The sequence below is a fragment of the Lolium perenne genome, chromosome 4, assembly GCF_019359855.2.
Source record: "Lolium perenne isolate Kyuss_39 chromosome 4, Kyuss_2.0, whole genome shotgun sequence".
NCBI classification, from domain to species: Eukaryota; Viridiplantae; Streptophyta; class Magnoliopsida; order Poales; family Poaceae; genus Lolium; species Lolium perenne.
The window spans coordinates 337,306,179-337,367,126 of NC_067247.2; the positions used below are offsets into that span (position 1 = coordinate 337,306,179).

A 60,948-nucleotide genomic window follows, 5' to 3' on the forward strand; every position below is an offset into this window, starting at 1 on the left:
TGTCAACAACTTGTCTTCCTTGTCTTCTATCTCGAACAATTTTCTACAACAAAAAAACTATGAGTTGTATGGTACAGATCATAAAAACAGAAAATCAAAAAAGAATAATATGCAAATATTAGAAAATAAATTAAGCACAAATTGATAACTCACCGTCCTTTTGTGCTTGTGAATATTACTAGGTCCGCGCTTTCGTTTTAGACTTCTTTTTATCTGAATAAGGTTATATTAACCGGAAATACATATGTACACGCAAGGATGGGTGTGAGTGCTATCTGTACCGTTGATATGCTAGTGGTGCTTTAAGATTTGGAGAAAAGAGGGACAGGAGAAACATTTTCTATCTCCAGGTAGGCCCCGCGAGAACAGGCCTAAAGCCACCAATCACGCACGTCCATCAGAACAATACTCCAGCTAACGGACAAACCTGGTCCAATCATTCCTACGAAGGGAGCGGAGCAGCTGGTGGTGGTGGGGCGGCGACGAGCTGCTTGCCTGCTTGTGGTGGTGGTCGACGGCCACGCCTCAAGCTCGCTGCTGCCGGCCCCTCTGCCTCATGCTCTCTACCTGGCCGCCGCCGGGCACTCTCGCACATGCTCGCCGGCTGCTCGCCCCGCCGCCTGAGCCCCGTCGACATGCACATCCTCTGCTATGGCGTCGACGGTAGGTGCTCTGGCAGTCCGGCTCCGCCGCAACCAGATCGAGAGAAGCTCTCTGTCGTGCATTGGACTCCCTGTCCCCGAATGACGAGCTCCCCATCGGCTCACCGACTCCAGCCGTGGTCTTCGGCGTGGTCACTGGGAGAGGCCAGGTCATCCACCTGCACGAGCGCGCCGGTGACGACTGACGACGCCATACCCCGGACGAGCTCGCTCTCGCTAGCGCTGGCGAACAACGTGGCCGCGGAGACGCTGGACGTTCGGCGTCCACGCGCTGCTCACTTGAGTTGTGCTTGCTAGCTGCTATCCGTTGGTGTGCACTAGCAAAAACAATGGCCTCTCACAAACAACTAATAAGAGCAAGCGACTGGACGAGCACTAGTAGAAGAGAAAACATCAGTTCACTGCATCGCCCTCGATCAATCGTTAGTCCAAGAATCAACATTACAATGTGGCGAGCTGCCGGCTGCCGCCACGGCGCCCGTCGCCCTGTGCTGCTGCCTCCTTAGCGGCGCGTATATACGTACGCAGCTGGCTCGTGCCAGAGATGGGACGCATGATACCGGTGGCGGCCGCAGAGTCCAACAACGACGTGGAAACTTTCCTCGAGAAGCGTCAACAGCACTGGAGGCGGTGGTGGTGGCGGGAGCATCCACTTCAAGATGCTCTGCAGCTTCGGCGACCGCATCCTCAAGAAGCGTCAGCAGCAGTTTCGGCAACAATGGTGTCCACGGATTGGAGCCGACGGTGTCTGTCACCTGCGACGAGGAGCTGCTCCACGTCCGCGTCGCCGCGCTTCCGCGTCTACGTCTTTGGGCCGCAGCAGCCAGCAGGACGCGTCGCGGTACAAGCACAACACCACACGTTGCGCCCTAGCCTGTCGTAGCCAATGTAGCTGTTACCCGGCAGCTGCCTGCTCGTCGCGGCGTCGCCCTCGCAGTCTCGCACCTCTCCGCTGAACCAGCGCGTCGATGACAACCCAGCGAAGCGGGCGAGCACGGGCACCCATACCAACAGCCACGCGGGTAAATGCAAGCTCCAGGACGGCCACCTCCAGGCACGAGCTCCAGGACGGCGCTGGCCTCCGATGGGGCGGGCCGGCGTGGTGGACTGGAGGCGGCGGCGCGGAAGTCCTCGGTGTACCACACCGTGCGCGACTCCTTGCCGACGCAGGCCGCGCTCGAACGCCGCCAGTGCCGCCATGGACTCGCACCCGCCCTCGTACGCGCCGCACTTGCTCTCGAGATTGTCCTGCAGTGCCTGCACGCCAGCGCCTCCTCGTCGCTGACCTCCGCGCACGCCGGCCGACGACGACGATGTGGAACTCCACTCTCGACGGGTCGCCGCGGGTCTCCTCGAACTTCTCTGCCCCGGCCTTGAGGAACGACAACGGCATGTGGTAGAACCGCTCCGGCGGCTAGTTGCACCCCGTCAGGCACTTCTGCACGTCAGCCTCCGTGTCACGGTGGTCACACCGCCAGCAGCCGCGCCAGCGGAAAAGACGGGAGACGGAGCAGCCACGCCGGCGGACCAGCCGCGTCGGCCAGATAAAGGGGCCGCGAAGCGGAGAGGACGGGAGATGGAGCAGGCGTGCCGGCGGCGACGACGGAGGACTTTGGAGTGAGAATTTTTTAGGGGAGATGGGCAGCGGTGACCGTGGCAGTCGCTCCGTATGCGAAGGAATCTCCGTGTCGGGCGGAGCAAAGGCCGGGAAAAGACAGGACTAAGAAGTGCACGCAACTGAATTCCTCCTCTTCTTTTCTCCGGATCTCAAGGCAACCTCATATTCTGTACGGTACAGATTACTTCCTCACCCATTCCTGCGTGTACAAAATCCACACTCTATATTAACACGAATACGGTTATTCTTTTCATATATATACTTTGACCAATAGATGAACAATAAAAATTATAAAAAACAAAAGTGGACGAATCTTACAATTGAACTCACAGCCTCAAGTACAATTATTTCTTCTTCAGAAGTTCAGAGAAAGTATAAATTGCATGAACAAAACCAATTGCAACAGTCACTCATGACTTCACTAATAAGCAGAGTTATAAAAAAAATTCTTACCTCATCGCTACTATCAGAGTTACGGTTTCCCTGCACAAGATGTGTGTCATTCTGATTGATCATAGAAATTCCTTGTTCTGTAGCTTTTCCCATTGTTCTAGTCCAATTCAAAAATACAAACACAAATAAGGTCTTCTACATACTTTTCTGGATCAGTAAACCACATGGTAATTAAAAAGGAAAATACAAAAGCAAAAGAGATAACAAAAAAGATGTAGGTCATGAAGAATCAGCTAGATATCGATCATGAAAAAATAACACATAGAAAACATGCCACACACAAAAGTCGCCCCCATCATAGAACTCCGATTCTAAGTAGTTGGCTAGCCTCGCAGACACATAAATCCTAAGGATTGCAGTTTTAGAACGAGTAGACAGTAGGAATCCAATATGCATGCTCATATAAGCTATTGGTACTCTTACTTACTTCACTAATTTGATGTGTCCCTGTGATTCTAGTTACATGTGGTGTACCAACTTCTCAAGACACAAACAAAATTGGTCACATAATATATGACAAAACAAAATCATGGTTACTGAGGCACATCACAAAAACTGTACTCTTATAGCATGCTAAGCTGGCTAAAAATTAAGCTGTGGTACACAAACAAATGACAAGTAAACACTGTCACATGACAAGAGCAAAACTGCACAAAGGAAGACATGAGACAAATCAATTTTGGTATCAATTTCTCATGATGGAGAGGTAGTGAGGAATCCCACACACTCAAAAAAGCAACAGTCACTCACGACTCCACAAACCGCTCCTATGGAGGACAGAATGGGACACAAACAAATCGCCCCTCATCTCAGATCTCCCGATGCTTCAAACTAGGCTCAAATCATCAAGTTATGGAGCATCCACACAGTCAAAATGTCTAGAGAATTCAAACGCGCGCTCGAATCGGAAACCCTAACACGCGAATAAGCAAATCGACGCAAGCTTGGCGACACATCCGTGCAGACGACAGCGTACCTGATTCGGCTAGACACGTATGGCGACGGTGACGGGGACGGCGACGGCAACGGCAAGGGGGAGGCGACGGCGACAGGGAAGGCGACGGTGACGGGGAAGGCGACGGCGAGCTCGCCGACCGCCTTGAGCGTGGAATGGGAACGCTTATCTCGACCGCTCCGCGGAAGGCGAATGTTTCTCCATTGAAATGAACACCGACAAAAAAAAAGGTCCAGACAGGCAGACAAGGCCCAACAGGCCGATATTGCGTAACGGACAACCCAAACAAAGAGATACAGACACTTTGACCAGCACGAATCTTCAAGCAGGATCCAACGGCGGAAAAAATCGACTGAGACATAAGGTATTCTCAGTCACCTGAGACATAGAAAATCCGAAGAAAATAATGCACACAAAATTTATCTACGTCTTTCATATATATTAGACAGGTTTAGAAATAGGCGTCCAATTCGAATAGAATAAGACTTCTAACCTAGTTACTGTTGGTGTGCAACTACTCCTCTTATCAAACACACCTAAGCCAAATTAACAAAGTGTCACATAGTGCCAAATTAACGAAGTGCAATGCACCACACTTCCAATTTATACACACCTTATCTGGAAGAAATTTTGGCAAAAAGAATCACGAAGACCCCATAGCGACGTGTGGACTTGCCGCCGGGCCAGGGACGGCACGTTAGCCGCCATCCAAGCGTCGTTCCTCCGTCGATCACGGCGGGCCATGTCGCCCCATGACACGACGGTAGGATGATGTGGAGGGTGCCTCCACCAGGTGTGACGGCATGCTCTTTCAGACCTACCACACCGACGACGCTGATTCCCACACGTGATGGCATTGAATTTGAGAATGACTGCGCTTGATTGCTAGATGCTGATTCTCGGTGATTTTGTCGTGTGCAGGTACAAAAATTAGACTAGATTCGTAGACATGAAATGAGGTCCGCCGCTGCCCGCTGGTAGCTGAATGATCACCGAAAGTGCTAGGTCGCGCTTCCCCGTCCGCTTCCCTCCCAAAATCCATCATTGGCAGAAGAGACTCTGATGTGATGATGTTATGCTGATGTCATCCCTCCTTTTATTCTTTTCGAAAAATGGTTTCTGCAAATATTAAAATCTGACATGTGGGTCCTGATGTGAGATAAACTTTCCATAATGGTTGGGTTCGTTTGCCAGTGAGGGGGAAATAGAGAGAACAATAGACAAATATAATTTTGTGATTCTACATGATTATTTTTTCAAAAGAATAGGGCACCGTCGATCAACAGTCTAGTCCAACGTGTGACATCATCAAAACTAACGGCGCAGTGACTGGAGTGACCAGTTTGCTGATAAAACAGTCCTGAGTGACCAGTAGACTCGTCTTTTAAATTTTTGTGACCAAAGTGCTCATCACTTGTATGTTTTGTGATCAACCATGTGATTACCTCGTGTGTCAATGCAATTGCAGTGCTTGTATGCATACTAAATTCGTATATCCAAGTATACATTCCATCCAAAATTTGAGTCTATTACTATCAAGTAGTATCAGTTGTGTGCTCTGGTGATGCAGACTGATATTTTCCGCGGGCTAGGCTACACAGCTGCAGTATCCAGTTTACAGTTCTACAGATGGTTCCGTGCTGAGGACAAATGCAATATTTTCTTGCCCCAATTCAGCTTAATTTGAGACTATGCTCATCCCCACGTCAACGGTGCTTTTCTTAAGCACACTATATGATCTTTCAAAAAAAAAGCACACTACCAACTTTTCCAAATAGCAATGCAGCTAGCTTGCTACAGTGTTAATGCAAACCGAGATTTTTTTTCGATAAAAAATGCTTTATTACTTTTTGAGAAGCAGTTACATCCAGCCTCTGCATAACTAGGATGCACACAGCCGTTTATGAGTCTTAAATCCAAAAGATGTCAAATGAAAAAACTAGGCGGAATACATATCGCAACGATGAATCATATAACGCCTAAGGTGTGGGTGGGACTTCAATCCGTAGACTATGCTGCCACCCATGTAGGAAAAAAGTATTTCTCACCGTAGCCTCCAACCGTGTACAGACCTCCATAAATAGGTATCGGTTCTCCATGCGCTGAAGAGGTAACCACAAACGAAGAATACTTGTACATCTGTAGATGACCTGCAACAAAGAACATTTTTTATCGTTAAAAATCTTATCATTTCTACTCAGCCAAAACGCCCAGATAATTGCTAGCGCCCCCACCCTAAGAAGCAACTTGAACCTTGAATATATACCGTGAAGCCAATTGCCAAAGATATTGGCCACACTAGTCGGAGGATACATGGTAGACGCTACTTGGATGACAGACCAAATAGATCTTGCAAATTGGCGCTGAAAGAAAAGGTGTTTAATGGTTTCATGATGATGACAAAAAACACATTGAGTACTTCCGTGCCAATTCCGCTTAAAAAGATTTTCTTTGGTGAGAATAACTCCTCGACGAAGATACCATGCAAACCGAGATGGCAGGAGCAGAACCAACTACTTAGAAAAATTCTGCATGCAAATTCTTGCTAGAATAATCCAGTCTACTTACTAAACTGATTCTGCAATGGCCAGGTGTAGACACAAGACAGGAAGCAGGAAGGCGCTTGGTGATGCGCTAATGTATGCACGAATCCGAATTCGACTAATAAAATTGTAAAATCTGCATGGCCTGCAAAAAACGGGTTTGCTAGAGCACTTCCGGCCTTTTCACTGTTTGATGTCCTTGGGGAAGCACTCAAGGATTTCTTCTGGTCAAACCATTGAGGACGACACAGTTTGGTACTACCGTACTAGCAGGTCGTGTTATAATCGGATACCGGATACCCTACTCTAACCGGACCAGGTATTAGAGCATCTCCAGTCGCGTCCCCCAAAGCGTCCCCCAAAGGGATTTGGGGCGCGCCGGACAAAAAAAGCGTTCCAGCCGCGTCCCCCAAAGCCCTTTTTTGTCCGGCGCGGCCCTATACGGTGTACGGCGCCCCGAGCTCGTCCCCGTCCCACAGGGGACGCTCCGGGGACGCCGGACACAACGAAAAGCGAGGCGGGGAGTGGCGGGGCCGACCCGTCAGCGGCACGGAAGGCTAAAACCCCGTCGCCTACCTTTGGTCAAGAGACGTTAATGGCGTCCCTGTTTTCCCAGGCGACGCAGGGACGCGTCTCGTCGTGCATGGCCGCGTGGCCGTCCGCGCCGGAGTTATTTCGTGCAACCACCCGCTGCCGCCGCTGTTTTAAGACGCCCTGCAGTTATCGCCGCTCATAATCCTTCTCGTCGCCGCCGCCTCCCCCCTCCCAGATCCTCTCCTCGCCGCTCAAAAAATGTCGAGCTCGTCCTCCCGCAAGATCGCCGCGGCGAACGGCTTCGGACGCGGCAGCCTCACCGTGGCGGAGGCGTGGGCGCTGTACCACGCCCGGTATCCAGTCCCGCCGGACATGCGGCTGCCAAGCAGCGGCGGCTGGAAGATGGCCGTGAACGGCATTGGCGTTCCGCCGCCGCCGAAGCCGCGCACGGACCAATGGTGGGACGCCGTCAAGGCCCGTCGGGCTCAACTCACCCGCCAGGAGCGGTTGGATCCGACGTGGGCGGTCGACAACAACGACGCCTGGTGGACGTCGTACTTCCAGGCGAAGTACGACGTCGAGATGCACAGCACCGACGGGCTCGTCGGCGGCCCCAATAGCTGGAACAGGGAAGGCCGCGCCCTGTTCTGGGGCGTTCCGGGGCGCACCCTCGAGAACGTCATCCGCGGCCTCCGCAACGGCGCTCCAAGGCTGGAGATGCCGTCGTCGCCGCCGCCGTCTCCTCAATGGCAGCCGAGGAGGACGACGTACTCGTCCTCCTCGCACTCTTCTTCCTCGGGACCGGCGCGATCGACGCCGTCCTCGTCGTACCGGTCGGCGCCCTACACCGTCCCCAAACGGGAGGTCAAGGAGGAGCCGGCGACGCCCGTCAACACGAGGCGTGGCGGTAGCGGCAGCGGGCGGCAGCAAGGGAGGCGCGGCGGCGCCCTCCTCATCCCGAAGCCGGAGGTGAAGGAGGAGCCGGAGGAAACGTCGCAGGCGGCGCTGCTGGCGGAGTACGAGCAGCAGCAGCGGCTCATCGCCAGCAGCGACGACCCCGAGGACTGCCCAGGGCTGCGGGCGGCGTTCATGGCGTCCATGGACGACAAGGACGCCTGGAGGGGCGACCTGGACGCGGCGATCGCCATGTCCATCCGCGACTCCGGCAAGCCGCTGGTGGACCTCACCGACGACGGCGAGGCAGGACCAAGCGGCTTGGTGAAGGACGAGCCCGTGGACGAGCCCGTCGACGAGCGCGGCAAGCAGGAGGTCGTCACCGACGAGATGTACAACTTCCAGCAGTACTACGACGCCTCCGGCCGCCGCAAGTGGTTCTAGATTAGGTTTAGTTTTAAAGTTAGTCAAATTTCGTTCGAATCTATGTAAGTTTGGACGAATCTAATCGAATCTAGTTAAGTTTAAAATTTGCGAAATTTTGTTTGGGGGACGCGACTGGAGAGCGACGTCCCCCAAACGCGGCACGAACGAAACACGTCCCCCAAACGCTCAATCCGGCGCGGTTTGGGGGACGCGACTGGAGATGCTCTTATCGGGCCCTGGGAGGGCGGAGGGGATCAGAAGAAGATCAAGACCCGTCGGCGAGAATAAAACTAGGGAGATTGCGAACTGAGTAATTGATGGCTTCGGCGCTTCGATTTGCGGCGAGAAAGATCTGCGGTGGCGCGTTTCAGCGAACAGCGCAGCCGTATTTTACGGCGGCCGTCAAGGAGGAACAGCGGCGGTTGTTCCCATCTATTAGCCATGGCGGGAGCACCGTTCGCCGGTTTAGCTCCTCCAAATCACCAAATGTGGTGAACAATAGTAAGGTAAGAACTCGTTCCTGCCCTTGTTGAATTTGCAAAATCAGATACTGTATAGTTTTTCTTTTCTGCATCTGCCTTGATACCAAACGAAAACAGCAGAGTAAGCATAGCCGGCTTTGATAGGTAGGAAGTAGGATGTATGGAGGTAAAAGACGGTGCCAGCAAAAAAAAAAACACGTAGATTTTGCTATAGATATATGTACAGTACATATAATCTCATCTACCATTCTTTTCTTTCGGATACTTCCATCTAGACCCATCCCATCAGAACATCTGGCTGTCACTGCTTCTAATTAACGAGAATCGTCTAACTTCTGTAGCAGCAAGCACCTACCTCCGCCGCAGGCTTGGCCAAGAAAGAACCCACATCCCCTCCACCACCATGGTAATTACAATGTATGGCTTATACGTTTTCTTGTCAATTTGTAATTTGTTTTTAACTCTTTTTTTTTGTAGGTCGCCTAGCAGCAAAATGTTCGTACCCTTTGTCTGGGGGTTGTGTGCAGCATCCGTTGCAGTAATTTACGTGCAAGATTGCCGAATGCGCCATTCTCGGTCTAAGGAGAAAAGGCAGAATAATGAGAGCTGTCTCCAATTTCTATGTACTGCTACTTATAGTTGAACAAGTCATGATGAGTAGTTAGCTTCAGTCTGTTACTTGCTTCCATATTCGTTAGCATTCTATGTACTCCTACTTATAGTTGAACAAGTTATGATGATTAGTTAGCTTCAGTCTGTTACTTGCTTCCATATTCGTTAGCCTGATGTGACGATGGCATATATATTTTATAAAAGAACAGTGCATCAGATCGTTGGCGTGAGGAGAACGAGATATATATGAGTAAAAAGAAACATGTATGATGTATGACCTTTTTTTTTTACCTGTAGCTCAATGCATGATTTCATCACCATCACCACCTCATCCCTAGGGGAAAACTTGAGTAGGCGCGCTCTGCACACCATCACATTTTTTAACTTTTTCTTTTTTATATCTCTCAAATTTCATAATATTTCGATTTGAACTTTTTTGCATGTCATTCAAAAATAATAACTAGTAGAATGTGGGAAAAATAGTTTTGATTTTTTCAATTTCAAATCATTTTAAAATGCAAAATAAATTCTTGAAATATACATATACATAATGACATAAAAAATTCAAAATAGTTTTACTACATTCTACTACCTCTGGACGGTTTTAATTGACGCGATCGGAACCGTTTTTGTGAAGGATGCCAGCTGAAAACGACATCGATTTGCATCCATTTAATCCGAACGGAGGGAGTAGTTGTTATGTTTAAGTGATTTGTAAAATTTTAAGTTCAAAGATTGTGTGATGTAGATACAAAAATGAGAAGTTATTTAAGAGATGAAAAAAGCTAGCGCGAATCTTGATGTAGTATGAACAGTCCACATAGGGGTGCACACTGATCGTGTCTTCCATCCCTAAATCGTGTCTTTCAACATATGCTAGACATATTTAGAAACATAGTTTCTATATTATGGCTGACCACAATTACGTCGTGCTCACTTGTCCACTCGATTAGCCCTTCCTATAAGGTCGCTGCCGTCAAATTTCCTGCATTTGCTTCGCGTCCTCTGTCTCGTGCATCGCCACTGTCTCGACCTCGAGATCTGTGTAACATCCCTGGTTTACTTAAACCTAATTAGGAATTGTGTATGCATCATGAGCATAATGATAATTTCCTTACAAAATTGCATCAAGGAAATAATTTGAAATCCCTAATGTTTTTCTAAATCTCTCTATTTTGAAATGTTCAAAATGTTCAAACCAAAATATGTGGCCCTTCTTCAGTATGTCAAGAAGGCCATTGTAATTATGAAAAGTTCAGAAAGTTTGAATCTTCAAATGATTTTCAAATCAGAAAAGGGGTTTTAAAATAGAAAAATGGAGAAGAATCTGAAAAAGGAGGTTTCTAAACCTAGTTGAGCTAGCAGCTCAATTTATCTCCCTTCCCTTTATTCCTCGCGCAGCCCAACTCAGCCCAGTTGGCCCATCACGTACACCTTTAGTTGTCACCAGCGCCACCACTCGCCTGCGCCGTGATGCGCTACCGCCTCCCACCGGAAATAAGAGACCGTTCGGCGCCACAACGAACCCTAGCTGCCTCACTACTTCCCCTGTCCCTCGTTCACCTCACAGCAAACCCGCAACCCTAACTGCATCGTCGCCTCGTGCCGGCGCTGCAGCCCTCCCTGAGCCACGCTGGGAATACCTCGAGCTCCGCCTCATCGCCAATACCTCCCTAGCCGAAGGAACCGCTCGCAGAATCTCGAAACCAAGCTAACCATTTGTGTCTTCACCACCAACGATAGCCGTTGATTTGGTTGTCTCCAGCCTCCCCTGTCCTCGCAGTTGAATGGATCGTAGCGAACAAGAGGGGGGGTGAATGGGCGCTACACAATTTTTATGTCTTTTTCAGTTTTTATCAAAGCGGAAGGTAAAGGTGATTGCTTTAGTGATGGAGATGATCCTAGTGTGATCCTAGGCAAGTACAACAAGTAAAGGAAGAAGAAGGATAGTAAGAGTAAGGAGCGGGACAACCGGAGGGCGCGGAGTCGAGGCGAGGATTTGTTTCCCACAGTTCCTCCCACAAGAGGGAGTACGTCTGCGTTGAGGAGGTGCTAGTCTCACACAAGAGACTAGACGGCCACACCACGAAGGAAGGCCTCACCTTCTTCCTCAAGAGAGCTCCACAAAGGGGCTCTCTTTTCTCCACTAAGGCACCGGTCGAGGCGGTGGTTCCTTCACAAGGTTGGGACAAGCTCCACAACACTAGGAGGCTCCCAACAACCTATGGGGCTAGCACAACTCCAAGCTAGCCTCCATAGGTGCACTTCATCCAAGATCCCACCATAGGAACCCTAACTCCAAGATCCACTAAGGACTAGCACGAATTGGTGAAATCTCTCTTGGTAGAACTATAGATCGGGGACTCCTCCACCACTCCTCAAAATTTGGGCAAGATTGGTTGGATGGTTGGGGAGATCCTCAAGGTTTAAGCTCAGCAACAATAGAGGAGAGAGAGAAGAGATAAAACGAGCTGGGGAAGAAGGGCCCTTTAAATAGGCCCCCCGAAATCCAACCGTTATCTGCGATTTTTGCCTAAGCGGTACTACCGCTTTGGTAAGCGGTACTACCGCTCTGGATTCAAAATCCCCCATATCTTGTCCACGTGGACGCATAGCGGTACTATCGCTCGCGGTACCGCTTGAGGTACCGCAATGGCCTCCAGAGCTTACTGGATACCAAGCGGTACCAGAGCGGTACTGCCGTAACTTTAGTTACGGTACTCAAGCGGTACCAAGGCGGTACTACCGCTCTCAAGCGGTACTACCGCTCACGGTACCGCAAGGGTACTGAACCTTGATCCGTGGGGCTTTTTCTTAGGCAAGTCTCCAGAGCGGTACTGATGGGCGGTACCAGTAGGGGTAGCGGTACTACCGCTACTGGTACCGGTAGTACCGGCCTGGCAAAAACCGCTTTCTCCTCTTTTCCTCTCCGACCATGTCACCTCGCGATACACACACAAAACTAGAAAACCTATAAGCTACGCTTCAGTCCTCCGATCTTGACGTGTGATACGTCTCCGACGTATCGATAATTTCTTATGTTCCATGCTACTTTATTGATGATACCTACATGTTTTATACATACTTTATGTCATATTTATGCATTTTCTGGAACTAACCTATTGACGAGATGCCGCAGTGCCAGTTCCTGTTTTCTGCTGTTTTTGGTTTCAGAAATCCTAGTAAGGAAATATTCTCGGAATCGGACGAAATCAACGCCCAACATCTTAGAATCTCCGGAAGCATCCAGAACACCCGAGAGTCGCCAGAGTGGACCCACAGGGGGCCCACACATGGTGGCGGCGCGGCCAAGAAGCCAGGCGCGCCGCCCTATGGTGTGGTGGCCCCAGGCCCCCTCCGAGGCTGCCCTTCCGCCTACTTAAAGCCTCCGTCGCGAAAACCCTATCACGATGGACGAAACCCGCAAAAACCTTCCAGAGCCGCCGCCATCGCGAAGCCAAGATCTGGGGGACAGGAGTCTCTGTTCCGGCACGCCTCCGGGACGGGGAAGTGCCCCCGGAAGGCTTCTCCATCGACACCACCGCCATCTTCATCAACGCTGCTGTCTCCCATGAGGAGGGAGTAGTTCTCCATCGAGGCTAAGGGCTGTACCGGTAGCTATTGTTGCTAATGCTATGGAAAATTCTAAGCTTGGGGAAGTTGGTTTTGATGAGCATGATCTTTTTAGTCCCCCAAGCATTGAGGAGAAAATTTACTTTGATGATACTTTGCCTCCTATTTATGATGATTATAATGATATTGGTCTTTTGGTTCCACCTGTTATGGAGGATAAATTTGATTATGATTACAATATGCCTCCTATATTTGATGATAGCTACTTTGTTGAATTTGCTCCCACTATTACTAATAAAATTGATTATGCTTATGTGGAGAGTAATAATTTTATGCATGAGACTCATGATAAGAATGCTTTATGTGATAGTTATATTGTTGAGTTTGCTCATGATGCTACTGGACATTATTATGAGAGAGGAAAATATGGTTGTAGAAATTTTCATGTTACTAAAACACCTCTCTATGTGCTGAAATTTTTGAAGCTACACTTGTTTTATCTTTCTATGCTTGTTGCATTATGCTTCTTAACTTGTTTATTTACAAGATTCCTTTTCATAGGAAGCATGTTAGACTTAAATGTGTTTTGAATTTGCTTCTTGATGCTCTCTTTTGCTTCAAATACTATTTCTTGCGAGTGCATCATTAAAATTGCTGAGCCCATCTTAATGGCTATAAAGAAAGAACTTCTTGGGAGATAACCCATGTGTTTATTTTGCTACAGTACTTTGTTTTATATTTGTATCTTGGAAGTTGTTTACTACTGTAGCAACCTCTCCTTATCTTAGTTTTGTGTTTTGTTGTGCCAAGTAAAGTCGTTGATAGTAAGGTTCATACTAGATTTGGATTACTGCGCAGAAACAGATTTCTTTGCTGTCACGAATCTGGGCACAATTCTCTGTAGGTAACTCAGAAAATTATGCCAATTTACGTGAGTGATCCTCAGATATGTACGCAACTTTCATTAAATTTGAGCATTTTCATTTGAGCAAGTCTGGTGCCTCAATAAAATTCGTCTTTACGGACTGTTCTGTTTTGACAGATTCTGCCTTTTATTTCGCATTGCCTCTTTTGCTGTGTTGAATGGATTTCTTTGTTCCATTAACTTTTAGAAGTTTTGGGCAATGTCCAGAAGTGTTAAGAATGATTTTGTCACCTCTGAACATGTGAATTTTTGATTATGCACTAACCCTCTAATGAGTTGTTTCGAGTTTGGTGTGGAGGAAGTTTTCAAGGGTCAAGAGAGGAGGATGATATACTATGATCAAGAAGAGTGAAAGCTCTAAGCTTGGGGATGCCCCGGTGGTTTATCCCTGCATATTTCAAGAAGACTCAAGCGTCTAAGCTTGGGGATGCCCAAGGCATCCCCTTCTTCATCGACAAATTATCAGGTTCCTTCTCTTGAAACTATATTTTTATTCGGTCACATCTTATGTACTTTACTTGGAGCGTCTGTTTGTTTTTGTTTTTGTTTTTGTTTGAATAAATGCTTGTGTGGGAGAGAGACACGCTCCGCTGGTTCATATGAACACATGTGTTCTTAGCTTTTAATTTTCATGGCGAAGGTTGAAACTGCTTCATTAAATTGTTATATGGTTGGAAACAGAAAATGCTACATGTAGTAATTGGTAAAATGTCTTGGATAATGTGATACTTGGCAATTGTTGTGCTCATGTTTAAGCTCTTGCATCATATACTTTGCACCTATTAATGAAGAAATACATAGAGCTTGCTAAAATTTGGTTTGCATAATTGGTCTCTCTAAGGTCTAGATAATTTCTAGTATTGAGTTTGAACAACAAGGAAGACGGTGTAGAGTCTTATAATAGTTACAATATGTTCATATGTGAGCTTTGCTGCACCTTTTATACTTGAGTTTGCTTCAAACAACCTTGCTAGCCTAGCCTTGTATTGAGAGGAATTCTTCTCGTGCATCCAAATCCTTGAGCCTATAACCATGCCATTTGTGTCCACCATACCTACCTACTACATGGTATTTCTCTGCCATTCCAAGTAAATACTTCATGTGCTACCTTTAAACAATTCAAAAGCTATTATCTCTTATTTGTGTCAATGTTTTATAGCTCATGAGGAAGTATGTGGTGTTTATCTTTCGATATTGTCATTTACTTTTGACAGACTTTCACAATGGACTAGTGGCTTCATCCGCTTATCCAATAATTTTGCAAAAAGAGCTGGCAATGGGGTTCCCAGCCCCAATTAATTACAACTTGCATTAATAATTCTCTTCACATGTTTTGCTCTGATTCATCAGTAAGCAACTTAATTTTGCAAATAGACACTCCTTCATGGTATGTGAATGTTGGAAGGCACCCGAGGATTCGGTTAGCCATGGCTTGTGTAAGCAAAAGGTTGGGAGGAGTGTCATCAATAATGAAACTAAAATACATGTGTAAACAAAAGAGAAGAGGGATGATCTACCTTGCTGGTAGAGATAACGTCCTTCATGGGAGCCGCTCTTGAAAGTCTGGTTGATAAGGTAGTTAGAGTACCCATTACCATTCGTTGACAACAACAAACACCTCTCAAAACTTTACTTTTATGCTCTCTATATGATTTTAAAACTTGAAAAGCTCTAGCACATGATTTATCCCTGCTTCCCTCTGTGAAGGGCCATTCTTTTACTTTTATGTTGAGTCAGTTTACCTACCTCTCTCCACCTCAAGAAGCAAACACTTGTGTGAACTGTGCATTGATTCCTACATACTTGCATATTGCACTTGTTATATTGCTTTGCATTGACAACTATCCATGAGATATACATGTTACAAGTTGAAAGCAACCGCTGAAACTTCATCTTCCTTTGTGTTGCTTCAATACCTCTACTATGAATTATTGCTTTATGAGTTAACTCTTATGCAAGACTTATTGATGCTTGTCTTGAAAGCACTATTCATGAAAAGTCTTTGCTTTATGATTCATTTGTTTACTCATGTCATTACCATTGTTTTGATCGCTGCATTCATTACATATGCTTACAATAGTATGATCAAGGTTATGATGGCATGTCACTTCAGAAATTATCTTTGTTATCGTTTACCTGCTCGGGACGAGCAGGAACTAAGCTTGGGGATGCTGATACGTCTCCGACATATCGATAATTTCTTATGTTCCATGCTACTTTATTGATGATACCTACATGTTTTATACATACTTTATGTCATATTTATGCATTTTCTGGAACTAACCTATTGACGAGATGCCGCAGTGCCAGTTCCTGTTTTCTGCTGTTTTTGGTTTCAGAAAATCCTAGTAAGGAAATATTCTCGGAATCGGACGAAATCAACGCCCAGCATCTTAGAATCTCCGGAAGCATCCAGAACACCCGAGAGTCGCCAGAGTGGACCCACAGGGGGCCCACACATGGTGGCGGCGCGGCCAAGAAGCCAGGCGCGCCGCCCTATGGTGTGGTGGCCCCAGGCCCCCTCCGAGGCTGCCCTTCCGCCTACTTAAAGCCCCCGTCGCGAAAACCCTATCACGATGGACGAAACCCGCAAAAACCTTCCAGAGCCGCCGCCGGGGACAGGAGTCTCTGTTCCGGCACGCCGCCGGGACGGGGAAGTGCCCCCGGAAGGCTTCCATCGACACCACCGCCATCTTCATCAACGCTGCTGTCTCCCATGAGGAGGGAGTAGTTCTCCATCGAGGCTAAGGGCTGTACCGGTAGCTATGTGGTTCATCTCTCTCCCTATGTACTTCAATACAATAATCTCATGAGCTGCCTTACATGATTGAGATTCATATGATGATGCTTGTAATCTAGATGTCGTTATGCTAGTCAAGTGAATTTTACTTATGTGATCTCCGGAGACTCCTTGTCCCACGTGTGTAAAGGTGACAGTGTGTGCACCGTGTGGGTCTCTTAGGCTATATTTCACAGAATACTTATTCACTGTTATGAAGAGCATAGTGAAGTGCTTATTTATATCTCTTTATGATTGCAATGTGTTTTGTATCACAATTTATCTGCATGCTACTCTAGTGATGTTATTAAAGTAGTTTTATTCCTCCTGCACGGTATAATGGTGACAGTGTGTGCATCCGTGTTAGTACTTGGCGTAGGCTGTGATTATGATCTCTTGTAGATTATGAAGTTAACTATTACTATGATGGTATTAATGTGATCTATTCCTCCTCTCATAGTATGAAGGTGACAGTGTGCATGCTATGTTAGTACTTGGTATAGTTGTGTTGATCTATCATGCACTCTAAGGTTAATTAAACATGAATATCGAATGTTGTGGAGCTTGTTAACTCCGGCATTGAGGTGCTCTTGTAGCCCTACACAAATAGCGGTGTTCATCATCCAACAAGAGAGTGTAGAGTGGTTTTATTATGTGATCAATGTTGAGAGTGTCCACTAGTGAAAGTACGATCCCTAGGCCTTGTTCCTAAATACTGCTATCGCTGCTTGTTTACTGTTTTACTGCGTTACTACTGCTGCGTTACTACTGCTTGTTTACTGTCCTGGGCAAAGCACTTTTCTGGTGCCGTTGCTACTGCTTATTCATACCACCTGTATTTCACTATCTCTTCGCCGAACTAGTGCACCTATTAGGTATGTTGGGGACACAAGAGACTTCTTGCTTTGTGGTTGCAGGGTTGCATGAGAGGGATATCTTTGACCTCTTCCTCCCTGAGTTCGATAAACCTTGGGTGATCCACTTAAGGGAAAACTTGCTGCTGTTCTACAAACCTCTGCTCTTGGAGGCCCAACACTGTCTACAGGAAAAGGAGGGGGCGTAGACATCAACGTGTCCAGCGAGGTCACCGTGCACTTGCAAATCTATCAAAGACACTCTTTGCACACGGTGAGATTGTTCAAGTGTTGTCATCAAACACACAAAACCCGGGGTTTAGACTTTGCTCTTTCAATCTCCCCCTTTTTGGTGTTTGATGACAACACACGAATTTGCAATGGCATATGATATTATGATGAGATATATAGATTTGCAAAAGCTCGACGGAGCTCCCCCTAGACATGTGCATATTTTGAATATGTATTTGAATACAAATGCACACACCCTGGAGACATGACTCCCCCTAAATTTTACAAACCCAAGCACATATGCAACAAGGATACTTGACATGTTCATATAGCATATGCACAATATGGAGGCAACACATGATTATGCAAGGAGTTTTGGGTGACGTTATCATACCTTTGTCTTGAGAATACCCGTATTCACAATAAGGTGCCTCCATAGAGTCCCCATGCAACAACAAGGACCAAAAGGCTACAACAACAAAAGTCCCCATGCAAAAATCCATCCAAATAGGCAACTTCTCCCCCTTTGGCATCGGAACACCAAAAAGGAGGGTAAGCAAATTAAAGGATGGTAGGGAAATACCCAACCAAGCTTGCAAAAACCAACAAGGAAAACAAAGCTTGGATGAGTCTCCCCAAAGATATGGAGAAAAAGAAAAGCCAACAAAAGAAGAAGGACAAAAGAAAAGTCACAAAGAAACAAGAAAAATCCTCAAAGAGGATGTTGGTGGCCGAAGCCACCGTGTAAGAGTATACTAGTGTGAGGTCGCGTAGATGTAACTAGGACTCACGGCTACAACTCAACATGAAGCTCATTAGTCACTTATTTGACAAATAGCATATGTTTTGGATTTCTTTGTGCATTATGGGGGGAGGGATAGCTCAATAAGTTTAAACCGCACTCCCCCTATGTTCATGCGTGCTTTTCATCTAGACATATAGCTAAGAGTGGTATGTGTGCACGACAGTCAAGCAAAGTTCGATGGATCAATGATATTTAGCTCATGCCTCAACTCGATGAAACGCTTCTCATCCAAGGGCTTCGTGAAGATGTCCGCCAATTGCTCCTTGGTGCCAATGAAGGATAGAACAATATCTCCGCGAGCGATGTGATCTCGAATGAAGTGGTTCCTTATCTCAATATGCTTCGTCTTCCCATGAAGAACCGGGTTGTAGGCGATCTTGATGGCGCTCTCATTGTCGCATAATAGAGGAACCTTGCTATACTCGAGTCCATAGTCCCGCAAGGTTTGCCTCATCCATAAGATTTGCGCACAACTACTTGCCGCCGCAACATACTCGGCTTCCGCGGTAGAGACGGAGACAAAATTTTGCTTCTTCGAGGACCAACACACCAAAGATCTTCCAAGAAAGTGACAAGCTCCAGAGGTAGACTTCCTATCAACCTTGTCTCCCGCCCAATCGGAGTCGGTGAATCCAACCAAAGAGAAATCCATGTCCCTTGGGTACCATAGTCCGAAATGTGGGGTATCAACTAAATATCGAAAGATCCTCTTTACCGCCACGATATGGCTTTCCTTCGGACTTGCTTGAAACCATGCACACATTCTGACGCTTAACATTATGTCCGGACAAGAAGCACAAAGGTAAAGAAGCGAACCTATCATCGAGCGGTAGAGCTTGGGGTCCACCGCCTTGCCGGTCTCGTCAAGAGAGAGTTGACACTTGAGATGCATCGGGGTTCCAATGCCCTTGGCGTCTTTCATGTCGAAGCGCTTGAACATGTCCTGTAGGTATTTTGCTTGATTGATGAAGGTGCCTTGTCGCATTTGCTTGATTTCGAACCCGAGGATGTACTTGAGTTCCCTCATCATTTACATCTCGAACCTATTAGTCATCAACTTTGCAAACTCATCATTAAACTTTGTGTTAGTTGAGCCAAATATGATGTCATCTACATAGAGTTGGCATATGAAGAGCTCCCCATTGACTTTCTTAGTAAAAAGAGTAGGGTCGATCTTCCCCACTTCGAAAGCACGGTCTACAAGCAACTCCTTTAGATGCTCATACCAAGCTCTAGGAGCTTGTTTGAGACCATATAGGGCCTTTTTGAGCTTGAAGACATGGTACGGGAAATGGGGGTCCTCGAATCTCGGGGGTTGCTTCACATATACCTCCTCATGTAAAGGACCAGTAAGAAAATCACTCTTAACATCCATTTGTTGTAGTTTGAAACCGTGATGAGAGGCGAAGGCCAAAAGGATACAGATGGACTCAAGCCTTGCAACGGGTGCAAAAGTTTTGCCAAAGTCCACTCCTTCAACTTGAGATTAGCCTTGCGCCACCAATCTTGTTTTGTTGCGGATGACGATGCCGTGTTCATCTTGTTTGTTCTTGAAGACCCATTTGGTGCCGATAACATTGCGGCAATGATCGGGTCGCTTCATGAGAGTCCACACATCATTCCTCTTGAAGTTGTTGAGTTCCTCTTGCATTGCTATCAACCAATCGGGATCTTCAAGTGCGTCATTGACCTTGAGAGGTTCCACCATAGAGACAAAGGCGTGATGCTCACAAAAGTTTGCTAGTTGCCTCCGAGTGGTCACTTTGCTCTTTAAGTCACCAATGACATTACGCAAGGAATGAGACTTGAGGCGTAAATGTCTTGAGGTAGGGTCTTCATGGCGAGTGTTGTCCATAGGAGTAGAATATTGAGAATCTTGAGAGTCCTCTTGGCCTTCATCATGGCTTAGATCCTTGCCTTGACCTTCATTGTCGTTGTGTGGGGCATCATCATCATCATCATGAGAGCCGGATGACCCGGGGGTATTTGGAATGGGAATATCCATGGAGATTGCCCCCGAGCCATTCGGTGAAGAACTTGAAGCTTTACATGGTTCACTTGATGTTGATTGTTGTGGTAGATAAGCTTGTGGTAGTTGTTGATGTTGTTCTTGAGTTGGTTGAGGTAGGCTTGCACTTGATTGTTGAGGTTGTTGTTGAAGTTGATCATTAGGTTGTTGTAGAGGTTGGCTTGCACTTGTATGATCAATGGAAGAAGCTTGGCCTTGTGGTGTAGATGGCTCCATTTGGGTGGAACTTGGTCCTTCCCCGGTACTCATAGAAGGTAGCATTTGAGTTCGGCGAGTGCCAACACCCATCCTTCCTACGGTAACCGGGGGAATTACATCTCCTTTCTCACAAGAAGCACTTCGCTCCTCCAAAGATCTATCATCTTCATCGAATGTCACATCACAAGATTCTACAACTCGCCCATTTGACTTGTTCAAGACTCTATAGGCGTGAGAGTCCGTAGCATAACCAACGAAAATTCCTTCTTGAGCTCTTGAATCAAACTTGGAGAGTCTTGTGTCCTTGACAAGCATATAGCATTTGCATCCGAAGAACTTGAAGTATGACACATTGGGCGTGTTTCCGGTGAGAATCTCATATGGTGTCTTCTCTAGCCCCTTGCGAAAGTATAGGCGATTAGTAGCATGGCACGCGGTAGAAATAGCTTCCGCCCAAAAGTTGTTGTTTGACTTGTACTCCATCATCATTGTTCGAGCGGCTTCAATCAAGGTTCGATTCTTCCTTTCAGCGACCCCGTTTTGTTGGGGAGTATATGGCGAGGAGTATTGATGTTGGATTCCTTATTCGCCGAGGAAGTCATCCAAGGTGTAGTTCTTGAACTCCGTTCCATTGTCGCTCCTTATTGCGAGAATCATGGCGTTGTACTTGCGTTGAACTTGGTTGGCAAATTCCATCATGGTCCGTTGAGTCTCACTCTTGTACTTGAAGAAGAATACCCAACAATAGCGTGAATAGTCATCAACAATGACGAGGCAATACTTCTTCCCTCCAAGACTTTCATGAGACGGTGGACCGAAGAGATCAACATGTAGGAGCTCCAAGCATCTTGTGGTAGAGATGATTGTCTTGGCCTTGTGAGGAGCTCCATGCATTTTTCCTTGTACGCAAGCCCTACACACACGATCTTTGCAAAAGGAAACATCCTCTTTTAGTCCGAGAATGTGGCCACCCTTGTGGAGACTTTGCAAAGTCCTCATGTTGACATGGGATAGTCGGCGATGCCATAACCAACCCTTGTCACCTTTAGCGAATAGGCAAAGAGCGGAGGATGTTGTTTTTCCGGAGAAATCAACAACATTGACGAGGCGGTTCCTCGGCAATGCCCACCATGAGGGGCTTGGGTTTTAGAGAAAGGCGACGACGGAAGTTCCGGGAGCGAGGCGGTACACGACGTACCCAGGTTCACGTCCCCGCGGTGGAGGATCGCTACGTCCTGCTAGCAATCCAATATATGAATATATGGGTACAGGGGGCCGCCGTAGGCGGAGTTGTTGGATCTAGTCTAGTTCTAATCCGCGGGTTGCGGTTTCTAGGCGTGTCGCCTCTATAGTTATGTTTCTGATTGTGTGTGTCCCTAAGGGGTGCCCCTGCCTGGCTTTATATATCAGCCAAGCTAGGGTTTACAAGAGTCCTAGTAGGATTCATATTGGAGTCTTCTTTCCTTGTAGTCCAAGTTGAGGCGCGTGCAGGTCCAGCTTGTCGAGTCCTTGTGTTGGTCCAGCTTCATAGTTTGCACCGGGTATGGCAATGTTGAGTACCCGAAGGGTTATGCCCACGTCAGTAGGCCCCGAGTGTCTGGCCGAAGTGAAGCTTCGGGCAGGGACTAAAGTTGTCTTCGCCGAATGTCTTGATCATCTGTTGAATCTTGTGCTTGGCGTTGAGTCGAAGTTGCTTTCTGTCGGGTGCGCGAAGCGCTCCCGATGGGAGTAGCCCCCGAGTCTATGGGCGGGTGCTTGCAGCCACGCATAGACTCAAGTTGTACTACTCGAAGATCTTGATTGCTGATGTCTTCAACTTTATTCTTTTTTGTTGGCGAGGTTGCCATATTTTTTATCGGGTGCGCGAAAAGCGCTCCCGATGGGAGTAGCCCCCGAGCATGTAGATAAATATGAAATAGTTATGTATAGGGTAAAAATGCTAAGTTAAATACCGTACACGTCCTCGAGTTCCGAGAACATGATGCTGATGACTCTGATGATGTCATCGATAGAGGAGTTGATGATTTGGCCCATAGGAGCCGATGATTCGGATGATAGCCCAGAAGAGCCGATGATTGGGATGATGGCCCATAGGAGCCGATGATTGGGATGATAGCCCAGAGGAGCCGATGATTCAGATGATAGCCCAGAAGAGCCGATGATTCAGATGATAGCCCAGAAGAGCCGATGATTGGGATGATGGCCCAGAAGAGCCGATGATTCAGATGATAGCCCAGAAGAGCCGATGATTTTTATCGGGTGCGCGTCCAGTGCTCCCGATGGAAGTAGCCCACGAGTCTGGGCACTGATGCTTGCAACCGTGAATAAACTCAAGTCGAAATAGGTATTTTGGCTACTCATCCAAGTGTTTGGATTGCGTAGTCGAGACCTTTTGTTCGGTAGATACATGTATATGTACTTTTACCATGTTAATGCCGTTGGCAAATTTTGAAGGAGCAAATCTTAATTGCCCGTTAGATGTATGTATACTAGTTGGTCAGCAAATCATTATGAGTGATCAGCTCGTGTTGCAGGTTTTGCTAAACCTGTTGTATGTGCAACTTTGCTTTCAACCGATTGTAAGTCTTGACCGTGGGTCATTTTCGTACGTGTTTCATGATCCTTGCTATCTACGGCACTCTTTGAGGCATCTATAGCAAAGGAAAAGAGAAAGGTCCCCGTTGCTTCATGATCCTTGCTATTTCCGGCACTCTTTGAGGCATCTATAGCAAAGGACAAGAGCAAGGTCTTCGTTGCTTCATGATCCTTGCTATTTGCGGCACTCTTTGAGGCATCTATAGCAAAGGTCAAGAGCAAGGTCCTCGAAATAATCTTCAGGGGACCGTGAGCATAGTCAAATCTTCAAGGGACTGTGAGCACAGTCAAATCTTCAAGGGACTGTGAGCACAGTCGAATCTTCAAGGGACCGTGAGCACAGTCAAATCTTCAAGGGACCATGAGCACAGTCGAATCTTCAAGGGACCGTGAGCACAGTCGAATCTTCAAGGGACCGTGAGCACAGTCGAATCTTCAAGGGACTGTGAGCACAGTCGAATCTTCAAGGGACCATGAGCACAGTCGAATCTTCAAGGGACCGTGAGCACAGTCGAATCTTCAAGGGACCGTGAGCACAGTCGAATCTTCAAGGGACCATGAGCACAGTCGAATCTTCAAGGGACCGTGAGCACAGTCGAATCTTCAAGGGAGCATGAGCACAGTCGAATCTTCAAGGGACCGTGAGCACAGTCGAATCTTCAAGGGACCGTGAGCACAGTCGAATCTTCAAGGGACCATGAGCACCGAGGTTCGTTGTAATATACGAACAAGGTTTCTGACGATGCAGTTCGGGTGTCCCGAATTACTACAATTCTTCAAAACTTGAGTCTTCATATCTTCTCGGGCTCCAGCGAACCGGCGCTCCCGATGGGAGTAATAGTCTTCATATCTTCTCGGGTTCCAGTGAACCAGCGCTCCCGATGGGAGTAACCGCAATAGCTCGAAGATATTCCAGGAGCCCCCGAGTAATTCCAGCGAACCGGCGCTCCCGATCGGAGTAAGGGGTCTTCATCTGAGGAGGTGCTCGACTCGGGTCTTCTGCTTGTAGATGCCGATGAATTTTTGCTGTTGTCGTCGGTAGCCCCCGAGTATTCGGGTGTGCTAACTGTCACCGTCTTCTCGTCTTCGTCCGAGGAGTAGTGAAATCCGTCGAAGTAGTGAAGTCCGTACGTGCAAGTTGGTTGCGCGCTCTTGCTTGATCACCATGTCGCGAAGTCAGGCGGTGGAGACAAAATATACTGCAGAGTAGCCTGATAACTTGCCGATGCAAATGCTGCTGCCTTGCCGTCTTTGTTTGAGATAGCTGAGTATGCACGACAGCTAGCTAGTGCTACTACGTTAACTGATCTCTTTTTCTTCTTCTTCACGTGGAGTATCATGGTTATCGGTTGATTGCTGTTTTGCGCATGCGATTAGCATCTTGGCCGCTAATTCCATGCAGGCAGACTCTCCAAGCGTGCCGTGCTTCGCTGATTGCTCGTGGCTTTCCCCGAACGTGAAGCAATGGGGCTGATGCCTGCCTTGGTACTTGCCGGGTTGAACTGAACCTGGACCGAACATGGCTGATGCTTCGAAGTTTGGACACGGATCGGGATGTCGACACGTGCCGGGCGGCCAATCTGATGCTTCCTGGAGAGTTCGCATGATACCGATTCAGTGACACCTTTGGCTAACGCGATCCATGTGCGCGCTGATCGATGACTCCTTATTTGACCTTCCCGCTCAATCAGTATTGCTTGGGTCCGAGTGAGCCGTTGGGTGCACGCGTAGCGACGAGTGGGCTCTCAAGCCAGAGTCCTGCCGCGTGGAAATTGGGATTCCGCGTTGCCGCCTTCACCTTTCCCGGCGAGATCCACAGATCGGATCCTACGACGACGCATGATTACCGCCACAAATAGTTAATCTGCACCGCGCGCCTGGCAGCGCTGATGTTGGGCCTCGGGCGTGGTGATCGTGCTTCTCAGCGACGTAGTAGATCTTGACGTAGTATCTTGACGTAGTAGATGTTGGGCTTTGGGCGTGGCAATCATATCTTCTTGATTCCGGCGTGGATTCTAGCGAACCAGCGCCCAGCGAACCGGCGTTCCTGACGTGGCCGATGAAAAGGACGCGGTTGACATAGCCAATCCACTACGGGTGAGCATCCAGATATATCCAGTCCATAATGTCGGGCTCGCGACAGACGAACCCCCAGTATGACGATTGCGTGACGGCGGGCGCGGTCAGTCGAGCAGAACAGTCGACGGGGCGAGCATCCGAATATATCAAGTCCACGATGCAACAGGCGAGCTCCCGAGCGTGGCGACTGTGTGCGGTGAAGCAGTCGAACCTTGTTCCGATATGGTATTTCTGCGTCGGATGACGACGTTGGCTCCTTCAGGACCGATGGCGACGTAGGTGTGTTCGGACTTGATGGAAGATGAAAACTGTTCGTAATTGAAATGGTTGGCATCTACAGTGAAAGCGAAATTGGTCGCGGCGCGAATCTGTTGGCTGACTCGTCTCCTTCATTGGCGTGTAAGCTAGTTTTTCCTTTCCTTACGTGGTCTTCTCCAATTACTTTCGAGCCTTCGTGTGAGCTTGGCTTGCCTGAATCCATCGACTTTGCATGAAGTAGGAGTCCTCGGGACTTGTTAATACTCGGGACCTTTGGAACCTGTGACCTTGCTCTTTTCTACTTTTCAAGAACGTGTCATCGTGGGTCTTTTCTAGAACGTTGAACTTGACCTTGATTTGTTTCCCAGTTGAAATTTCCTTTCCTTGGTATCTGCTTGACAACGCTTCGGCTGTTGGCGTAGAGTTATTGAACTCCTTTCTTTCCTTATTTTCCACCTGCACTAGGTACCGTATGCAGTATTCCACGAATCATCTGTATGATGCGCTGCCGATAGCTGCGGCTGCGCGTGCACGAGTAATTGCCCAATGCTGCATCGGGCCGCGTAACTCATCCGATTGAATCCGGATTCTTCGATCTTCCAATCTTGTTGTTGAACTTCAGCTTCATAACGAGTTTGACGATAATGTAGAGAGATCCCACCCGGATGACAAAATCCAGCGTCGCTATTCCCACAGACGGCGCCAATTGACGAGGCGGTTCCTCGGCAATGCCCACCATGAGGGGCTTGGGTTTTAGAGAAAGGCGACGACGGAAGTTCCGGGAGCGAGGCGGTACACGACGTACCCAGGTTCACGTCCCCGCGGTGGAGGATCGCTACGTCCTGCTAGCAATCCAATATATGAATATATGGGTACAGGGGGCCGCCGTAGGCGGAGTTGTTGGATCTAGTCTAGTTCTAATCCGCGGGTTGCGGTTTCTAGGCGTGTCGCCTCTATAGTTATGTTTCTGATTGTGCGTGTCCCTAAGGGGTGCCCCTGCCTGGCTTTATATATCAGCCAAGCTAGGGTTTACAAGAGTCCTAGTAGGATTCATATTGGAGTCTTCTTTCCTTGTAGTCCAAGTTGAGGCGCGTGCAGGTCCAGCTTGTCGAGTCCTTGTGTTGGTCCAGCTTCATAGTTTGCACCGGGTATGGCAATGTTGAGTACCCGAAGGGTTATGCCCACGTCAAACATACAACCCGTTCTCTACATATCCAACAAAGGCTACACATAGTGTCTTGCTCCACAAGAGGACCACCATATGTTCATCGAAAAAAGTACATAGACCCATACGAGCAAATTGATGAATGGAGAGTAAATTGTAACCAAGGGTCTCAACAAGGAGGACATTCACAAGTGAGATGTCGGGTGTTACCACCACCTTGCCAAGACCCAATACCTTAGAGCACGTGTTGTCGCCATATGAAACGGTAGAGTGAGATGACTCGAGGTCGACAACAATATCCTTGCTTCCGGTCATATGGCTTGTGGCTCCACTATCAACCACCCATTTAGCGCCACCGGAAGCATAGTCCTACAAGGAATCAAGTCTTGTATTTAGGTACCCATTTTTCAATGGGTCCTAACATGTTAGTAAACAAGGGTTTGGGAACCCAAATAGTCCAATCAACATTGTCCTCTAGAGGACCAATAAAACGAGCACGAATATGTCCATAGTAATCAACGAAAAGAACATGAGAATGATTGTTACAGCCGGCGAAACCCGGTGTGGTGGCGTCGGGAATTCCACCCCTCCTTGAGCGAGGATGTTCTTCCTCATGATTGATCCTCATGTTCTCCTTGTTGTTCCTCTTCTTGGTCCTCCTTCTTCTCTTTCTCTTCGGCTTGTAAGCCGCTCCTCCCTCATTGCAATAGCCCTTATTGACTTCACCTTTGGCCTCAATGACTCCCTCCAAGTATTTAGCTTGGATTTGGAGTCTACCAATCTTGGCCTTCAAGCGGTTTACTTCATCTTCATGCTCCGGTTGGGGATGAGTGATATCAAACACTTGAACTTCCTTTGCCTTGTTCACCCGGAAATGTTCCAACAAAGCTTGTTCTTGGAGAGAGTTCATCTTCTTAAGAAGTTGCTTGTCACTCTCTATCTTGGCCATGTTTTCTTCATGCTTGCAACACGCACGGTCCTTGCTCAACGGAAAGTACTCCTTCAAAGCTTCTTCTTGCATGGAATTGACCTCCATGAGCTTAGCTTCACTCCTCAAAGAGGCTATTTCTTCCTCATGATCACAACAAGTGACTTTCTCTTTGCTCATACGAAGGAATTCCACTAAGGACTCTTCTTGCATGCCACTCAAACTCAAAAGCTTGGCCTTGGCGTTTTCAAGAGTGGCGATTTCTTCTTCATGATTGCAACATGATGTCTTCTCCTTGCACAAGCGGTAATACTCATCCAAGGCTTCTCCTTGAAGAGCATTGACTTCCAAGAGTAGAGTGTTGTGCCTCTTCAAGCAAGCAACTTGATCAACAAGCTCGTCATGACAAGAGTTGGGGTCTTCCTCATCTTTCTTCTTATTGGCTTCCTCAAGAGAAAGCATCTCTTTCTTGAGCTCACCCACCAATCCAAGAGCATGATCTCGGTCCTTGGTGAGTTGAGAGATGATGGCATCATTAGAGTCCTCAAGGGTGATCACACTCGCTTCAAGAGACATGCGCAAGTTTTGTTCTTCCTCAAGTGCTTGATTGAGAGAAGCAATCTCATTTGCCGCCTCCCTTTCAAGCCTCTCCTTCTCCTCTATAAGGTCTTGAGCTGCACCAAGTTGGGCCAAGAGGGCCCCAACATGAGTCTTGGTATCCCTTGCATGTTAGTGAGAAAAGAATCCAACCCCACAATCTCACGCTTAATGGTGAGACTAGTGGCATCATCAATAGATAAAGCATTAGATTGGGGTGTGAGTTTGGAAGGGGATTCTACCTCCGAGGATACCTTTGCCATGAGGCAACGGGCGTTGTTGGTGTCGAGGTTCTCATTAGGAGAGTTGAAGAGAGAGATAGAGGGAGTGGTAGTGGCGATGGCGGCCACTCCCTCCCCTTCCCTGTTGGAGCACTTGTCCTCATGCTCCCCATCTTCATCGGAGGATTACTCTTCACGAATGATAAAGGATCTTGTCTTCTTGGTGGAGGAGACCTTGTCGTCATCGGGCTTGGAGGAGAACTTGGAGAATCCTTTGGAGAGTGACTTGAACTTCTCCTTGCGGACAAGCCTTCCACCATTATCTTCTCTCTTCTCATAGATACAATCCACAACAAAATGACTCTTGTCGCCGCAATTGTAGCATGTTCTCCCCCTTTGCCCCTCCCTCTTGGAGAAGCTTCTTTGGGAATCACGTGATCTTCTTGGTCTTGTGCTTAGGGACTTGTTTCCCTCCAAAAATTTCTTGGCGGCGAGAGCCATGTGCTCATGATAGTTGGTCTTGAGATCATCTGAACCCCACTCAATAGGATCCTCATCGCTTTCACTAGCCTCATGCACCTTCATCTTCAATGCAAGGTTGGGCTTGCGGGTGTTATGGGCACGAGCAACAAGATCCTCCGCATTCTTCTTGGAGATGTCCAAAGTGATGACTTCGTAAGGACTTCATCGGATGTCATAGCACGGAAGGAGGCGTTTTGGCGGATGGCCGTCAACTTTACTTCCTCATAAGGGAGGAGAGCGTTGTAGAACTTGCGCTTGATCCAATGATCATCCACAAACGTTGCTCCAAGATCTTGCATTTGTACGGCGAGAGCGATAAGGCGCCGATACATTACTTCGGGGGTCTCTCCTTCATTCATGACGAAGTTGTCGGCCATGTTATTCACCTCATCAAAACGAGAGCTTTGGATGCTTTCATTTCCGAGGAAGAGTTTGTCGAGTTTATCCCATGCTTCCTTGGCGGTCTTGAGCGAGCGGATATGAGCACGATCCTTGGGCGTGACGGCCATGTGGATCATGTTGATGGCGGTAGCGTTGAGTTGGTCATCCACCACTTCTCTCCTAGTCAAACTCTTTGGGTCCCGTGGTGAATAGCCTTCCTCGATGATGCGCCAAAGCTTGGTAGACGCGCTGCGCACATGAGATTTTATCAAGAATTGCCAATTCTCAAAGCTATTAGATTCAAGTAATGGTGGTGAACCATGCGACAAGATATGTGGCATAGGTATTGGAACGTTTATGGTGTAATCACTTGGTGGTGGCACCGCATGGTTACCCCCTACACGTTCCGCAACCAGTGTCTCATCCTTCCCCTTTGTTGAAGTGCCGGTCTCCCCAAGCCCTTCCTTTTGTGGATCTTTTGTCGATTGCGCGACAAAATCAACAATAGAAAATTGATTAGCTTTTGGTGGGGGGTTCTCGACACTTTCCTTAGGATCTATGATAGGGGTTGGCTTTTGTGCAACCAACTCCATCATCATTGCCTTCATTTGGTTAACGATGGATGACTCCAATTTCTTGAGGTCATCCAACGTAGCCGTTGTGCTATCGATGGTAGATGATGGAGTGGGTGGCACAAGGGAAGGAGACCCATTCACAAACTTGTCTTGTTCGTCCATTTCTTATGCGGTAAAGCCCGAGCAAGAAAACCTTGCTCTGATACCAGTTGAATGGATCGTAGCGAACAAGAGGGGGGTGAATGGGCGCTACACATTTTTTATGTCTTTTTCAGGTTTTATCAAAGCGGAAGGTAAAGGTGATTGCTTTAGTGATGGAGATGATCCTAGTGTGATCTTAGGCAAGTACAACAAGTAAAGGAACAAGCAGGATAGTAAGAGTAAGGAGCGGGACAACCGGAGGGCGCGGAGTCGAGGCGAGAATTTGTTTCCCGCAGTTCCTCCCACAAGAGGGAGTACGTCTGCGTTGAGGAGGTGCTAGTCTCACACAAGAGACTAGACGACCACACCACGAAGGAAGGCCTCACCTTCTTCCTCAAGTGAGCTCCACAAAGGGGCTCCCTTTTCTCCACTAAGGCACTGGTCGAGGCGGTGGTTCTTTCACAAGGTTGGGGCGAGCTCCACAACACTAGGAGGCTCCCAACAACCTATGGGGCTAGCACAACTCCAAGCTAGCGTCCATAGGTGCACTTCATCCAAGATCCCACCATAGGAACCCTAACTCCAAGATCCACTAAGGACTAGCACGAATTGGTGAAATCTCTCTTGGTAGAACTATAGATCGGGGACTCCTCCACCACTCCTCAAAATTTGGGCAAGATTGGTTGGATGGTTGGGGAGATCCTCAAGGTTTAAGCTCAGCAACAATGGAGGAGAGAGAGAGAAGAGATAAAAACGAGCTGGGGAAGAAGGGCCCTTTAAATAGGCCCCCGAAATTGAACCGTTATCTACGATTTTTGCCTAAGCGGTACTACCGCTTTGGTAAGCGGTAATACCGCTCTGGATTCGAAATCCCCCAGATCTTGTCCACGTGGACGCATAGCGGTACTACCGCTCGCGGTACCGCTTGAGGTACCGCAATGGCCTCCAGAGCTTACTGGATACCAAGCGGTACCAGAGCGGTACTGCCGTAACTTTATTTACGGTACTCAAGCGGTACCAAGGCGGTACTACCGCTCTCATGCGGTACTACTGTTGGAGATATGCCCAAGAGGCAATAATAAAAGTGGTTATTATATATCTTTATGTTTATGATGAATGTTTATATACCATGCTATAATTGTATTAACCGAAACATTGATACATGTGTGATATGTAAACAACAAAGAGTCCCTAGTATGCCTCTTAACTAGCTTGTTGATTAATGGATGATTAGTTTCATAATCATGAACATTGGATGTTATTAATAACAAGGTTATATCATTATATGAATGATGCAATGGACACACCCAAATTAAGCGTAGCATAAGATCTCGTCATTAAGTTATTTGCTATAAGCTTTCGATACATAGTTACCTAGTCCTTATGACCATGAGATCATGTAAATCACTTATACCGGAAAGGTACTTTGATTACACCAAACACCACTGCGTAAATGGGTGGCTATAAAGGTGGGATTAAGTATCCGGAAAGTATGAGTTGAGGCATATGGATCAACAGTGGGATTTGTCCATCCCGATGACGGATAGATATACTCTGGGCCCTCTCGGTGGAATGTCGTCTAATGTCTTGCAAGCATATGAATAAGTTCATAAGAGACCACATACCACGGTACGAGTAAAGAGTACTTGTCAGGAGACGAGGTTGAACAAGGTATAGAGTGATACCGAAGATCAAACCTCGGACAAGTAAAATATCGCGTGACAAAGGGAATTGGTATTGTATGTGAATGGTTCATTCGATCACTAAAGTCATCGTTGAATATGTGGGAGCCATTATGGATCTCCAGATCCCGCTATTGGTTATTGGTCGGAGTGAGTACTCAACCATGTCCGTATAGTTCACGAACCGTAGGGTGACACACTTAAAGTTGGATGTTGAAATGGTAGAACTTGAATATGGAATGGAGTTCGAATATTTGTTCGGAGTCCCGGATGAGATCCCGGACATCACGAGGAGTTCCGGAATGGTCCGGAGAATAAGATTCATATATAGGATGTCATTTTATGTGAATTAAAATGTCGCGGAAGGTTCTATGGAAGGTTCTAGAAGGTTCTAGAAAAGTCCGGAAGAAACCACCAAGGAAGGTGGAGTCCACATGGGACTCCACCTCCATGGCCGGCCAACCCTAGTGGGGGAGGAGTCCCAAGTGGACTCCCCCTTAGGGGGCCGGCCACCCCCCCATATGGGAGGTGGAAATCCCACCTCTAGTGGGAGTCCTAGCTTGGGTAGGTTTCCCCACCATATGGAAGATTTTTGGTTCGGGTCTTATTCGAAGACTTGGAGACCAACTCTTGGGGTTCCACCTATATAATGAGGGGCCAAGGGGAGGGGGCCGGCCACCCAAGAACCACCAAGGTGGCCGCACCCCTTAGTGGCCGGCGCCCCCTCTCCCCAAACCCTAGCGGCCTCTCTCCTCCACCACGTCCCGCACGCTTAGCGAAGCTCCGCCGGACTTCTCCACCACCACCGACACCACGCCGTCGTGCTGTCGGATTCAAGAGGAGCTACTACTTCCGCTGCCCGCTGGAACGGGGAGGTGGACGTCGTCTTCATCAACAACCGAACGTGTAACCGAGTACGGAGGTGCTGCCCGTTCGTGGCGCCGGAAGCGATCGTGATCAAGATCTTCTACGCGCTTTTGCAAGCGGCAAGTGTACATCTACCGCAGCAACAAGAGCCTCATCTTGTAGGCTTTGGAATCTCTTCAAGGGTGAGACTCGATACCCCCTCGTTGCTACCGTCTTCTAGATTGCATCTTGGCTTGGATTGCGTGTTCGCGGTAGGAAATTTTTTGTTTTCTATGCAACGTTATCCTACAACTACCACTCACGGTACCGCAAGGGTACTGAACCTTGATCTGTGCGGCTTTTTCTCAGGCAAGTCTCCAGAGCGGTACTGATGGGCGGTACCAGTAGGGGTAGCGGTACTACCGCTGCTGGTACCGGTAGTACCGGCCTGGCAAAAACCGCTTTCTCCTCTTTTCCTCTCCGACCATGTCACCTCGCGATACACACACAAAACCAGAAAACCTATAAGCTACGCTTCAGTCCTCCGATCTTGATGTGTCCAGCGAGGTCACCGTTCACTTGCAAATCTATCAAAGACACTCTTTGCACAAGGTGAGATTGTTCAAGTGTTGTCACCAAACACACAAAACCCGGGGTTTAGACTTTGCTCTTTCAGCAGTCACCTCTGTCCGCTTAGTGGTGAGCAGTGAGCACACGATCATCCAAAACCACCAGTCTCTCTCCCTCCGCCTTTGTAGCGTCCCCGTGTTGTGCCCCTGTCTGCGCCGCTGTTGAACATCATCGACGGCCAAGCTCCGGTGTCCAATAGATGGCGACGCCACCATCTTCTGTTCACCCGCGTCCAACGCGCCCTTATGCGTGTGCCCGCGCGCTCTGTAGCGTCGACTTCGTGGTCGACATGACCATGCTAACGCCACGCTGACATCAACATGACGCCATATTTGGTTTTCTTTTTCTGTAAATTCTTTTTTGTAATTAATAAAATCATGATGGATGGGTCCGGCTTGTCAGATATTTAATCTATTCGAAAATCATTAGAGTTAGTATAACCCTGACATGTGGGTCCAATCTATCATACTTTTAATATTTTTCAGATTTTTTGCAGAAATTGATTTAAAATGATTAAAAGTTTGGAAATTCATAACTAATTTATTTTAAATCATAAAAATCTGAATAATATATGAAAATCTTCAGAAAAATAAGATCTATGTTTCAATATCAAAATCATGCATATTTGAACAACATCAATGTGCCAATGGTGACAAACTTTTGGATGAATTTGCGGGCGCCACTTTCTTCTCCAAATTAGACCTGCATGCGGGCTATCATCAAGTTTGCATGAGGCCAGACGATGAGGAAAAGACACGTTCAAAACTCATCATGGCCATTCCCAATTCTGTGTAATCCGTTCGATCTGACCAACGTGCTAGCTACTTTGGAGTGCCTCATGAACGACTATACTCGTAAGTTCATCATCATTTTCCTCGATGATATGTTGGTCTACAGTGCATCCTTGCAGGAACATGAAATTCATCTGTGTTTTGTCCTTGCTCGTTTGTGCCAACATCAATTATATGTTAAGGATTCAAAGTGCTCGTTTGTGCAACACACTATTGAGTATTTGGGGCACGCCATCTCCAAGGAAGGTGTTGCCACATATGCGAAGAAGACACATGCGACGCAAGCATGGTCCTATCTACATCAGCCACTGAACTCCGTGGATTCCTTGGTTTAACCGGATATTACCGGAAGTTCATGTCGCGCTATAATTGCAAAGCCGCTGACACAGTTATTGAAAAGAAGGGTTTTCTCTTGTCAACATCAGCACAACTGACATTTGATCAGCTCAAGGACGCCATATGGTCAACACGCCGGTCTTGGCTCTGCCCAATTTCAGTCATCCCTTCTCCATTGAAACTGACGCATGTGACACAAGCATCGGCGTTGTGCTAGTTCAGGATGGCCATCTCATTGCGTACTTTAGTAAGGCATTGGGTGTGTGCAATCAAGAGCTCTCGACATATGAGAAGGAGTTTCTAGCGGTGATGATGGGGGTGGACAAGTGGAGGGCATATCTACAACGTGGCCCATTTGTTATCGCCACTGATCACAAGAGTTTGTGTAACTTGGAGGATCAGTAGCTTGATACAAAATTGCAACGCAAGGCCATGGCCAAGATCGTGGAACTGCAATTCAAATTTAAGTACAAGCGGGGCAAGGACAATGATGCTGCAGATGCACTTTCTAGGGTGGTCCATCTTCTTACGGCTAATGCAGTGTCTCTCTGTGAACCCACATGGGTTCAAGAAGTTTCCAATTCATACACTACTGACTCCGACGCTCAGTCTCTCTTGGCAAAGTTGGTTGTGCACAGTCCAGATGAGGTGGGTTTTGAATTGCACAGTGGCTTGATTCGTTTCAAAGGCTTCCTCTGCATTGGTAACAATATACCCTTGCAAACGAAGCTAATAAGTGCCATGCATGCTAGTGCCGTGGGAGGCCACTCTGGTGCCATTGCCACTTATCAAAAGGCTATTTTGTTGGAAGGGTCAGAAATCTGATGTGAAAATTTTCGTTTGTCAGTCTGTTAGCAGTCAAAGCATGAGCACAGTAAACCTTCTGGTAAGCTTCAACCCCTGCTCGTGCCAGAAGTGCCCTGGCAAGATATTTTCTTGGATTTTGTGGAGGGGCTGCAAAAATCTGAGGGTTTTGACTCCATCTTGGTGGTCGTCGACAGACTGACGAAATTTGCTCATTTCATTCCTTTGCATCATCCTTATTCATCATCTCAAGTAGCTCGCACGCCCTGGGACAATGTGATTAAACTGCACTGAGTACCGCTCACACTATTGTCTCTGATCACGACAAAATATTCACCAGTGTTGTTTGGAAAATGTGATGCAGATTGCCGGTACAAAACTGCTTTACTCCACGGCATATCATCCACAAACTGATGGACAAACTGAGCAGGTCAATTAATGTCTAGAAATGTATCTTCGTAGTGCCATTCATGACATCTGGCGTCGTTGACTTCCAGCAGCTGAGTTCTAGTACAATTCGAGTTTACATGCTTCTCTAAAATGTTCCCCGTTCAAGGCACTGTATGGCCGTGAGCCCTATTTTGGTGGTATGCTGCAATGGGAAGGAGCAGCGTTAGGTGATGGTGGAGAATTCAACTGGCCAGCACACACTGCAGCTCCGTGCACAACTGGGTCGAGCTTAGTTCAGAATCAAGAAACAGGTAGACTGTAACACAATAGAGCGCTCAGACTATTGTGGCCAACCGTCCTTTTGCAAAGCTGACTTACAAGTTCTACGTGTAACGCATTGGCGCGGTGTCTTACAAACTTGCCTTGCCCGAGGACAGTCACATTCATCCAGTGTTCCATATCTCCGAGCTGAAACCATTAACTCCTGATTACACTCCGGTGTTTGATCAGCTGCCCCGTCCTCCAGACTTCTCAGCTTCGTCATTGGTTCCAGTGGCTATTCTGGATCGTCGGATGGTAAAGAAAGGGCATCGGTCTCGTTCAGCTGAAGATTCAGTGGTAATCTCTCTCTCCTGATGACCCTACATGGGAGGATTATCAGGTGCTTCGCCGAACATTTCTAGGAGCAGCGATCTGGGAGGGAGCTTCCCATGGGCTGTAGGTATGTATAGCTGGGCCGCACCGTCGTGTGTGAAGCCAGGGGTTAAATACGAGCTGTTGTTGTTCTCAAAAAAAAAAACGAGCTGTTGTAATGTTGGAACCATCGATGAAATAGAACCTGAAAAGGGAAACTCTCTCGTCCTCCTTCTCCTTCTCATCTTCCTGCTTGCTCCTCCCACCTCAACTCTGATTTCTCGTCCGATCTCGCTCAAATCAAGTGGAGGTCGTGACAGCTTCGTGGAGTGTGGCGAAGACGGCATCGTCTTGGTCGATGAGATCCTGCTCATCCATGGTTGGCGTCTCGTCCGCAGCCGAGACGGTTTGGGACTAGAAGGCCGTGTCGTAGTCGGATACCAGAAACCCTACCTAGCCGGCAGTATATATAATCGGGGCCTGGGAGGGCGGAGGTAATCATCAGAAGAAGAGGATCAAGGAGCTTAAACAGACCCGTTGGAGAGAATAAAACTAAAGAGATTTCTAACTGAGTAATTGATGGCTTCGGCGCTTCGATTTGCGGCTAGAAAGATGTGCGATCGCGCGTTTCAGCGACCAGCGCAGACGTATTTCACGGCGGCCGTCAAGGAGGAACAGCGGCGGTTGTTCCCGTCTATTAGCCATGGCGGGACCTCCGTTCGCCGGTTCTCCTCCAAATCACCAAATCTGGTGAACAATAATAAGGCATGCCTCGTTTTGACCTTGTTGAACTTGCAAAATCAGATCTAGTTTTTCTGTTCAGTATCCGCAAAAATTCGACATTCTTTTATGGATAGAGGTACTACTAGGCAAAAGATGGCGGCACCAAAAAAAAAAAACCTAGATTTAGCTACACTGCACATATTCGTGTAGGATTGTATTATGTCTCACAATTGATACAAAACTGTTTGGGGTACAAGGGATATAAATAGTAGAGCCAACCGACTAAGCCTAAAACCCTAACTTGCGTTACAAGTCTAGCTTAACCAAAACATATAATCTAACATCCCCCCGCAGTGTCAACGTGGGGTTCAATCACGTTGAGACTGAAACGAATGTCATGAAACGGCTGTGTCAGCAGTCCCTTGGTAAAGATGTCGGCGAACTGCGCTGTAGTGGGAACATGAAGAACTCGAACTTGGCCCAAAGCAACTTTCTCCCTGACGAAGTGAATGTCTATCTCAATATGCTTGGTCCTCCGATGCTGAACTGGATTGCTGGACAGGTAAACAGCTGAAATATTATCACAATAAACAATAGTGGCCTGCTGGATGGGACGATGAAGTTCAGCCAACAACTGCCATAGCCAAACTGTCTCAGCAACTGCATGTGCAACAGCTCGATACTCAGCTTCTGCAGACGAGCGTGAAACCGTAACCTGTCGCTTAGAAGACCATGAAAGCAAATTGTTACCCATAAAAACACAGTATCCGGACGTGGACCGACGAGTGTCGGGGCATCCAGCCCAGTCCGCATCAGAGTATGCTGTCAAACTGGTAGGTGAAGTGGTGTTTATGTGGAGGCCATAATCTAATGTTCCTTTTAGATATCTAAGAGTGCGTTTCATGTGATTGTAGTGAGAAACTCGTGGATCATGCATATATAGGCAGACTTGTTGGACAGAATAAGATATTTCTGGGCGTGTTAGAGTAAGGTATTGTAGTGCACCCGCAATGCTACGGTAGAGAGTTGGGTCTGAGAATGATTCGCCATCAGCAGAGAGTTTGGCGCTAGTGTCAACAGGTGTACAAGCAGGCTGACAGTCAATCATGCCTGCGCGGTTGAGAAGATCTAGAATGTACTGACGTTGGGAAAGAAAAAGACCATTAGAGTCACGTGTAACAGTGATGCCAAGAAAATGATGAAGCACACCAAGATCAGTCATAGAGAATTCAGAGTTAAGCAGTGTAATAATATGATCAAGAAAAGTCTTAGTGGAAGCAGTGAGAATGATATCAACATAAAGAAGAAGATAAGCTGTGTGTGTGGAAGTGTGATAGACAAAAAGAGAGGTGTCGGTGAGAGAGGGAGTGAAACCGATTGTTTGAATGTAAGTTGAAAAACGTTGGAACCAAGCCCTAGGGGCTTGTTTGAGACCATAAAGAGATTTTTGAAGGAGACAAACATGATCGGGAGCAGAGGAGTCTTCGAAACCTAACGGTTGTTGACAATAAACAGTTTCTTGGAGAGCACCATGAAGAAAGGCATTTTTGACATCGAGTTGGTGAATGGGCCAAGAAGAGGAAGTGGCGATGCTAAGAACAGTGCGAATAGTGCTAGGCTTGACAACAGGAGAGAAGGTCTCGTCGTAGTCGATGCCGTGCTGCTGAGAGAAACCACGACAAACCCAGCGAGCCTTGTAGCGAGAGAGAGTTCCGTTGGAGAGAAATTTTTGGCGGAAAACCCATTTGCCGGAAACAATATTTGCACCGACAGGGCGAGGAACAAGGCGCCATGTATCATTGTGAATGAGAGCAGAAAACTCATCACGCATAGCGGCAGCCCAGTTAGGATCGAGAAGAGCACTTTTGTAGGTTTTAGGGATGGGGAGATCGGAGAAGTGGTGGCATGAAGATTGAGACGCGGCCCTTTTGGAACGTGAAATCCCGTTTTGGCCCGAGTGCGCATTGTGTGAGCATTTGTGGGAGCTTGGGTAGGAACAGCATGGGGTGGTAGAGGTGGAGTGGGATGAACAACGACGTCAGGCGCAACGGATGAGTCAGACGTCAAAGATGGTGGAATAGGTGGAGAAGGAGCGGCGGGGGAGATAGGTGTATCGGGTGGAGCTGCGGACGCGGTAGAGGAAGCAGCCGACCCTGCTGTCGCGGCAGTGGAGTCGGCTGAAGGGTCTGCCGCGGCAGGCGAGGAGGGCACTGGGGTGGCGGTAGGAGCGATGTAGTGGTGAGGAAACCTAGCGGGGTGAGCTATGGGATGATGTAGGGTAGGCGATGGGTCAATGGGAGTTTGGGAGGGTGTCCGTGTGGAGAAAGGGAAGATATGCTCGGAAAAAGTAACGTGCCGAGAGATGTGGACACGGCCGGAGACGAGATCCAGGCAGCGATAACCCTTGTGTTCATCAGAGTATCCTAGAAAGACACAGGGAATGGAGCGAGGTGATAGTTTGTTGGTGGAGATGGCGGCAGTGTTTGGAAAACAAAGACAGCCAAAGACGCGAAGTTCAGAGTAGTTGGGATGACTAAGGTAAAGAGAGTAGAATGGTGTAGAGTTTGTGTTGTACTTGTGAGGCCGGATGTTAAGTAAGTAGGTGGCTGTGCGTAAGGCTTCGGCCCAGAATTTTGGTGGCATTGAGGAGTGGATTAAAAGGGTGCGAATGATGTCGTTTATTGTGCGAAGCGAGCGTTCTGCCTTGCCGTTTTGAGGTGAAGTGTATGGGCATGAAAATCGGAGAAGAATGCCATGTTGAAGAAAGAAGTTTCGGTTTTGAAAGTTATCAAATTCTTTGCCGTTGTCACATTGGATAAATTTAATGGGAAGAAAGAAGTGTGTGGCGACATATTTGTGAAAGTTTAGGAAAATGGTGTGTACGTCTGATTTGTTGCGTAAAGGAAAAGTCCAGACAAAGTGTGTGAAATCGTCTAGAACGACTAGATAATATTTAAAGCCAGAGACACTAGTATGGGGAGATGTCCATAAATCGCAGTGCAAAAGTTCAAAAGGAAAGGTACTAACAGTAGTAGAGGAACTAAAGGGCAAGCGAACATGTTTTCCTTGCTGACAAGAGGGACACATGGAGGTATTATGACTATCCTTATTACAATTTATTGAAAATTCGCTAAGTATAGAAGACAAGGTAGCGTTGTGGGGGTGGCCGAGATGGTGATGCCAGAGGTCGACGGACGCCGCCATGGAGGTGGGTGGGTCGTGGGTGGCGGCGCCATGGAGAGTGTAGAGGTCGCCGGAGCTATTGAACCGAGCGATCTCCGCTTTGGTCTGGTAGTCCTTCACAGATAAACCAAACGGATCAAATTCCATAGAAACAAGATTGTCACGGGTGAACTGACGAACAGAAATTAAGTTTTTGATTAGCGCGGGTGCAATAAGGACATCACGTAGGAGGAGTTGTTTGGTGGGTGTAGGTATGGTGGTTTGGCCGGTGCAATATATAGGTATAGTAGTGCCGTTTCCTAGGACTATGGATGAAAGTGGTGTGGTGGAAAATTTTGACAGCATATTACAGAAGCAGACATGTGACTAGAAGCACCGGAATCGAAAATCCAGTCCATACCTGAGTTTCCCTGGGCAGCGAAGTTGTTCATGGCCTGCAAGAACGCAGATTGGTCCCAGCTCGGTGAAGGAGCGGAGGTCGGTTGATGCAGCGGGGCAGTTGGAGCAGGCGGCATGAGGACAGGCGAAGGCTGAAACATCTGGGGGTGCTGATATGGCATGTATGGCATCCCCCCGTCGTAGTAGGCCGGGGCGGCGTGGTAGGCGTTCGGCGGGGCGCGCTGGCCGAGGAGTCCAGGGGAACCAGTGTGGGGGCGAAGACCCGGCGCCCAGGCACCCGTGTAAGCTGGAGGAGCGCCGATCGGAGAGGGGGCCGCCCAGGGCATGGACCAAGCCTGAACCATGCCGGTCCAGGGATCATGAGGAGGGCGCCAGGTAGGCGGCGGCGCGGCGAGTGCGGCGCAGCGGCCGGTACCGCCGGTGGCGGGCGCCAAGCGGGAGGAGCGGCGGCGGCGGGCGTCGAGGCGGCTGGTGGAGTGGCAGATCGCGGCGGCCAGTACATCGGATTCTTGCCCTTGTAGTTGGGGCTGGGACGCCAGCCAGGAGGAGGCTGCCCGACCGAGGCTGGAAACGGTACCGGGGGTCCTGTCGCGGCAGTGGGCTGGCTCGTCGGGCCTGCCGGTGCAGGAGTAGGCAGCAGGGGCGGCCGGGTGGAGGCGGCGAAGACGTGAGGCCGCGCCTCCCGCCGTGTGAGGTCATCATCGGCGTTCTGCAGCAGGGACCGGATCTCCTTGAAGGAAGGGCGAGGCTGCATGAAGGGAATCATGGCCGCTTGAGGCTTGAACCGGTCGCTGAGCCCTTGGAGAAGGATGTTGATAAGCTGGCGATCAGGCATAGGATCGCCTAGTTCGCGGAGCTCATCCGCCATCGTCTGGATGCGCTGACAGTAGACGCTGAGCGAGGAGTCCCCCTGAGGGGTGTTGCGGATCGCGGAGTGGAGGTTGTTGATCCGGGCGTCAGCGTTGTCCTGGAAGAGCTGGCGCAGGGACGCCCAGAGGGCGGCGGCGGTGGCGGCCTCACGGAAAACGAGATTGAAAATCTCCGTGGACACGCGTGTGTAGATCCATTGGATGATGGCGAGATCATCTGTGATCCAGCGAGCGTCGCCAGGACGAGGGGCGGCGTCAGCGGCGATGTGGTGACGGAGGTTGCAGCGCCCGAGGTGAACCTCAAAGAGGTGGCGCCAATGGTAGTAGTTGTGTTGGGCAAGATCTAAAGTAATAGGTATGAAGGGGGTGACATCGGCTATGGTGTCTGCGTAGGAGAGAGGAGTAGCCGTGGGAGGGGTAGAAGAGGCCGAGGCCTCGGCGGCGGCGACGGCCTTGGCGTGCTGGTCGAAGTAACCAGGCGGCGGCAGCGGCGGCGGCTTAGGCGGCGGCGCCATAGGTCAGGATCGATTAGTCTGATACCATGTAGGATTGTATTATGTCTCACAATTGATACAAAACTGTTTGGGGTACAAGGGATATAAATAGTAGAGCCAACCGACTAAGCCTAAAACCCTAGCTTGCGTTACAAGTCTAGCTTAACCGAAACATATAATCTAACAATTCGCATTTTGACTTTCATTTTTTATTCAGATACCAGCCAAACATTCTATCAGCACTCCTTGTTGTCATTGCGTGTAATTAACAAGAATTGTCTAAATTATTTTGCAGCATCGGCCTAATAACTCCGCCGCAGGCGCAGCCGAGACAGAACCCACATCCCCTCCACCACCATGGTAATTATAAAGTATGGCTTAATTTTTAAATGTTTTCTTGTCAATTTATAATTTTTTTTTAACTTGATTTTCGTTGTAGGTCGCCTAGGAACAAAATGTTCTTACCCCTTCTCTGGGGGTTTTTTGCTGCATGCTATGCAGTAGTTTACGTTGAAAACCGACAGATGGGGGGCCCTTTTGAGTGGAAGGAGCAACCATCTATCACTTGGGAGGAGCTCTATGCATCGGAGAAATCAGAATAATTAAATTGGTGTTGCGTTGAAAAGTGTCTAATTTCTATTGTATACTTATAGTTGAATAAGTTATAATTATTAGTTAGCCTCAGTCTGTTACTTTCTTCCATATTCGCCTGATGTGTCGATGCCATATATTTTTTAAAGAACAGTTCATCAGATTGTTAGAGTAAGGAGAACCGAGATATAATAAGAGTAAAATGACCAAACATGTATGATGGTCAACCTGATGCAAAGTACCAAGTGACGTTGACGAACATGCATGCCCTTGTTTTTTTTTCCTTGTAGCGCGATGCATGCCCTTTTCCTTAGACTGTACAAGAGCTTTATCCACGTGACTACGTCTCATATATACTCCTATATACTAGACAGATTTAGAAATAGGTACCCAATAGAAGAAGACTTTGCACTAGAACTGTTTCTCAACTTGCTGCAACTGAACCGATACAAATACAGAAATCCACACCGCTTTAAGAGTTTACATGAAGCATGTTCAAACTGATTAGCAGCACCGAAGAAACACAGAATTTTCCAAACCTTTCATCATCAATCATGTCTCGTGTATCCAGTTCTGTCCGGAGCGACACCTTCTCCGGCAGCAGCTCGATCGTGAGAACTATCAGTAGAGACGGGAGGTTTTATCACGTTTTGAACGAATAATCTACTGATGAACGCTCCAGTAGGTGGTCTTACAGTACGCTATGTGGAAGGAGCCAGGGAGGATGAAGGAGTGTAGGTAGCAGGAGAGAGCGGGAAATCCAACACGATCTGTGCCGTGCGCAAGGACCAAATGTTGTACACCAAAGAAGAGTATGAAGAAGAGATGATGAGAAAGAGGGAGTGTGGGGGGAGCGGGCCAGCGGCAGTAGCAAGCACATAGGCTGCCTGATAGGTGATGAGCGACCAAGTGGTCTTAAAGGAGTGCCTGATCAGGATGTCGTGGTGGCGCCAAATCTGGCCAGAGCAGATGCAGGAGAGAGGAAGGTGACGAGTTGAGGACTGGGCAGTACCGAACGCATGGGGTGCCAACAGGTAATGAACACCATGGCGGTCTTAGAAGAGTCCCTAGTCAGGATGTGGCGGCTACAACATATGTGGCCAGAGTAGATTCACGAGAGGAGATGGCGACAAGACGTCAGACCAGGAAGATGGCTGCGGATGCTGGAAAGAGATAGCGGCATAGAGATGTGAGGAGGCAGGTCATGCCCACCGCCACACGTTGTAGTTGCTTTCGTATCTTGATTAAAAAATTCACCAGTATGGCGGCATGGGTTCATCAAGATGAAGGCTACCTGAAAGAGGACGCAACATACGGGAAACAAATCAGTATCGAAAAAACCTGAATCATCGATAGTGTACTAACTTCTGTAAAGTGTAAGCACGTGAATCACCACTGTATGTAATTAACTTTGAAATGGACGATGAAGAAAGGGGCAGCTCTTCCAGACATCGAGGACAGATGCTAATTCCGTTATTGTCATTGTTGGATGCAACAACAAACTTTGCTTCTGAATAACAACTTCTGAGTTCAGTGTTGGCCGTGGGATTGTTCTGCAGGATCCGAGTGATGATTGTAAAAGTCAGAAAATGAACCTCCAAATACACTCGTGGATATAACTGCTTAGTACTTTGAGTTGGTCATAACCGAACCTGCTGGGTTGGAACTGAAACTCCGAGGGATGCCGGCAAAACATCACCATATATGCAATTTCCACAAGATGCAGTATGCACAGTTGGTGGTACAGTGGACTGTATGAAACAAATAATCAACCTGTTCCAGTATTACATGAAACGTGTATTAGTATTGAGATATTCAGAAGGTGTGTTAACATCATAAACGAACACTCTAATCATCAAAAACTGCTTAGATTTTGAACCTACCAGATCGAGCATAAAGTGCTCTTCCACCCGAATTGTTAATCTCTACTCAAGCTGCCAAATCAATAGTAAGGCCAGGCAATGCGTTGTGCAAGTAAACATATTGTCCAATACTCCAGAGAAGCAATGCATACAGAAGTAGCATGGCTCTATGATCTGAGACCTAAAACATTTCCATAGAAGAAGGTTAGGATCATCTTCTAGTCCAAAGTACAAGAAAACATACATGCAGAATAAGAGTCATTCACCTCCATTTCGATGTCCATCAACGGGTCTTGCCTTGGTCTCCAAAATTTACCATGCATACAGAAGTGCAGCAAATTGAGACACGCCAATTAAGAGCTGCCAAAACCGTATTAAAAAGGAAACTGTATAAGAATTATTTACAGAAACATAGGTAGCAATGTAAAAGGGGTGCAATCAAAATATATGACCAAAGTACGTGGTTTGCTTATTTTGCACTGTGAATGAAATCATACTGTTCAAACTTCCATTACTATGAGAGAAAGGGGAACAACACCTGCACAATGATGCTACCACATACGTGAAACAAATCAGTACCAAAAACCAGAAGCATCGATCATGCCACACTGTCAACATCACATGAAACTTGTCTAAACACATGATTCACCACTGGATGTAATTACCATTGAACTGGTCCAATGCAGCCAAGTTCCGAATGCCAACATATAAATTCACTGTTGGCTGTGAACTGCTCTGCCGAATTAGGGTGATGAATGTCAGAAAACTGAAAATTGTAAAGGGAACTCGGAAACATAAAATGCTCAATTGAGTTGGTCAACAGGTGAACCTGCTATATTGGGGCTGAAACTTTGAACCAGTGAAACATCACCAGATATGCAGTCTGCAGAAGATGCAATTGGCAGTTGGTGGTAGCATGCACGCACTGTATGAACAAACATTCAGCCTGTTCCATTATTGTATGAAACGTGTTTTAGCATTGAGATATTCAGAAAAGACTAAGGAAGCAGCGTTACATTAAACAAATAACAGAGTGCATCAAAGAAAGTGTGCTAATACACCATGTACATAAACAAGCACTCTTATGATCTAAAATTGCTTAGATAGACGATGGACATACCAAATCAAGGATAGAATGCTTTCCGCCCAAATCGATAACTTCACGAAATACAAGCTGTCCAACCACAAGGACTTAAAGCAGAGAATGCGTGCACAAGTGAATATATTGCCCAATACTCCAAGGAAGGAACACACAGAACCTAGCTTTCTGATCTGAGGCCTGCAACATTTCCAGAACGTGAAGGTTAGAATAACCATCACACTCGAATAAGAAGAAACCATGCATACATAAGAACTATGTCAGGAAAATAAATTGTTATTCACCTCCAGGTCCGTTGATCAATCAGTTGTCACATTAGTCTTTGAAATTTACCATGCATATATATGCACCTGCTACATGCAACTGCAGTACTCCGTTTCAGATACCAGTGTGTCTGACGTAATATGAGAGACAACAAATAGGTGCGTACGAAAAGAAGCTAGGTATAAGAAAATATGCAAGTTAGGCTGAGTATCTGCCACGTGTAAAATGCAGAAAAATAGAATGATGCACGCATGCCATGTAAAGGAAGCAATCGAAATTTATATAGAGAATTATAGATAGCCAAAGTGGAGCACAGCTTAATTATAACCTGGTCGAACGAGATCACATAAATCATGTACTAACCTGGAGATGGCCAGGCTGACGGTGTGTACATGCCACATGATGTATCCAGGATTCGTAGCCTATATACATACATTGCAGTTTGAACTGAGAGTATAGATCGATGGGTCTGTGCGGACAAGTTAGACACCTGTCAGATTTCACTAGTTAGTAACATAAAGATTAGGGGCTCGATTTCCTTGAGAAAATGAAGGAAAGTGATATGAATTAACTGTTACCATGGGCTATGCTCCGTATACCAGCCGTAAAGCTGGGTTTGCTGCTTGTACTATCTTCATTTCCTCTTGTAGCTCGGCACTGCAATGCTCTGCACGCAGCAATTGCAGTGAAGTGGGGAGGCCTCCCTTGGGAAGCGAAAGCAATCGGACTTTAGGGCAACGGTGGATTTCTAGTGTCCTGAGTGAAGAAAGACTGTGTAACCCTTGAGGGAGAGACAACAGACCCGAGCAGCTAAGAAATTTTAGTGATTGGAGAGAGGTGAGGAGCTGGAACGCCTTATTTTCCTCTTCCGTCAAGCTTTCCACATGATCATCATAACAAAAATGTAACGTGTGGAGGGTAGCAGCAATAAGGCTGCAGATGGGAGAAACAAGCACCGCTGAGATGCTATCCACAGAGAGTGTTGTCAATTGGTGGAAGGAGCCCGGCGGCAATTTGATCCTTGCCACCTCTGAAAACAGATCCGCTGCTATAGAATCAGAATGATAGTTATAGATCGTCAATTCCTTGAGGTTGACTGTGATGAGAGGATTGAACCCATCCACTGTAAACTTGTGGCAACCCAGCAGTGCTATACTGGTGAGAGACGTGAGCGTTGAGAGGAGAGCCATTGACTGGCTTGACCACATGCTTGAATCTCGTTCAACCAAAAGGTTCCTTAGACAGGTTAGCCTTTGGAGGTCTGTCCATGGGATTTTTGATCCATTTGTAAATGTGACACTCTCTAGTTTCCCCATATTGTGGAAGGCTAATGCATGTTCATAGCCTGACAAAACCAATCTATTTTTTGTGAAACGCACAGACCAAACTCGCCTCACTGACCTTGGCCTGGCGGCCTTAAGCCTATAACCCACTTCAAAATGTGTTAGTGCGGAAGTATGGGGCATGGGTGGAAGGGATAACTTGCGGCATTCATAAATAATAAATTCAGACAGGTTGGGATAGTGTGTGTCTTGGAGAAGGTGCTTCGACAAAAAAGGCAGTGTACGGAAACTAGGACACTCACTGCACTTGATGCTTTCAAGCTTCGGAAACTGATGGCAGTTAGGTCCCATGACCCACTCTTCAAGATCTGGCATGTTACTAAACTCAACTTTTTTCAGGTGCATGAAACTAAGGTCGGGCCCAATAAGACACATGCCAGTAATATTCTTCAACCGTAGTATCTTGAGATATGATAGATGCCCAAAAGGTGGAAGATTGCCCCAACACACACCATCTAGAGTGAGAGACTCCAAATGCTTAATGGTTATGTCACGACACAACCATCTAGGAAAGGCATAATCACCTTTAATGACAAGTTCTTTGAGATTATCATGTGGCTGGAGGCCATCAACAACATCAGTTGCAATCAGTTGTCCTCTTCTGCAGACTAGTGTCAATTTTTTCAGATTCCTTTTCAAAACCAAGTTGGCTTTACTGGCTTCTTCCTTGGTAGTAACCTTTTCCACATTATGTAAACAGAGTTCTCCTCCAAGATCTGTCAATTTCCCCAACTCTTCCAGTTCAAAACCAACACTCTTTTTCTTAACATGGAATTCTTTTAGCTCCTCTAGATGTTCTATCTTCCCAACCTCGGGAACATTGGAGTGGAGTTCATTGTTAGCAATGAAATGGCATAAATTAACAAGGCGGCTAATGTACTTAGGCAAACTAGAACTACCGTGCCAATCTTGTAGGTCTAGGAATAGCAAGTGATAAAATCTTGGTAGTGTACTAGGTAAAGTCACTTCTAAATGTTTGGGTGATCTAATTCTTAGATATCGTAGGTGGAGAAGTTTTGAGAAATTTTTTGGCAAGGAATTTGTAGAGTTCATTACTATAAAAAGGACACGGAGACCCTCTATTTCCTTGAACGTATCCATTAAAATCTCAGTTGTATGTTCTTCATATTCTCTGAAAATCATTAAAGTCCACAAATTTCCAATATTTATCCTGCTCTTCAGTTTATCCATTTCTTTCCTAAAATTTGCATCATATGCATCTCCCATTGTGATGGACAAGTGTTTTATTGATTGTGGGATGTCGTCCGCACTAAAACTTACGCCATTACTTATATTGACACATTCTTGTGATGATACACTCCGAGATAGGTCATGCAACAAATCATGAATAACATAATAGTGATCCTCCAGACCATCCATTTCCTTCATGATAAAACCACTGTTCACTAGTTGTTCAAAGTAATTATTATTTTTGCAGCTGGAGTCTATTATGCCTATTGCAGTCCAAAAGCGAGTAATTTCCAAATTTGTAAACCTATGATCTTTAGGGAAAAGGGAAAAATAAGAAAAACATTGTTTCAGGTGGAAAGGAAGGTAATCATAACTAATTTTCAGGGCTGGCATAATGTCATCACTATTTGTCTGATTATTCCACTCATTATTTTCAAGAACTTTCCTCCAATGTTCCCGAGAAAGGTTTTTCTTTAGTAACCGAGCAACTGTTTTGGCTGCTAATGGCGAACACTTCAATCTCTCTACAATTTTTCTTCCAATATCAGTTAATTCACTGTATTGCTGATCATGTTTATATTCACCAAATACACATGTCTGAAAAAAATCCATGAACTCCTCATGCTCCAAACCTTGCAGGTTTATTGGAATAGTTGATTTCTTCACACTTTCTTGTATTTTTGGAAATCGAGTTGTGACTAGAACCATGCTGCCTTTGACTCCCCCATTTATGAAAGGAACTAAAAAGTTGCTCCACTCAGAATCACTATCACATTTCCATATATCATCCAACACAATTAAGAACCTTATGTACTTCAATCTATGTGCAATGGACATTTGAAGCTGATCTAAATTGGCATTGGTTGTACCACTATCAGTGTACCTGTCCCGATAGTACTCAGATTTACTTGCGGGAATGCAGTTATTGATCTGCTGTGTAAGCTTAAGCACATCAAAATCAGTTGAAACACGGACCCAAACCCTAACATAGAAGTGTTCTTGAGTTCTTCTATCATTATACAAGTGTTGTGTGAAAGTTGTCTTTCCAATACCCCCTGGACCAACTATAGGAAGAACATAAAGAGGTTCACTATAATATGCACCACCAGTGATATCTTTTATAGTTTTCTCAAAAATGATACTCCTTCCATACAACTTATTTTGTTCAGTTGTTGATCCCATGACAGGCCATTCTATGGTGACTAATGTGCCTTCTGTGCTGCTATCGTTTGGAATTTTAAGCAAATCAGAGACATGAAGGCACTTGGAGTGTATGACCTCAATCACTGACTTGATTTTGTTGGACATGACCACTGTATCAAATTCCAAGTAATCTTCATGCCCACTAACATTAGCACTATCAAACTTGGCACTGCTTTGTGGATTATTAGTAACAGCAGTAGCAGCAGCACAAACATCATCTTTTCTAGATGAACAGGAGAGGTTTGAAAGCCAGTTACCAAAAGTATGGCGAACAGCCTTGCGGCCATGTTGAACCTTTTCTTGGATGTCACCTCCCAAAAATGGCGTCACATGGTGCGTGTTGTCGAGCTTGTCCTGGATCATGAAGTAGTGGAGCTCGTCCAGGGCATCCTCGGCCTCGTCGGCCTTCCTGGCAAGCTGTTGCAGCAGCCCCTTGAGCCCAGGGTTGTTGTCGTCCCTCCCCTGGGCCGCATGTAGGAGTGCTTGCATGTACATCAAGTCTTCTTTGATTTGCTCGGAGTTGAGGCCGAGCTCTTCGCTGGACACATACGCAGCCACCAAGTCATTGGACAGCTTATCCAGCAGCTTGCCGACGAGCCAGCTCGCGACGCCGGCCGCCATCTCCATCTCCCCAGGGCACAGAGGCAGGTGATTGGTTTGTGAGGTTTGAGTTTTGTGGATTACCAGGTAGCAGCAAGTATGTGCGCATACTTAGGGAGACACCTTGATGGATCCTTTTATAGAGTTGGTGGAAGGCTGTATTCTAACAAATTTAATCTAGGTTCCGTTTGATCGTGTCGGCGTCTTCAAGGAAGAAAAGGATGAGACGCAACTTTGCTGATTCCAGTTCGTTTTAATTATTCAAATGGCCATCCTTGACATCTATGGGGCCTCCAAGATGTTCTTTTCCTTTAAAAAAATGAATGTCAACTTGAATGATTAAGCTAACAAATTGACAGGAGCACTGGTGGCGCCTCTTGGAGGCCATACCAGGCCATGGCCCGGTCTTCCAAAAACGAAAATCACAATTAGTGAGGCATTTTGACTCATCAGATTCATTGAGGCCTTGATTCCCATCATGTCTTACCCCCTATAGCTCTAATTGGCCTATGCTAGTTTAGTCGGCCCCTCCTTCAGTGGCTGCACGCTCCGCCACTCACAGGAGGCTGGAGCTGTACAAAGCCATGTGAAGGTGGTCGTGGGATGCAGTTAGCAATGAACAATTAAATACACAAGGGCTTTTTCATGCTGGGAAATGTATGGCAGATTGACCGGTGACTCTGCAAAGTAGATGCTTCGGTTGTTCAATTATATGATCAACTTTTTTTTTTTGAGAACAATTATATGATCAACTTGAATGAGGCAAATGGTAGAAATACATACCAGAACGTGCCCTCTTCCCCGTCGCAGTCAGCCCACTCTTGCCACGTCTGCCTGGAGAAAAAGAAAAAAAAATTAGGCGAGCCCCATTAACCAGTACCAGTTTTTTAAGGGTTGATTGCTGACCGGGCCTGCCGCCCGGTCAGTACCAGTTTTGGCTAGCCATGAACTCCAGAACACTAACCAAACAAGAACTTACATCGCGATTTCATGTGAGTGGTGGTGCGATCCGATGTCTCCTTGGACCTTGGCAACAAGAAGAAAAATAATAATGGCTGATGCATTCTAACAGTGACCTTGTGTGCACGGACCACGGAGATGACCCGCACACGGAAAACGACCGTATATGTACGGGAACATGACGATGTGCTGAGTGATCGCTCGTATAGATAATAATGAATCTAACAGATGGAATGTGGACTCACCTGATTGGCGAACCCGACAGTGCGGTCGGCCGGAGTGGGAGAAGACGAAGGCAATCGATCTCCCTCGACCTCACATGAATCTCGAGTTAACTCCTTCGTAGATAACTCTTGGCGGCTAGGGTAAGTTGAAGGACGAGGAAACGCTGTCAATATCACGAAATGTGGCGCCGGCGAGCTTCGCGGCCGCGCGCTTACTGGAGCTGCGGAGACTAATGGTGCCCCGAGAGCTTCCGACAGATCAAGTAAGGAGGGGTCCACAGGTGAGTTATTGAGAGGGTGGAGGTATGTACTCCACGGGGGGCGGAGGGGTGAACTCGTCGCCGACGAGCAGCTCGCCGTTGCGGGGGAGGCTCTACAACCTCGTCGTCGTGTTCGTGTGACCAGTGGAAACTGGTGGCAAGGGACGACGGGCCTGGACAATTTTGTGAACGTGCACCGGCCCAGCCCGTGCACAGTACTCAGGCCAGCTTTCTCTATTTAACGGCCATCCCGGCCCAACCAAACAAACCAGGGACTATTACACGGAACATTTACCTAATTAGACTCAAAACCTACCTGAAGGCTGCACGTAGGAATGTAAACGAATTGGATCGGATTGGATAATGCTATTTTCATATTCTTTATTATATTTTTTAGAGGATTTGGATCGATGCGGATTCAAATGTAAATTATATAGGATTGTGGATATAGAGTGGATTACTCAAATGACGCTTTATTACTTAAAAGAGAGAGGATTTGGTGACTAGGTGTATACGTGAGCACCCTCTAGATGCCACACGATCTGTGTTGAGATCCGGTTCTTGTCAATTGGATCTGTTGCCTTGACGCTGTCTTATCCATTGCTAAACGTACTTGGCGTGGGCTGCAGGTCCCGCGTTTCAATGATTGGTACTATTTGAGTTCAAAAAAGGTGGGTCGTACGTGATTTCGAAGTGTTGCCAGTGCTGATGTGGTTTGCTAACCCAACAATGATGGTAACAGAGGATTGCTAGATGTGACACGTGTCAACCAACAGATGTGTGCTCACGTATACACCCGGTCACCAGGCTTCTTTTGTTACTTAAAAGGTGAGCATTACACTCAGGGCCTGCATAGTTTTTTTTCGAAATGGGGGTATTCCCCGGCTTCTGCATCATGACGATGCACACGGCCATTTATTAAACGAAGGTTCAAAATAGCATTGTTTACAACCCACGCCAACCTTGAAGATCGATACAATAATCAACCGTCGATAAAGACCCAAAAACGCATACTATGACTACACATCAACATAGCCTTCTAGTATGCCGCCAACCAGCCTGGCACAAGATATCCTGAGCGACCATCAGGAGCCGTGTGCATCCAGAAACCATGGCATCCCGCTGCCCCTCCGGAGAGAGTAGAGCCCACAGTTGGACCCAGTGGGAAACCATATGGATAACCTGCAAGAAATGAAAAGAGGTTTTTTTATTAAAAATGATATCATTCCTGACCCTCCAGATAGACCAACATAAAGCAGAAACCCCAATCTGGATAAAAGTCTTAGATTGTCTATCTACTCCATTTAACCAATTACCAAACATATTAGTAACATTGGTGGAGGTGGAAGATCATATGTAAAGTTAACCGTACGCCATAAGAGCTTAGCTAAGGGGCATTCAATAAAAAGGTGCTGAATAGTCTCATGTTCCCCACAGAAAACACATTTGGTACACCCATTCCAATAACGTTTAGCTAAATTGTCCTTAGTTAATAACACCTTATTACTTAAGAACCATATGAAAAAAATTATCTTTAGTGGGATTTTAATCTTCCATAGATATTTTCTGAGGAAAGGGGTATGGTCACACATAAGATCTTCATACATCGATTTCACTGTAAACAATCCATTTGTTGTCAAATTCCAGACAAAACGATCATCCTCTTCACTTAATTGTACCATCATAAGTCTCCGACATAATTGCAACCAGAAAGTCCATTTATTACCAGTCAGCACAAGGGCCTGCATAGCTAAGATGCATATAGCCTCCATCCACGATAATAACGAACAAAAGTCTGAACAAAACGAACACTAAGAAAATCTTAGCAGCCATCTAGACAAGGGGAGTTGCAATCCTATGATTATGTAGCCACCCATATCGGTTTATAAATTTCTTCGTCGTATCCTTCAACTATGTAGACACCTTTGTAAAGAGATTGTGGTCCTCCGTGCACTGAAACGACGACCATGAACGGACAAAGTCATACAACGGTATATTACCTTCATAAGAGAAAATCTTTTATTGTTAAAAACCTTATCATTTCTACGTAGCCATAGCGACCATACAATTCACCCCTTTTAGCGAATTTCCAAATACATTTGCAATACTTCGCGGTGTGTATAGGTAGAATATATCTGAATGATTGATCATATAGACCTAGCGAGCTGGCATTGAAAGAAAAGGTGTTTTATTGTCTCCTTGCCGTGTCAAAAAACGCACTTCACACATCCATGCTAATATCATTTTACAAGGTTGCCTTTAGTTTGAATAACACCGCGAAGAAAATACCATGCAAAAAAAACCTTAATCGTCAATGGTTCCTCATCTTCCAAATAGCCTTATCATTAATCACCGGCTGAATGGGTTCGATTAATGCTTTATACATGGAACCTATCGAAAATACACCATTCTTGGTAAGTCCCTATTGAAATTCTATCGACTGGGCTGAAGCTAAGCGATGTATAAAGCAATTCATTCCATGGTGCTAACCGGGGTCCAACCAAATCACGCCTGAACACCACAGTCAGTGGAGATGTTTCCATCACCCTCTCTAAGGTAGCATCTTAATTTATAAAGTATAATATTGTGCAAAGATGTATATTGTTCTCGAAGGGAGTTGCTCCCAACCACTTATCCTCCCAGAACCTTATCTCCAATCCATCTCTAATGGAGAAAAAACCATATGGAAAAAAGTACTTCTTGGTTGCCATAATACTAACCCAAAAGTGAGAGTATCCCGATTTCCATATAACTTGAGAAATCGCTTTTGTGCCAACGTACTTTTTCCGCAACAAGTTTTGCTATACACCGTCCTCACTTAACAACGTGGCCAACCATTTTGCAAGTAAGGCCCTGTTTTTAACCTCTAGTAGCCAACCATTTTGCAAGCAAGGCCCTGTTTTTAACCTCTAGATCATGGACACCAAGTCCACTCTGATCCTTTGGATGGCAAATAGCACTTCGTATAGTTAACCGGTTTTTTTTCCACTATATCATTGCCAAAAGAATCTGGAACGGAAATAGTCCAGTTTCCTCAAAACTCCTTTAGGAAATTGGAAGAAAGAAATCATGTATAATATCATATTTGTAAGTACTAAATTTATGAGAACTAATTTTTCGCCCAAAGATAGTAGTTTTCCTTTCCCACTACTAAGGCGCCTTTCCTCGACGAGCTTCCCTTTAGCAAGCGTGAGCCTCCGATGATGGATCGGAATGTCCATAACTGATTAGAAAGTTGCCCAACCTACATCCGAAAAGTTTGGCATATAGGTTGGCCTCGTTTTGGGCCTCACCAAAACAGAAAATTTCACTTTTATGAAAATTTATCTTAAGATCTGACAATTGCTCGGACGCTAATAGGATTAATTTCAGGTTTCTCACATTTTTCAAGCCATGCTCCATAAACTGAATTGTGTCATCGGCGTATTGAAGGATAGACAGCCCACCATCAACCAAATGAGGGACTACTTCTTCAATCTAGCTATCAAGTTTAGCGCAATCAATAATAATAGCAACCATATCCGCCACGATATTAAATAACATCGGAGTGAGGGATCGCCTTGCCTCAAACCTTTTTTTGACTGAAAGTATCTACCAACATCATCATTGACCTTAATGGCGACACTTCCTCCAAAAACAATGTTATTAATTAGGGCGCGCCACTTTTCAGAAAACCTTTTATTCTAAGAGTTTATTGAATAAAGGACCACTTAACTTTGTCATAGCCTTTTTCAAAGTTGATATTGAGATAACCCATTCAACTTTTTGCGATGCATTTCATGGACGCCATCAATATATGTAGATCACAACTAGTAAAAGGTAAGCATAATTAAACCAGTGAGGGGTCATTAGTGAAGGAGAAGTAAAAAGGGGAGAAATGTTTATCTGAAAGGTTTCATAGAGCCTCTCTGCAAAAAGAACTACTCTGGTTGCACACTACCAAAATATCAATGCAGCTATAGCATAACCAACTACTCCGTACTTACAAAAGTGGGCATACAAATTCTTGCTAGTTTAATTCAGTCTATTTACTACATTACGCTTGGTCACTAATGTCTGCACGAACCCTTATTCTACTAACATTGTGAAATCTGCATCGCCTGCAAAAATGTTGCGAGAGCAAGTTCACGCTTTTCATTGTTTGATATCTTCTAGGAAGTACTCAGGGATCTCTTGTGGTGGAATCAATTCCGACACACGCTCAAGCTGGATAATGATCAAACAAACAAATATAAACAAAAGGTTTGTATGAGAAAACCAAAAGAGTGGCGAATCCGGATCTTACCTCGCAGTGATTGTACTTGTCTTTTACGGAAGCTGGTTTCAGGCCTGGATACGTTCCAATCGACTGCAAACAGTGTATCTTCAAGATGCAACACTTGAGATCAGAGACCTTGTAGTCCATTTTCCATTGCAGCATCAGGTTCTTGAGAATCAACACAAGCTAATTTAGAAAATCATAAAGCATAATGTAAAGTCAAGCAAATATTAATGTCTTCTTACCCAAGGTCGGGTATTTGGGTTGATTGTGAACCTGGCCACAAAAAGGCAGGCAGCGGCAACAACTGATGGCTTGAACTTTGTGCAGTCATAGTCCAACAAGCTTAAGTCCGCAAGGTAGCTACACAGAAACTCCAGCTTTTTTGCATCGCCTCGACGACAAGTAGCTATGTATCTCCTACAAGCAGACAACTTTAGATTTAAGACCTTTTGGAGCCCAGTGCAGCAATAATCTTAAGACAACATACTATTCTAAGTATGAACACGCCTTGGCTGTGGGATATGGCTTGACAATCGAAGCTGCGTTCAGCCCACCACACTAATCCCATAAAAATAAAATTAGTTTGTGGGATGGCCTGACCGATGAAACTGTGTTGGGCCACCACTAAATCCCATAAAAGGGAAACTAGTTAGAGACTGCATATGTGCTATGCTAGCAAGACAACATGATTTGGGTCCGCTTTTCACATAGCAGAACCAGGATCCAGGATTTACTACGGTTTCCTTTGAGAAAGATTGTTTGGCGCAACGGACATGTGCCGAGTGTTAGGCTTAAGAATGTTTCAAACAAATATGGCAGTTCATAATACTACTGTTGTATGTGACTGAGACATTATAACTATTTGGAAAAGTTTCAGAAATAGCAGGTACCGTAGAAAAGTTCTTGTAGTGGGGCTCCCCATCTCAAACTTAAGCAAATTCAGTATGTCAGACTCCATCTTCACCACCTGCAGTGCATAAAAAGCAGAAATGTTTCTCCGCCATTCAAGATCACCAAAATTTACTAAGAAACGGGAAAAAATAATTAGAATAAAGGCTACCTGCTGTTTGGTGTATAAGTTGTCGGTAATGTAAGTGTAATCCTCCACCTCATGTATATATCCATTTTCATATTTCCTGCAACATTTCACTCATACTAGTCAGATGGTCACGCGCGCTAACAGATAAACAAAGCAAAAAAATGATAAACAGCAGTTTAGTAGTCCCCTACGCAGCAAGAAGCATTGCAGCCACGGCCAGTAACTGCAGCTCCTTCCGGACAATGACACCCACTGAGAGGAAGCGGTCCACGTATGAAACCGCAAGGTGAAGTGTGTCAGCCGGAAACTTAAATGCATCAGCCACTCTCACGAGCCAATTCACCACGGCTGCCCTCCGAGCAGGGGTAACTAGGGTCTCCGGCATATAGTCCCTCGGCCTCCTTAGCTCCTAAAATTTTGACAAAATTTAGACAACACAGTCACACATAATGCATCCATTAACAAATCATGTTATGTTGATATAAGATCGTCGTAAATTCAGACAATCAAGATGGTACTACATCCTGAAGAATTCATAGCTTAAGATTCGTAATCAGGCCAGTGAAGTTAACGTAGCAAGAAAAAAAAACGCGCATGGATTCTGACTTAAGTCTGAATGACTTTGGTCACCACACATGGCAGGGACTCAAAGTCACCTGAACTTAAGATAGTGGATTCGTGACGTCAAAAAATACTTTCGTTTGCAATAATAGATGGAAAGCTTAATTATACAGCATCCTAATTTCATCATTAGCTTAACGAGCAGTAAATAAAAACTAGATAGTGTCCCACGTCCATAACCAAACACACTGAATAAATACATCGAGATTTATCCACAACACAGTAAATCACCTAGTAAATTCCGGAAATCCATGAGTGCGACGTGATCACGCCCAAAAACTCCCCAATTCTACCCAGTATGATCTCACCTGAACAGGCCAACATGAACTAACCCCCACCGCAAAAACACAACATTTGAGAAGGGGAATCGACAAACCCTCGCTCACCTCCAGGGACCGCATGTAGCTGTCGATGTCCTCCAGGTACGACGCGATAGTCGCCCGGACCGCGACAGGGTCCGTCTGCTCCGGCTCCGAGTATGCGTCTAGCAGACGGGCGCGGTCAGCCACGCAGCCCACGCTCTCCTCCATCCTCTCCGGCGGCTCTTTGGTTTCGCCTAAAGCCATGACGTAAAATTAGATAAACACGCTCGCCAGAAACTTTGTCCAAGGTAGGGGCACTTGTCGTGCTCCTCTGTTTTCTCTTTATTCCTCTCAATATCACGGTCATACATTGATGCACAGCCTGGTGCATCTTACGTAGCATAGCCACAGCTTATCCTAACTCGAGAAGGACTCGGACTAATGTTATGCCGAGTACGACTTGCAAGCTAACTCAACTTACGTACCTAGCTAACTGCGTGCAAATACTACTAGGACACTGACATGCATGCATGCACAACTCAGCATGCGAACCTATTACAAATAACACTTACCTAACCTAAGCAGGCTTAAGCTATGGAGACTGTACGTGTCTCCGACTCAAACTCAGCTAGACAAGATTGGATTATTTCCAACAGCTTGGAAGCCCTCGGCGACGGTTGAAGCTAGCGATGGACACCGAAGCATTGTATGCCATCAGGAGCTTGGCTATTTCTGGAAGCCCGGCCGTCCTAATTTTCTGTCTGATTTTGTCTTCCGCCGACAGGATTTTGGGGTTGGTTATGTTAGATGATAGAGGTTTAGTCAGATACGATCTGTTTAGATGTAACCATGTCTGTCTCATATACGATTCAATTTGTAACCTGTCTGGTGACACATAGCACCACATCGATGTAAATATGAACCTCCAGGGGCTCGGCAGATTATCCGAGTAGACCCTAATACCAGTATCCCTAAACTTTTACATGGTATCGAGAGCAAGCTCTTCCGCCTCGTCTACCTGATCGCAGCTTCGACGGAATTTCATCCCCTGTGCCGTTCTAGGATCGGCATCGCCCTCCACCCACCCCGTTGCTATCCTCCAGCTCGACCGCTATGGTGTCCTCGAGCAGCCTCGCCCCGATCAACCTCGGGAACCCTCCGTCTGAAAAGCTCACCAGGAAAAACTTTCCCCTATGGCGTTCCATGGTGCTCCCTGCTATTCGAGGGGCACAGCTCGTCGGACTTCTAGATGGTTCCGACCCAGAGCCACCAAAAGAACTTGCGCCAACCGCGGTCGAGAAGACCGCAGATGATCAGGCGAAACCGGTGCCCAATCCGGCATACGCAGCCTGGCTTGCACGGGACCAATCTGTCCTGTCTTACCTACTCCAATCTCTCTCCCTTGAGATCTTGCCCCATGTCCACCGGATTGAAAGCGCCGCCGGTGTCTGGCGAACTCTAGCGGAGATGTTCGCGGCTCAGAGTGAAGCTCGCGTCACCAATCTGCTCGTGGCGCTCGCGAACACCAAGAAGCTGTAGATGACTACTTCTGAATTTCTTACCAAGATGCAGGGCTTCGCCGACGAGCTTGTCTCCGCCGGTCACCCCTTGCTAGATCGCCAGCTCGTGTCATATATACTCGTCGGGCTTGGTGGCGGCTACAATTCTCTTGTCGCCGCTCTGGGCGTTGCTACAACGCCGATCACGCTGAGCATGCTCTGCTCCCAGCTTGATGCATACGATCAGCGCCAAGAGATGCTCAATGCATCGCCATCTGACGAGTTTGAAACTTCTGCCAACGCCGCATCACGCCAGCGTCGCCCTCAGTTCTTCTCCAACTCTGGTTCTGGCAAACCTCGTGATCATGGTGACCGACGGACGATCGCCGTGATGAGCGTCGGGATGGGCGCCGTGATGAGCGTCCTAGTTATCAAGGCCGTGGAGGCGGCCGTGGCCCTCCAGGAGGGGGTCGAGGACGTGGCCGTGGTCGCCGCCGGACTACACCCTGGGTCAATGCCACTTGCCAAATCTGCAATAAGGAAGGACATTATGCAAAAGATTGATGGTCCCGTTATGAAGAGGATGATGGCTATGGTGAGAAGGAGATCAACGCCGCCTATGGGGTGGACACTAATTGGTACCAGGATTCTGGTGCAACTCATCACATCACTGGAGAGCTCAATAACCTGTATATGAGGGATACCTACAAGGGCTATGACAAGGTCAACACTGCCAATGGACAAGGTATGACTATTTCCCATATTGGTCAATCAATAGTTCATAACCATGCTCGAAATCTTCATCTTCGCAATGTTCTATATGTCCCCAATGCATCTAAGAATCTTCTTTCCGTTCGTTGTTTCACATATGATAATAGAGTGTTCATAGAGTTTCATCCTTTCTTCTTTTTGATTAAGGATCAGGTCACCAAGAAAATAATTCATAAAGGACGGTGTGTTGGTGGACTTTATCCCCTTATTTCCTCATTGGAGTCATCAAGTTCTCAGAAGCATGCTTTTGTTGCCACTACGCCATCTCAGTCTCGGTGGCACAATCGTTTAGGTCATCCCTCGTTCGTCATAGTTAGGCATATTGTTAGCCCAAATAAACTTCCATGTATTCAAGAGTCTAGTCATGAGTTAGTGTGTGATCCTTGTCAGCAAGCTAAAATTCACCAGTTACCCTATCCTATATCAACTAGTGTATCTACAGTACCTCTTCAGTTAGTGTTCTCTGATGTATGGGGTCCTGCACCTACTTCTGTTGGTCATCATGATTACTATGTAAGCTTCATTGATGATTATAGCAAGTTTACTTGAATTTATTTGCTTAAGAAAAAATCAGATACCTTGGCTGCTTTTGTGAATTTTCAGAAGCTTGTTGAACGAAAATTTGGTAGAAAAATTCTTACAGTACAATCTGATGGGGGGGGAGAATACATCTCAACTCTCTCTTCCAAACACAGGGAATTTCCCATCTTATGTCATGTCCCCATGCTCACCGGCAAAATGGAGCAGCTGAACGAAAACACCGCCACATTGTTGAAGTTGGTCTATCTCTTCTCGCTCAAGCTGGCATGCCCTTAAAATTCTGGGATGAAGCTTTCCTCACTGCCACATACCTTTTAAACATGCTCCCCAACAAAGTTATCAATAATGACACACCTGTGCATCGTCTCCTAGGTACACATCCAAATTATTCATCTCTTCGAGTTTTTGGCTGCGCATGTTGGCCAAATCTTCGTCCATATAATAAGCGTAAACTGGCTTTCCGCTCTACGCAATGTGTCTTCCTAGGCTATAGTCCACGTCAT

The 60,948-nt window shown here is 46.6% G+C and overlaps 2 protein-coding genes across 2 annotated transcripts; both read right to left on the reverse strand.

Annotated features, from left to right (window-relative positions):
* Positions 1–42,811: 42,811 nt before the first annotated feature.
* On the reverse strand, positions 42,812–51,552 carry LOC127296575 (putative disease resistance protein RGA3). The gene is made up of 14 exons (XM_071819390.1): positions 51,174–51,552; positions 50,948–50,994; positions 50,752–50,802; positions 46,210–49,906; positions 45,995–46,121; positions 45,652–45,806; positions 45,389–45,547; positions 45,098–45,214; positions 44,807–45,003; positions 44,535–44,628; positions 44,290–44,449; positions 44,059–44,179; positions 43,800–43,959; positions 42,812–43,700 (listed from the first exon to the last, which is right to left on the reverse strand). Coding segments are annotated over exons 2-4 (3,744 nt in total). The 5' UTR covers positions 50,950–50,994; positions 51,174–51,552; the 3' UTR covers positions 42,812–43,700; positions 43,800–43,959; positions 44,059–44,179; positions 44,290–44,449; positions 44,535–44,628; positions 44,807–45,003; positions 45,098–45,214; positions 45,389–45,547; positions 45,652–45,806; positions 45,995–46,121; positions 46,210–46,215.
* Positions 51,553–55,546: 3,994 nt separating this feature from the next.
* LOC127347912 (cyclin-A3-1-like) lies at positions 55,547–57,899 on the reverse strand. Its single transcript, XM_051374047.1, has 7 exons — positions 57,720–57,899; positions 56,904–57,121; positions 56,734–56,809; positions 56,564–56,640; positions 55,916–56,090; positions 55,698–55,838; positions 55,547–55,618 (listed from the first exon to the last, which is right to left on the reverse strand). The coding sequence occupies exons 1-7, from the start codon at positions 57,897–57,899 to the stop codon at positions 55,547–55,549; spliced, it is 939 nt and encodes a 312-aa protein (XP_051230007.1).
* Between the last annotated feature and the right edge of the window lie 3,049 nt (positions 57,900–60,948).

Coding starts and splice junctions, on each gene's coding strand:
- LOC127296575 (XM_071819390.1), bottom strand. Junction 49,907..50,751: donor GGGGAAGAGGGCACGTTCTG/GTATGTATTTCT, acceptor GTATGTGTCCAG/CGAAGAGCTCGGCCTCAACT.
- LOC127347912 (XM_051374047.1), bottom strand. CDS start 57,899: ATGGCTTTAGGCGAAACCAAAGAGCCGCCGGAGAGGATGGAGGAGAGC. Junction 56,091..56,563: donor ACTACAAGAACTTTTCTACG/GTACCTGCTATT, acceptor GTCTGCTTGTAG/GAGATACATAGCTACTTGTC. Junction 55,839..55,915: donor ACCCAAATACCCGACCTTGG/GTAAGAAGACAT, acceptor TTGATTCTCAAG/AACCTGATGCTGCAATGGAA.